Below are 62,509 nucleotides of genomic sequence, written 5' to 3' on the forward strand. Positions count from 1 at the left end.
TAAATTTTAGTGAGCTGAGATGGCAAGATGAAGGAAGGCTGCAGAACTTGAAACTGCATACTTTATTTATTAATACTTTATTTGTTCTTTGAACTACCATTTTCCCTGTAAATTACTACTTCAGAGTCAGCCCAAACTATCCTTTATACACTGGTGTCTTTCATCTAGCTGAGGAAAGCAAGTGTGGGTTTTTTCCTCTCCTGACACTCAAAAGAAGTAAATTCTGCTTTTTCTAGTTACAGTTGCATCTTTTCATATTGCTGCATTTTTCTCTAGGGACAACCTAGGAAAAAAAGCTTGACTGGAGATCAGTTGTAAAAACCTGGTATTGCACAGCTTACCCCTAAATACTTAAGTGTTGGATAGCACTCAGCAGTTCTGCTGTCCAGGAAACCATTAGGAAAAGGGTTTTGGTAGGGTGAATATGGCTCTTGACCAAAATGCTTTTGGGGAAAGGGATAGATTCTTATTCCTGTGGTATGATTTGGCCTTGTCCAGTCCTTGAGCTTTTACATCTCAGCCCTATTGACATACAGTCATAGTGGGGCTGAATGCAGCCCCGAGAACCGCTTTATCCATGAAGCGCCTCCTGTTCGCTCTTCCCTCGCAGCGAGCAGGTCCATTAGAGCTGGTTGATGCCTCATGTTTCACTTGTGCACCAGGTCCCCCAGTTCTTTCTCAGAACTGCTTTCTGGCACCACCCCTTCTCAACCAAATTGGTGCTATATTAGACATGAGCTTTGGTTCTCATTTTCCTTTCAAAAATGTGCTTTTTTTATGCTCTCAGTACCTAACGAGGATGCTGAATCCAGCGGGTTCCATAGTAACAGTCCAGCAGAGCCCCCTCAGTAAAGCTGTGAGCTGTGTGTCCTGCTGCTGCCCATGGCTCCCACCAGCCACATGGGCCTCCCCTCGGAGGAGAGGTCTGCTCCATGCTGGGGCTTGCTTGAGCTGGCGCAGCTGCTGCCTTTCAGGCACAGGGAGGGAGAGGGACTGTCAGCAGCAGAGAGAGACCTGAATTCACAGCCAGGTTCTGAAGTGATCCCTTCCCGAGGTAAAGGCTTCTGTAGCTGTTTCACTTCACTTTGAGCACTCCTGCCTTTCCTCTCGCACGGTTTAGCTTTGACTTTCTTCTCCTTATCTGTCACTAGAGAGTAATTGTCCCTTTCATAAGGACCTTGCTTTAACCTTGAACAGCAGTTCCTGTGGCACCTGATGTGCATTATGAACTAAATATACTGATGAAAGAGTGAGGTGCAGTCCTAATGTCTTCCTTGATGTTTTATTTTTTAATCCGTTTCAAGGAGCCCTTTCAGATGGGATATGAAAGCTTCCAATTATTATAAACCTCCTTGTGAAATATTTTTGAGATACAGACTTATATTTAGAATAGTAGGGAAAAAATACAGTCTTAGTGGGCAGAAGCAGCAATACCTGAGCTGCTACCAGTTTCTGTTACCTGTCCTTTTGTCTGAGTCTGAACATGGAATGGGTATTTGGACCAATCAAATGCATACAGAGCCTTTAATTCTGGGGGATACCTATGTACATACTTCACCGGGGTTTTTGCAGTATGTGGTATCTTGTAGGCAAAAGAGATGGTTTTATGAGAGTGCTCTGACATGGGGTGCTGCAACAGGATTCCATACTAGAGAGGGAAAATTCTTCTTTCAGGATGTGACTGAGAAAAGTCAAAGTAATAAAACCAAGTTGTTCCTCAGCACCTCCTTCTTGTGCTTGCACTCGGTGGCAGATGTGAGCTGGTAGTGGCAAATGGATGCAACTAGAAATCAAGAGTTGTTTTGTGCATGGAAGGCATGGTGAGTGCTTGTAGGCTTTCTGCTTCAGGTGGACTTGTAGGAAAAGAGATGGGTGCAGAAAATGAGCTTTATTCAGCTCCCAGGAGGAAAGCTACAAAACTGCCAGGCATGCAGAAAAAGGAGAAGCAAAAAGGAGTAGCTGTGTTATTAAGGGTAATGAGCAATGCACATTCTCTAGCAGGATTAGGATGGGAACAGGAACAGACTTGCCAAGCTAAGGTAAAAGTCCTATTTCTGAAAATTGAAGGAGAAAAAAAGAGAAAGACTCTTCTAATGAAGTTTGATAGGAAAAGTATTGACAAGTGTTACCAGGAATCAGGAAAAACAGGTTACATGGCCAAGCTGCGGAAGATGGCTGATGCTCACAAACCAGGAAGGATGAACTCAGCAGTGATTAACAGGAATTAAAACTGGAGCAAAAATGCTGGAGGGTATTGAACTTGTTAGCTCTTTAGTGCCTGTGATCCTTGCTGACAGTGTTTGTGCAACCATAACCTGGGCAGGTGTGAGCCCAGTGATCACTGCCCTGCTTGTAGGATCAAGCCGAGTGTAAGAAGTCCTGGAGTGGAGCAGGATGCGTCAGCTCTGTACTAACACCGTTGTGCACTGTTTTGGTGGGGTGTGGGCACAGCAAACTTCCTTCTGCCCACAATATAACATGTAGATGTCCATGTCTGTCTCCCACAGCCTGCAGGACACATGTAAAACTTCTGGAGAGGAAGTATCCAAAGAAAGATTTATGAGCTAGCTCAGAGATGTAATGAAAAGCACTTTTCGAAGTGCACCTTTGTGCAAAGGCAAGACCCAAGGAGGAGGAGATAAAATGCAATGAGAAAAGTCAGCAGACAAGAGAAATGCAGGGAGATGGAATGGAAAGCACTGCACTGAGACACAAGTGTGGTGACTCAGAGAATGTGATTTTACAGGTATGACTAGTGCGGAGCAGTAAGATGGTTTGTGAAGTGCAGAGCAGCACTGTGTGCTCGGGAAGGCAGCACGGCTCCTGCAGACAACAGTGGGCCGGGATGCAGTGGTGAACATGTGCAGCAGCTACAGAAGCTTCCTCAGCCTGATGTGAGAGCAGAGAAACTCACAGCAAGCCAAGCCAAATGACTATTGAATGACAGCGTAACTGGGGTATGGTAAAGACAAGGTAAAGAGCACACAGAGTGATTTGGAAATTAAGAGTGCTGGGATTACAGGTCACACAGAAAAAAAAGGACTACTTAATGCAAGTGGAAGAAGAAACCTACCCATATTAAGCCATAGACAAATTAGTTTAGTAACACATATCAAAAAATCCAAATAGTTCATAGAATAAGGAAAACTGCATCATGGATTCACTAGTTCTTTTAAGCTGAAAATTCCTGTGCTCGTCTCATGCAGAATGTGATGGCTGTACTTGGTTAACAAGAAATAAATGCAGAGGGAAGGAAGCAGCACAGAAACCTGAGATACAGCCACTGCCTTCGGAGGGCACAGAGGTGAAGGCAGCAGCGGCGTGTGCAAGTTCTCCAGGGAAACACAGGGCTTTCCCATGAAGCACCTTCTTGACCTGAGGCCAAAGGCTTCAACAAAGAAGAGACTTCTGCTCCTTATACTATTTTTTTTTTCCTCCCTTTTTTCTTCCCTGAAGAAAGAGGACTGATGAGTGAGGTAGGATTAAAGGTGCAGTGTTGCAATTTTGGGGCATTATGTCAGTTGTGAGAGATCAGGCTGCAAATTATAGGGAAAAAAAAGTAAATACAAAGGCATTACTGGAAACCCCGTTATTGGAAAACCCAGAATAATCCTTGATAAACCCACAGATACTTCCCAAGCCAAGAAAATTCCCCTGTGCACGTGGAGACTTGAGAGACAGCAGGTAGCTGCTTGGAGCATGATAAAGCATTCAAATCATTACCAGGCTGGGGTAGTGTGTCCTGCAGAGCTAAAACACTGATCCCCAGGGAGCTGCAGTGCAAGCTGAGCACCAGCCTGGCTCTGGGGGGAGTAAAAGAGGTAAAATCCGCAACAGATTGTGTCGTTTGGCTGCAGGTTTGCAGCGTGGGCTGGAGAGAATGGCTGGTGTGGAGGAGGACTCCTCTGCAGGGGGAGCCGATGCTGCTGCAGTGGGAGATCATCAACATGAAAGGAAAATTGGGCTCTTGTGGAGCTGGATGCTGTGTGTGAGCCAGAGCGGAGCTCGCACTCCTCAAAGACAGGCACAGTCAGGGGAAGATAAATAGGTGAAATTCAGGGTTAGAGTTGTACATTTATCCCTGCGGAGGGAAGATGACAACCAAAAACTGTTGCATTTGAGGAATGTCTGAGGAGAATAAAGATTGCTCAGCAAGGCAGCCGAAAGTGTTCAGGGAACTCAGTTTTGCTATAGCTTTCACACAGGCTGAAAGACACCGTCAGAAGACTCCCTGCTCTGGGAATCGAAGCGCTCAGAGGGACTATGTCCTTAAGCATGGCAGGATGAATATGCTGCTTTGACCCCTGATTCCAGCTGGAAGATTTTCTGATCTTATATATGCGTGTGTGTGTGTATATATATATATTTAGCCTCTCTATCACTGGATTATTACTATAGGCATCCCTGAATATATACTACCGTTGACTCATGCCTATACATGTATTGGCATGAGCAAATGATAGTTTTAGTCCCACATCTTTGATTTTTTTCCCAAAATAAATACAATACAGTGAGATGTCAGCACAGCATGACGTTGTTAAAGGTGCTCACCAGAAGGTGCCTGTCAAGGAGACAAGGAGGGACTGAGAAAGTAGCACACTGAGCTATGTGGGGAGTTGCTTGTCTAGCTTAACTTGTGCCATGGCCAACTGCAGAGCTCTGCTGTCCATGTGTGTCTATTGCTCATGAGGCAGTTCTGATAAAGAGCTTCAGAAACTGAAGAATTATACGAGGAAGGTGCAGAAATGAAAAGCTGAAGATAATCTGTGTTTAGTGAGCATTTGCAGGTACCTTTTGTTTCACAGAGGTGGGTGACCTTTGTGTTCCCTTGGAGACTGATGGCACATGATGAGCCGATATGCAGCAATAGATAGAAAGGCTCAGTCTTGGTTGAACTGACCTTTTAAGTGCAGGCACGTACTTCTCATTGTCAGCTCGGGCACTGGAATTACTGTCCAGCACTCCTTGGAGACACCTTGGAGATACTGCAGGTGATGCTATGTCTGATGCCAACATCCCACAGTCTTCCACTGTAGGCGCTGGGATGGTCACGGAGGGAGGGCAGACACAAATGTGTCTCTGGCCTTACCCAAGTTCTACCCTCCTGGCCCTGTGGCTGTACCTGCTTGCTGTCAGCAATGCAAACCTGGAAACACCAGAGCCTTTCCGTGGTCTGCTTCCAGCTGGAGCTGCAGCTCTGGGAAGGTTGTTTCCATGAAAGTCTTGATAGGGAGATAATCCACTACACGTAGTAAGTGTTGGGGAGGTGGAGGGAGTAAGCCCTGTGAAGGAGAGGATGGCAGCTGCCTTTCATTTCTCTGCTGCATTGACTAGATTGTGCCTAGGACCTGCACCAGCTTGAGAGCAGTTTGCTAGGACTGCCAGAGAGGTATCGCTTTTTATACCCTTAGTTCCCCACTAGTAGATCTTTCGTGCAGCATTAATACATGTTCCTTGCATTTGAATCTGTCCTGTTTCCTTTACTTAGCCTGGTTGGAGTTGCCAAGCAGCTCATGACACTTAACACTGAGCTCAGAGTGGCTGCACAAGGTCCTGAGTGAGGGGACCGCAGGCACCAGCCACAGGTGATTTTTGGCTTGGGGAATGCCAAACCAGTCATCACGCCCTGGTCACCAGGTGAGCTGCTGTCTGCTGAGCACAGGGAGGTGTGTGGCTGGGAGGATTCTCCAGGGAGCTGCAGCTGGTCAAGCCCAGAGCTACATCACTTTGGTGTTTGGGGAATTTTGCCCCTAGCAGCAGTCAGCATTTACACGTCCTGTTAAACCTGAATAACCACAATCCGGGGCTCTTGCTTCAAAAACGTCAGTGAAAACGGTGGTTCCCAAAGCTTTAGTGAAGTACATTTGTCTCTTCAGAATACTGCTTACGCACCCAGAACTTTTTTCCTTAAAGAGATAGATTTATGGGTTATAATTGCCAATGCTGATGTCTACTCTTAATTCCTTGTACTTTCACACGCTTTCCACTGCAGACACTGAAAAGCTCATGTGAAGGGTGTATTTACACATATTCTCTCCCAGGACTCTTGCAGGGAGGTTTTGGTATGCAAAGTTCCTGTCCCTCACACACCGTCAGCCAGTGACTGCTGGGTCACATCTGCATTAAAAGTCACATTTGCTTAACTAAAGTCAAACTTTGAAATCTATTTAATTACACTGATGTAAAACCGTTTGTGGGTGCTCTTCTGTGTGCTTTAATTGAAATCCGCATTGCATTGGGTTTTCTTTTGGGAAAGCTGAATCTGTTTAAGAGTATCCACATGGGTTTATGGCTGGTTTCAATAAGTAGAATTAAAACCAGGTTTTGCTTAAATCACTGCAAGTTTTAATGCAAACAGGGCCTCGGCAAAACTGAAAATCCCCTTGATTCTTCCACAGAGTTTCTCTCCCCTGTGACACCCAAAGGTTTTCGTGTGTTCAAATATGCTGCGAACCAGCCTGCAGGTTCTCCAGTATCCAATCTTTTCCTGAAACAAACAACCTACTTTGAGTTTAGCAGCCTCTCCCCTACCCCTGACTGGCTCTTGCGCTTCCAATCAGGCACAGAGGAAACATTCAAACAGGCAGCCCCTCTGCTTTGCCTCCCTGGCTCTGCTCAGAGCAGGAATCAGCCATGCAACTCAGCCCAGGTAAGGCCACACTCCACGCTCCCCATTGCAGCCATGTTACGTTTAACAGATTTTTCCCCTTGAAGCACCTCAATTTACTTTCTGCTTCCTCACTGCACAAAGAGGAGGAGAGAGTAAAACCCTCCCATGCCCCGGGAAGGCAGGGGCACGGTGAGAGCAACTTGCACACAGCCCTGGCAGAGCTGACACCAGCAGCTTTCCCTGGCTGAGCACTGAGGGCTGGGGTGGGAGAGGGTGGTGGGTGGGATAGGAAGGCTGCCAGGGGCTGCCGAACCAGCCCAGGTCCTTGTCCTGCCTCTACACAAGTCAGGGGTGGATGTTCAGGGTGCACAGCTCACCCTCTTGTGCAGCTGATGCTGGTTTAGCCAGGTAGTGTAAATGGCAGCATCAGGTCTGCCACTGGGGAACCAAAACTCTGGCAGAAAATCCAGGAGGGCATGCACCTCCCCAAAACCCCTCTCTCCCTTTTTGACATGCTGTTAAATTGCCTCGATGCCTGGGTGTAATTTTCTGGCTGTTCCCCGTGCCCGTGAATTTCTCCATGTGGCATGCTGGATCCTTAGCTGCAGGACTGTTTTTCCAGTTGTTCTGACAGCTCTTAAGAGCAATATACTATCAGCTGAGGTTTCTAATTACCTCTGAATAGCTAGTCTGCTGCCACTCAAGTATAATTCTCATTAGCATCTCAGCTAACAAGCTTCAGTGTTTGCCCTCCTAATTAGCTTCTAGTTAGGAGTCTTTTCCTATCCTAAGATGTGCTGTTGTTAATTGCGGTTCCAATTGCTCTTACAGCAAACTCCTGAGAGACTGCTAAAACTGCTGGTTTATATAGCCTGATAGAGATCGATATCTGGGATCCTTACAGCTTGTGGGTTCCTTGTTCTCCTGTAAGCGTGTGTCCATATGGCATCTTTATGCCAAGAGGAACGGGGGCAGAGCTGCAGCTTCTAAAATGAATGAGGAAATATTTTGCCTTTTAAACAGGTGATACTCAAAATGAGCCTGCTTACAGCAAAGTACGACTCTCACAGCTAATGCTGCATAAACTGCTTTCCAGTTTGTTGTTTTTCATGCAGCTGCCCATACAATGGCTGATTTTCTATGCCCATGGGTTTCTAAGGGTTCCTGAATGTCCCACAAAGTGCCCTATTGATGCTGAGTTATAAAACCAAGCGTATTTGTTGCCTGGACAGAACGTGTGTCAGGTTAGCTATTCCTTCTGGGCTGCTAGCTTGGGATGGTATTTCTGTGGAATGCTCTTAGCAGGGTTTAATGTATGCTTGTGAGTGGATTAACCCCTTAGTCCCTGCGGATTGGGAGTATTTACAGCACGTTTAGTATTAGTGGGCTCAAATAGCTGTGAGTGTGTAGAACAGGCTGATCAATTCAGTGGAGCAGGGTGTGTGGTCGTGTGAGCTTCCACCAGCACAGAATGAAGAGTGCAGGTGGAGACAGGTAAGGCGCACAGGTCCCAGCGACTTTCAAATCACACATTTACTTCTCAAAGAGGATAAAAATACTGCTCAGCTTGTGAAGCTTTACTATGGTGGGCTTTTCACTCCAGACATGCTCAAAGTCCTCCTTTCTGAACTGAAACTCACTTTTTGCTGCGGGTTCTGAAGTTCGGCTTCATTAATCAGGTTCCATGCATCCTACTGCTCTGTGCTGGGTGAAAAAAGGGCAGCACTGAAATGGAATGCTGAATTTTGTCATAGAATGCCTGGATCCCTGCACCTTGATAACTGCCTCACTTTTTCTAAATTGAGGGGTAAGGTCCTTGATGTTACCAATACAAACAAACTTGGAAGATAAAGAGGAGTCATTTTTGTTTGTCTTAAAACAGCTGCTATAATCCTGTGATGCTTTACCATGCTATGACTGAAGGCTCTGGTTCCAGAGGACCCATGCACCCAAGTAGAGTCCCTTTAACGCAAGGTACAGGTGTAAGGAGGTGCCCAACCAGATCCAATTGTAGTATCAGGCTTTTAGAAAGGGAGAAATCCTGGTAATGAGTACAATTTGGTTGATAACCCATTGAAAAATGGAATTTAAGTGTGGCCTGCTCACACTAATAGCAATAGATTTAAGTAGTCATAGAACTTGCAAATCTGATTGCTTTAGAAAAGTGTGTAAGCGCTTAGATGGACCTAAGGGCAAGTTGAAAGGGTGGGAGCATGTTTACATGTGTTGCATATATCTTTGGTTTTGTTCAGATCAGATTTAATCTTCTGGTCATAAACTATTCATTAGCTTTTTTTAGCTGTAAAAAGAATAATCAAATTTAGAACACAGCCTTTGAGAAGCTGATTTTCTTGATTTGACTGTCTATATCCAATTGATGTGTTGGAAAACAGGAGTAATAATGGTGAGCAAATCTCAGGGTTTGAATTCAGTTACATATCAAAGATTCAGATTTAACGAACTGTTTAACTTCTTTTATCTGCAAAACTGGATTCCACATCACAAATATGCTGTACTTCAGTTACGTGTGGCAGCATAAAGTGAAGCACACTCACGTGACAGAACTTTTTTAGAAGCTTCAAAGTTAAAACTTTAGTTTAGGTTTGGAGAAAGAAAAGGTATTTCAAGTGAGGTATCATCTGTGGAGTAAGTATTAAATGCAGATTAAGACAGGGACTTATAGGTAGCAGAAAGAAGAATTCAGAACAAAGGGTTCTATTGGTAAGACAAAGAAAGACATAATGCACTGAAGTGGAAGTTTGTAGATATATGCTCCTTGTCCAGCTACCAAGGGCCTTTCTCCTCAAAAAGATCAACCCCAAAATAACCTTTGAGATAAAGATTACGTGAATGCTAGCAACATGTTAGTGTGAGCCATCAGATGTGAATTTGCCTGTCATGCAATGCAATAATATATTTTCTTCTTCTTATAATGTGCAATTTGTGAGGACTTTAATGCTGTCAGTGTCTGTGGGGAAAACCTCCAAAGATAACCGGAGCCAGGGCTGTTACAACTGTACTGTCCTTGCAAATTGTCGAGCAGATAAAGCTAAATGTGGAGAGCTTCTCATGATCTCTGTCCTCTCTAATATGGAATCATGGAGTCCAGTTTGCTCTAAGTATTTCTGTCATCAAACCAGTTTATAGAGGGCTGGCTTATTGCCAGACTTGTCAGATGAAGTATTTTTCTTGTTCTGATTGTAAGCTAAATTGCTGTCATGATCTTTTTTGTTAAGGTAAGCAATAAATTATATTCTGGGATAGAAAAATGGTCATAAAGTACCATCTATGCTGACAGAGTAGAAAGAATAATGTGGAAATAACTCATACACCTACTGATGGAGTAGGTTCCTCTGTAGATCAGGTAGAGCTTTGACTCCATCTGGTTCAGTAAATGTTCGTGAGGGCTTTTTTGAGTCTGAAAATGGAGAGGATCTTACAACCCTAATTCTTTCTTCTAACAGGACTATGATCCAGGCCATTTCTTACAGCAGAACAGCCTTTCTGCATAGATCATTAGAGAGGGCATCCCTTAATTATTTATACTACACATACCAGGTGTGCTGATGATGAAATTTCCCTTGAGGCTGTAGAAGGAAATGAAATCCTAATAACTGCATGAGAGAGTGGAACCATGCTAGAATCTCCTGGATGAAAATCAGCCATCTGTGTCAGTGATCCTCCTTACAGGGGTTTCTGGGGAACATTACAGAAGCTGATCTTCTCACACTTGTCATTCAAACTGTCCTGGAGATGTGAAGAAACTGCCCTTCCAGGGAACTCCAGTGCTCTTGTGGGGAGACATAGAAAGAATAAGGTTGGAGGAATACATTTCTTATCTCAGAGAGATGTGGAGGTGGCAGTGTTGGTAGTAGTGTTGACTGCATTGATAATCAGTATTATTGCAAAGTGATGGCTGAAACATGGTCTGAGAAAATCAGAAGGCTCTGATTTGGAAATATGAGCTCTTGTCTTGGTAAATGGAGTGTTTTCATAGGAGGAGAGACATGTATTTGTTTGAGACACTTGTTATCAAGAGAGTATTCAGTGAAGTACAAGGGGAGGAAGGGTCTTCCTCTGCAGAATTAAATGGGGAAATACCAATGACCCTAAACATAGGATCAGAAATAAAGGAGAAAGACACTGATGTGAGAGACAACAGGGAAAGCAACGATGGATGTGAAAAAAACTTAATGTATTTGGAAAAAGAGAACACTGGTTTTAACCCAGAGCAGTGTGCAATGATCAGGACAAACAAGGTTTTCTCGTCCCTGTGCAAACACAAAAATCTCCAAGAGGTAGAATACATAAATATTAGAATGATTCTTACAATTTTTATGGTTCAAAGGAACAGGTAAAAGAGTGAGAACTCTTTGAAAAACTGGTATTGTTCAGTGGAAGGGCAGAGAGATGTTAGGAGTGAAACGACATCTTTCAGAAAGCGGAGGTCATGTTTGAATGGTGAAAATAGAAAAGAACATACATCAAAACTAAATAAGGCAAGTTAAACAAGGCAGGTAAAATCAATTTTGAGGAACAATGTGCTAAATTCACAGAAACAATGAGAAAAGCCCTTCAAAGACACGAGGAGTAGGAAGCCTGTCCATCAGCAGGCTTGATAGGCAAGGCAGTGTAATAAGAACACTCAAAGTACATAGGGCTGTTACAGCAAGGCTAAATAAATCTTTGCTTTGCTGTTCATTATAAAGGATCTCGGGGAGCTTTCTCTTCTGGAGTATTTTGGTATCTGAAAGCGTCTAAAGTCATGTTTTAACTTGAAGTATCAGCAGAACAGGTTTAGAACAATTGGATAAAATGCATAATAGTATTGATAAAAATAGTCGGTAGCCATGGTAGCCACCAAAGAGCCCCAAATGTGGAATTGTTGAATTTATGGTTTTATTTGGTATGAATTAAGTAATTGAAGTGAAAGTGGCAAAAATGATCGATATTTAATGGGCTATGTATGCTGGTAAATCTAGCCTTCCTCGGGCAAATGTATGGAAACTAAAATGAAGATTTGAATTTGTAAATATGATATACTGGATAAACGTCAAAATGGATTTTGTAGAGGGAAGCTGTCACAAATCTGTGTAATTTGAAGCTCAGCAGCCCCTGCGTAGAGGTGATTCACTTGGTAAGGTACAGCTGGATTTCCAAGATCCCTTACCAACAGCCATCAAAACCCCTAAATTCTCAAGAACCAAAAGGGAAAGCATTCCTGTAGTTTTGAACTTATGGTTCTAATCAGTTGAAGGTAATGGAGCAGAGGGTAGGAATTGAATAATGCATTTTCCAGTTGCAGGACAGTCACCAGGCTACAAGTATCTCTGTTGGTATCTCTACTGTTAAATTATCTGCTACTGGTTTATAAAGAAAGGAGAAATGACAAACTTCACCTGTAAGAAATTTGCAAGGTTGCTAACGTTAAACCTGGCTGTCAATATTCTTCTTCATTTTCTCACCCAATCTAGACCACTGCAAAACAATGCCTAAGGGGAGAAGAGCCATACCTATGCATCCTCAGAGATGTAACCATTCGGGAAAAATATCTAGGTGTCATTGTGATAGCTCTTGGAAAATATCAGCTCAATCCTTAGTTGTGATCAAGAAGATAAACAGGATGTTAAAGACTTTAATGGAAACTTACTTAAGTAAAAAAATTAGATCTATGTGTAAATCCACAATGTGCCCAAGTGTTGCACAGTGTGATAATTGTCTTGAATACAGTAGAAGTAAAAGTACTACTCAGAAAAGTGATCACAGATACAGAAGGGTTTCTGTGCCAAGAGAACTTAAGCATCGGCTTGGAAAGGATGCCTGGGGTCACTGTGGCCAGTCCTCTGCCACTGCTGGCCCCATGGCATACAGCTTTTCCATGTATTTCTCAAATGTTGCCAGAGAATTGTCTGGTCTCTGATTTGAATGCATTAAGCTTGTTCAGCTCTGCTTATACATCAGTAGATAGCTGTCCTGCTTTTGTTCATACCACCTATTGTGTCTTTCCCCCCTTGCTCAGCAGTGTCGTTCATGCTGAAACCTGAGCTAGATTCTAAAACTACTTCTTTAAAGTTTATTTTGTGTTGCATCTGAATTACCCATTGCATCCACCTGAAAAGCAGCCTCACGTCCCTTCCCTCTCTCTTTCACATTTGTGAAAATCCTTTTTCATATTTGTTTTGTCATCAGGGAAGGGAACTTTCTGAGTCTTTTGGCACCTGTGGGATATATGGGGAGAGGTAAGCATGTCAAGTGTCTGATATCTCTGCTGTTTCCCGTAGTCCTTGTTAGAGGAAGAAAGGTGCAGAGCAAATTCTTGATGTTCAGAGATTATGTGATAATCACTGGGGGAAAGGAGTTCATAGTTAACTTCTGGATTTGGATCAAATAAAAATAAAATAATAAAAAAATTGGATTTTGATGCATTTGTTTCAGAGGCCAGACTCTCCTTCCGATGGACTGCCCTGTTTTTATCTAGGGGTATAACTTATATCTGACTAGAAGCTGTCTTTTTTTAGCATTAATTGTGAGTTTCTTCTGCTTAGAGTTATTGAGCTCTGCAACCAAATGTCTTGACTGAGATCTGAAAGAGGGCAAAAGATAAAAAGCAATAATAACCTGCTTGCTGCTGGATAACAGGGTGGTGGTGGTAGCACAAGCTATGGGTTTGGATAGCAGGCCATGCTGGAAGAGTTGGTCTCCTCCTGTGGGGGAAATGGCATCCTTCTTAGTGGGATTCAGAGCAAGGTGGTGTTGCAGGTATTTCTGAAGTCTGGATTCTCTTTCTTTATGGTACAGAACATAAATTACGCATAGTACAATAACCAATACAGGTGTCAGGGGTGCTCTTATCTGCATCTCGGTGTCCTGTGGCAAAAAAATCTGAGCTCAGGTATGCCCTATGGGGTATGCATCCATCCTGCAAAGTACATGTGGGCAATCATTCTCAAACAGACAGATGGTACAGTTCATCCAAGCTGAGCACGTTTAGAGAGGGTACTAGTTATGAAAGCATTAACCTGGCCCTGATACATGGTCGGTAAGACTGCAGTGTGTATAATTAACTTTGGGGTATTTAATTAAATAATGTGGCAGCACAAGCAGGATTGGCCAGCATTGCTCTCCAACTGACAAAAGAAATATTAAGCTTTGTAGTGCTCCCACAAGATTGCAAATGCTGAAAAAGCAGCTGTGGCAATCAGTGGAGACACAACTGTAGGGTATTTCTTCTATAGCTAACAGGCGGTTGGCTGGAAGGCACCATAAGCTGTGTTTATGTCCTTATGCTCAGGCTTCTAAAAATGCAGGATCCTCTCCTCTTTTCTTCTTAGAATAAACACAACTCCAAGGAACTGTTCAACTGTACTCTTCCCTAACACAAGTCTCCCAAACACTTCTGATGCTCTAGATACAGGATATCTAACTCCACCAGCAGCGTCTTCAGAGCTGGAGGGGTCCAGTGAGGAGGAGGTTTTCCTTGGCTGAGATTTTTCAATTCTCACCTTGTTAAGGTGAGTGGGAAACTGCCTAAAAAATTAGCATGGAACAATGAAGGATTTTAGGTCTCGCTTTCTTGTTTTTAGGGAGGAGGTTTGGGGGCATTTCCTGTTCACTTCTGGTGCTGTCGGATAAACTAATGACTGTGTCGCTGAGATGAGTCTGAAATCTAAATCAAAATCTTGTGTCAGACTGTATTTCTGAATGGGCCTGAAAGAAATTCAGCAGCTCTTGCACACATCTACCTACAGAATTAGCTTGCCAAATGTCTAAAATGAATTGTAGATTTTTCCATTTACTCAGCCGTCTCCTCTATTGCTGCTTACAGAGGTACCTTCTCTAACTACCTCCTGTCTTGTCAAAAAGTGCCACTTTTGTACCTCACGTCTATTTTTATGGTTGGTATATTTCAGTGAAATGAAAATGTATTTATTTTCTCAAAAGACTTATTTGCAACTTCCAGATAGTACTTCCTGTCCTTCTACTTCTTTCAAATGCATATTTAAAGAATTGGAAGAAACAGCAAAATTGAAGAAAATCAGGCTCACAGTATTTAAAAACACATGTATAGACTTGCTCTTTAATTACATACTCTTTTCTAACAATTAAACATAAAGCTAGCTGTTGCTTTATTGTGTTGGTTTGTGATAAAACCACATTGGCTAACAGCTACTTTAAAAATTCCTTTAAGAAACCCCTTTAGTTAAATTTTTCCAGCTAAACTCTCTTAGTTTGAGGATGAAGAAGGTGCAGGAAGCTAACCAGGCACTCACTGGTTAGTGAAACTATAGAAACGTTCTATAGCCTATTGGACTACAGAGAGTTTTATCATCTGCTTAACAGTCAAGGCTATTTTTAAGCTCAGCTTAAACAAACTTAAAAATTCAAGGTAAAATCACTTTGGTAGTGATAAAAGAGATTTTAGTTTGACATTTTAACCCTAAAGTAAGGTTAGGACTTCAGACAGTGGGAACTGATGTATCTCTGGTGATCTCAAGAGTTTGTTTGCAGGACCTTGTTCCCTCCCCAATGCATGTCCTCATATCTGCTTAGGCTCCTGGGTACCCCTTTCCCACCTGTGTCCCTGTGCCAGCTCTCACGCTGCATCCCAGGAGCGGCTCCCACACTTTTCCAGCTCCAAACCTGGCCAGGTGAGTCAAACCTGCCCCTGTTGCTGAGGCCTCATCTCACAGCCTTGCGCTGCGCTCGCTGCTTAAGATACAAATGATTGGTGCGGTGGTTTTCGTATAACAACTTAATAGTTATAATACTCGTCTCAGAAGTGGTCGAACATGGGTTTGGGTCCTTCTTCTCCCAAGGGATATTCAAATCCACCTGTCCCTTCCCAGGCTGTAGGCAACCTCTCAGCCCTTCCTATTGAAGTTTTGCCACGGTGCGGAGAAGGATTCGCAGAGCCGGAGAGGAGAAGCAAGTGGGAGCCTGACTGTGGCGTATGGGCTGGGACCTCCCCTGAAGGGCGGTGGGGAGCTGGTATCTGGCGGCATTCCCAAGGCTGCTGACTACAAGCTTTGCATTAAAACATCACGGGATAAAAATCAAAACCAGCCCTGGAGGCAGAGTCCAAATCCAGCACCCATCTCCACAGGGAGAAGCTGCAACCACCTTACCCTGGCAGCGGGTGCTGTTTTCGTGCCACCCCAACCACTCCCTCTTCCTCCAGCCACGTCTTTAAATGGAAGCTGCTCCCGTGTACTGATGCCAGAGCTGTGTTGAGGAGCATTAGCCGTGCTCACGGCTTCCCAAGCACAACTGAGCTTTCACGGGTGTAAGTGCTGACAGGTTCAGCTTGGCCAAAATGGTTGGATCTCAGCATGGAGGAAGAAAAGTTTGAGGTACCCAAATACCTTCTTTTGGTGAAAAAATGGGTTCCTGTGGACTGTTAGGCACCCTAATCCATTATTTTCTTGGAGGATGGGAGAGGTCATGGCTCATTTAGCTCTGTCTTAAACTTGGAGATCGTTTCTGTTGTGATACTCTTTAAGTATTAGGCATCTCTGTGGCTTTGAGGACCTTGCCTTAAGTGAATTGAGACCGTGTTTCATTTTGAGGTGTGACTGAAGGATGTGCGAGGTTGACTTCAGCTCTGCAGTGTCCATTTCTCTTTTGAAAGTTACTTCAGCTCCACAGTCATTTAGAAGCTTTTAAAATGTTTCCTCTTGGAACAGGCTCTGGCTTCTCCTTGTGCAAAACAGAGATAACTCCAGGACACACTGATTCTCTGAAGGGACAGCATGCCGAGCATTGAGCAGTAACTCATTAATGGAAGAGTTTGGCAGATGAGAGAAAAGCTGAGGCAAAATTACATCCACGGGTGGCCTGTGTGAGGCTGGGATGTTTTTTAAAGAGACACCTTTGGCTGGCAGTGACAAAGATGTGTGAATGAGGATGTTTATCCCATTCTTTTGGCTTAAAGTGAGTAGGAATGAGGTTATTGAAGGCTTATGGGCTGATTCAAGTCATTTATGATGGGACTGTATAACACGGGGAATATGTTTGTGCTGTTTGCAAGGGTAGAGTTTGCAAACTGAACTAAACCCATCTCACCAGGCCTTTACCAGATAACCTGGGCTGAGCACAGCTGACCTTTCCCTTCAATTGCACAAAACGTTTCCTCGCTCCCCTGCCCACATAGTGCTGTGTTCTGCCAAACTCTCTCTCCGTAGACACCAAGTTCTGCTCCGGGTCGGTGATGTGCTGCGAGGACTCCTGCGCTGACTTCAAGGCTCATGGAGGATCTTCTGTTCCTAGGACAACAGGTACTGAAGGTTTTCTTCCACACCATCAACCCCCCAAAGCTGTAACAGTGCAGGTTTTTGTATTGAGCCTGTGCCTCCCTTCTGCTCCACCTCTGGAAAGCTAGGCAGGGAATGGGGCTCTTTTAGGGCTGCCATTTCCAAGTGTGGAGCTGCTGTGCTGTCTTCTCTTCAGCCAGAGGAGGTCGAGTCAAGCACTGCTTCAGTCCCTTGTAAGGAGTCACTTTACAGGTCTGTACCCTGTGGACAGAGGAGTCCACGTTATAATACCTGCTTTCTGCCATGACTGCTGACTGGGGTTTTTACAGGGTTTAACTGACCGGTGAGCTCAATTGTCCTTGAGCCCATTTGCTCTCTTCTCTGAGGGTGCTGTGTCACTGGGTGATAGCCAGTAGTCTGGCAGGGGTGTATTTTAAAATAGGTTGACTTTTAACGTTTCTTCACAGTTTAGGGTCCAACAACCATTTGTGTCTCGTGGCAGACATGCCTTCTTACAATCCCGTGTCGGACTGGCAGTCGGTCTCTTCGTCTCCACCGAGCTTTTACAAGTGGAATTTCCTGATGAGAATATTGCTTAAAGACAGACAAAATAAGTTCTCTTTTAGGTGATACTTCTGTAAAACTACAGCGCACAGAAGAACATCTTGTAGCATCCAGGCATGATTTTAATTTTTAGCAGTCTTGGATTTCTCCCGAGACGGTGCAGTCTGCAGGGACATGCAGTGCGTTTGTGAGGGTTTGGAGGGGAAATACAATGTTTTTGCACTTCCTGAGGGTTAATCTGGATGCAGAGAACTTTCCCTGGGTTCTACAGTGAGGAGATGGCCTGGTCTTCCTTCAGCTGTCCCTTCCTCTTCTCTTCGAGGACTTCGGTTAGAATAGTTGCTATTAGAAATCAACCAGGTAAAATAATGTATGTGTGTGTGTGTGTATATATATATCTCTATATACATAAAATGAAAAAGTATATATGTGTATGTATAAACAGGCAGCAGCAGAGATGTTTGCTCTCTGACAGTAATGATCACAAATGGAAATGAGAACCTTATTCACAAGATTAACATACTGGTTTACTGGGATTTCATACAGAATAGAGCATTTGGGAATGAGAGAGTTGATTTTTCACCATTTCTAAGTGCACTGCAATTGTAGCATGTTAATAATCTAAAACAAAGCTGGTCTTACTTTCCCATATTGTAGCGTGTCAAAAGCAGTGGGAAGCATCTAAACTGGCTTAAAAGCAAGAGTGGTTCCAGAAACTTGGACTGATAACTCACACCACCTGTAATATTTTAAATGCTTAGACGGGAACTGGCATGTGATCCCTGCCTGAGGGAGTTCTCATTTGTAAGATAGAAACGACATAGGGAAGCAGAGTAGAATAGAGCACAGTAATGTTTCCAAAACATTTACAGCAATAAGATGTATAAAATACTCTCCAAATATTCCCAGTAGATGTGGTGACTTGTGTTCAGGATTCTCTTCTGCCTTTACAGTGCAAGAACCAGAAAATGTGTATTCCTGTCAAAGCAAACCCTAGTAGTGACATATCTGATCCTGCTTTTGTGACTGTAAATTTTATTACTGAGTGTCTGGTTCTGACATTCCAGGGGGTGTTTTCTGTTGCTTCAAAACCTTTTTGGGCCTTTCTTTCATCTTTCACCTCTGGTTAAATGACTTCTTATAACCCTGCAAGGCACTGCAGAAAAAGCACGTTAATGTTTTTGTCTGGGGGTCTGCCATGACCCAGCATTATGGCTTTTACCCAGGGGCTGGTGGAAGTCTGGATGTCAGTTGTCGTTATCTGATAGCCATGTACAATACCCAGAGAGGCACCGTGCGGATCAGAGGTCAGGGATGGAGCTGCAGATCAGTCTATGAAAGAATTTGGTTGTTGTGGAAGCAGGTTAAAGCAGGGACCAACACGACTTACTGGGTCTTGGCTGGGTGTCATGCTGTTCTCCAGATTTCAGGAGGCAGAGAAGATCAGGGAGTTGATCGGGAATATTTCATGTAATGTCAAACAGCCCTTCCAGACTTGCTCCTTTGTTTTCAGAAAGGCAGGGTGGTACTTTGGAAAACATTTACTATTGTGGTATTTCTAGACTGGTTTTACAGAGAGAAGACACAGTGAAGGGTTTGTCTTGTCCCATTTATTGAGGATGTCCCAAGTCCCTGTTCCCCAGCTGTGTGTTGGGCTGTCCAACCACTCCAGCTCAGGTGTTCAGTGGTCCTGCCAGATCAGCACTTCACTGAAGTTCCCCGTAATGTATTCACAAAAAGTGATAAAACATTCCATGAGAGGCCTCAAGGAATGATTAGTTTAATCTTCAATTAGTTCCCGCTGAGACTTGATGAGAAATCATTTGAAAAGGTATGCATGAGCTTTAATACAGTCTGCCTGTCCGGTTATCATGAAGCACAGTGTGCAGAGAGGGAAGATGTTGCAAATGGGGAAAACCAGGGCACTAGCACTGAGTATTTTAGACTGCTGCCTGTGGTAAGTTTTTGGTTTGCTTGAGTGGCTTCAGCCACTGGGGTTTGCTAGGGGGCATTAAGGACAGCGTGGGGAAGTCAGTGCAAACAGTATGTTCAAGCATCACTGTTGGGTTAAAGATGCAGTGTATTAGCTAGCAGAGAATATTTTCATTTACCTAGTGAGGTGCTGACAAGAAGCAGTCATACTTGTTGCTTTGTGTTTGCACAGCGAATGAAGAACACTGGCCACTTCAATGAAAGAGAGTGAGATACTGTGTTGTGAACTGGCTTGGGGTTTTAAACTGTTTTGTGTTGTTTCACTGTCAGATAGTGGTTTCTTGTTGCTTTGTGTAGAAGGTCTCCGGTCCCACAGTCATTAAAGCTGTTTTATATAACCAATAAACCCCAACTTTCTGACGAATTGAAGATTTGATTAGAACATGTGGATCCAGAAGTGCTCTTTCTGGCTATGCAGAAACCTGTCAACGGAATATTTAGGAATGAAGGAAAATAAGAATTCCCTAGTGCCATTCACATCTGCTACGGACTCCATTTGCCTGGCTTGCCTGTACTTGCATTTCACACTGGGTGTCTCTGCATCTTTGTGGTTTTAGGTTCCATACATTTTAGATCTACATTTTCCCCCACTCCTGCCAAACATCTGGGTTAGTTTCCTTATGATGGGTATGCCCAGGCCCCTGTGGAGTTTGGCTGGAAATAGGTAGGCTCTACACTACTGAAAATTTGGTCTGGAGCTCCTTTGTTTTTGTTACTCTACAGAATAACCTTTGCTCACCTACTGGAGGTGTCTTTGCTGCCAAAAAAGTGTCATTTGAGTGCTCGCTCATCTGCTACAGGTAAACTGAGTCCTGTTAATCCATAATTTAAACTAATCTTGTTGATTGCACTCACATGATCTCAGCGGAGAAATGGATGGTGGCAGGTACTCTGCCACACCTTTTGGAAGTATTAGCTTTGCTTGCCTCTGAATGTGCATCCAAGGAAATCGAGATCAGACATTAGGAAAAGGTTCTTCATTGAGAGGGTGATCGGTCACTGGAACAGTTTCCCAGGGACGTGGTCATGGCACCAAACCTGCCAAGAGTTCAAGGAGTACCCGGACAATGCTCTTAGTCATATAGTTTAGTTGTAGGTAGTCCTGTGAGGAGCAGGGAGTTGGACTGAATGATCCTTATGGGTCCCTTCCAGTTTGAGATACTGTATGAGTATCCACGTTAAGGTGGTTATTTACAGGCAAGCACATCTCACTGCTTTTCCCTGCACAGACATACACTTAGGGCGCATCCTCTGGTTTACAACACTGAATGCTGCGTTGAATGAAAAGCACGGATTTTAAAATCACTGGTGGTGCTGGACAGGGGGTGTTGGACATGGAAAAGTTTGCATCCAGAAGTGTTCAGTGGGTGTGCATTAGTTCAGGAGAGCTTATGAAAGGAGGCAGAGGGACTTCCTCAGGCTGGCCAGGATGCTGCTGCATGCAATGGCTGGGAGGTGTTTCTTTGATTTGTGGGCTTGATGGGTTTGCTGGCAGCATTTCACTGAGGCTGAGAGGAAGCTAAGACACACTCCTTGGCTTAGTGATAGCTGAAGCAATAGAAGTTGATGCCTTTGCATCAGAGGAGCACACTAATGCTGGAATATAAACTGAACCCTGGTGGCTGGAGGGCGGTTGGAGCAGATCTGTGTGTGATAAACAGCAGGGAGCCATGGAGAGGGAAAAACAGCTGGAAAAAGCTGGGAGTCAATGAGAAACCTAAAAGCAATTGCAGTACAGGCTTGTGGAGAAGGCAGCAAGAGGAGATGTGGGGTTCCAGGGCAGAAGGCTGGCTGGAGGTAGCATGCTTGGATGTGAGAAGGGGAGATGACCTCTCCTGGCTGTCCCTGGGATGTCCAGGGAATAAGACTGCATCCTATAAATCAAGAGGAGTCACAGGACCCCAAATACTGGCAAATCACTTTGTGTTAAAAGAGGCAACATTATACGCATGTTGCAATAAACCTTTCTACATTGGGATGGGTCATCCTCCTCCCTAGCGCACGACGTGAGAGCTAACGCTTAAGTTCCCAATACTGTATTTGTCTTGGAGCTGCAACTTGGTGTCCTGGTAGCTGAAGAATTTGCATGGATCATTGGCAGAAAGGCAGAAGTCATCCTCTCAGGGGAAGCATCTGCGAACACAGACCACGCAGGACTTCACAGGCCCCACCAGTAGCTCTCTGAAGGGGTACTAAACTCCCCTGAAAGACTCTGAGCATGGAATTGGGAATATAGTCAATACCAACTGCAACCTACTGTGTGGTACTTCCAGTTCGGTCCCTTGAAAGCCGTACGTGTTTCCCATACAAGGACACAGATGCTGTGGGGTGGCAGCCTGTCCCAGAAATGGCAGCTACCTCTTGTACAGTCTCAACTTCCATTAGCAACCACTTAAGCAGATAAGCTCTCTGGCTATCACAATGGTGCTAGTGAATTTGGTTTCACTTATCTTCTTGGCAGCTCTCAGGTCAGGCAGTCTTTTACGACATCGCCTGAACTTTATAGGTTGCAACACTTCTCTCAAATTTCCATTCCTGAGGCTGCCTTGCAGTAATACCCAAAACACCATTTACATCTTAGCATTTAAATCTTTCATCAGCTGATACAAAAGTCTCCTGTGCCCTAAATATTTTATCTGAAATATTTTTTCACCTTGTAAATTTTCCTCTGCGGGGATGGAGAGCTGGGGGAACCCCTGCGAGGGGAAAGGCTGGCAAGTGGGGGTAGAAGGGGAGTTGGAGAAGCTCCTTTCTCACCTTGGCTGACATCTTTGATTTTGTAATGCTTTTTACTTACAAAACCTGTGACTGACTAAACTGCAGAACAGCAGGGCTTAATCCCACCGCTGTCCCCCACTAAGATGCTATGGTGTGAGGAGTTGCCCATCCGCACTGGAGTAACTGCTGAGCTCACCTGGAGCGTGGCTGCGGCTGGAGGGCAGGGGACAGCAAGGGACTGGAGCCTCCCTGCATCCATCACAGACCTTGGCAGGGAGTCAGGGAGAGACAGCGCGGGGATGCAACAGCTGCTCGGTGGATGCAGCCGGCTGCCAAGCTAGTAGCAAGCTCGGAGCGGCAAGGCCGGGCTTCTGGCAGGGAATTGCCAGCAACTTGTGCTGCAGTTTCTCTAAGGTTGCTGGAAAAGGGCCCAAACCACTCTCCTTGCTGGAAGAACGAACAGCAAGCTAGAACCCATTTATTCAATGCTTGCTACCACAACGGTGCAAAAACTTGCTTAGCTGGAGTCTGCCAGTGCCAAGCTCCCTACACTTGGCTTGCTCTCATCCTAATCCGGGGGATGGCTTCTCACTAATGGATCAATGAATCAATAACCTCCTTCAAGCATTTACTTAAACATGCACTGCTGTTAGCGAGTGATGACATCAGCAGCATTAATTCTTGCTGGGGTAGAAACGATGCCCTGTGCAGCCACAGCAGCACCATTGTCAAACCAGCTGCATCATCTGGTTTTCCGTGACACGGCATATTTCTCCTGTCGTGAGTCATGGGAATGTCGCTCAGCTCAAGGCACGGAAGACTTCTGTGCAACAGGGAGTATTTCTCTTCTTTTGTGATGCATCTCAAATCCAAACTGGATTAAATCATGGTCTTCGTCTAAAGCAAACTGTTTAGAACAGGTTCTCAGAGGAATTTACTTCTTAAAGAGAAATATTTGCATAGCATTTCAGGAACAGTTTTTAATGAACTAGACACTTCCCAGCACATAGCTTGCTAAAATGTGCTAAAACACAAACACGGGCAGGAGGGCATATGGACTAACTCCTGCAAACAGGCAGGGCAAAAATCATTTCTTTCAAGTGGGATTTGGGAAACCATTTGTTAGGAACCAGTGATTTTATTTGCAATCTGATTTGTTGCTTGCTAGTAGAAAAGGAATTTGTCTGATACTACACACTGCAGGGTTGTGCCATATGCAAAGGACCCGCAAATGATTTCTTCAGAGTAATCAAATCTCAGAAATGCTCTGTTTGCTATAAATTGAGCTGGGAGTATGACACATGCAGAACTGATGTCTGCTCTCTATACTATACAATGGGATTGTTAAGAATATTGCCTTTCTCTCTCTCTCTATGCCTGAAAATGTAGGAACATGTGTGACTGAAAGTCCATGTAGTCTGGCATCCTGCCTCCATATATTGTAAGTGCCAGACAGTTTGGCCATAGTTATTTGTAACTTCTGGACATAAGAGATTCTTTCTCTCCCCTTTCCCCCATTACGCTAAACTGGGGTCTGCAGCATGAGTGTGTGTGTTTCTGTTAAACTTAAAAAAATACAAAGTAAATACAAAATTCTTAATATTGTGATTTTTTAATCTAATTACTATCAACATACCAGTTTATACCCGGTTTCTCCAAGTAGTGAATTTCTTGTGTTCCCCGCAGTCCATGAGCTCCTTCTTCTCAAGCCCCACACAATTCCAGTTGTCCTCTTTGTCTGTGCTAATGCCTCCTGGTCTGACCACAAAAACTGCTGAAGCCCCATTTCCCAGCTCGTCTGCATTCACCTCGCTGTCTCTCGCCATCCTTCTCCCTCCAACTGAAAGTCTGTGCAAAGCTGGCTTCCATGGTTACTACTAAAATAGGCAAAGGAGATATTTTTGGTCAGAATCTGCCAGTTCAGCAAGATCAAAATGCTTTTGGGAAATGTTCTGATTACAGTGAAATTCAAGCAGGATGTGGTCTAGCAAAACGAAATCAAAACCCTCCCCAGCTGCCTTCAGCTCACCTGCACCTTCTCATTCCACCCTCCTGCACTGCCCTGTGCCCTGCTCACCATCAGAGAAACCTGCCACACAGATGGCCCTGTCGTGGGACGTTTGTGTGGAAATGTGTATTTTTCTTGTTCTTTTTGTTCCGAGTGTTGACATATCATGACCTTCCCTGCTATGTGTCAGTCAGGATGCCTTCCCCTCAGCCACCTTCCTCCAGAGCACCCGCTTCTGTTGTCAGACTTCTTTGCAGGTGTTTTTGATGCACGTAAAAGCTATTCAACCATGCAATGGTCTTTGCTCAGTAGTGTATTGCTGTCACTTGTCCCTCCTGGTCTATCCTGATTTTTTCCCCTTGTGGCATGTCCCAGTTTGGTTTTAGGACCCTCTGATGAAAGGGCCTGTCCTTTTTTTGTGTACCTTAAAACACCTCCTGTACTTCCTCAGCCTGAATATTTTCTTTCTGTCTTTGTCATAGGACCTCCTGCAGTTTGGAAAGCTTTCTGCTTCCTTTACAAATGCTGTTATATTGTTAAATGTCCCTCACAGGTATTCGGTCGTCATGAGCTGTAGTTTGTGTGTAGCTTTACAGCGCTGGCCTGATGTCTCTGTGTTCACAACCCTTATGGTTTTCTGTAACTTCTGAGCCTTTGCAAACCCACATGACTCCATCACCCAAGAAGACTGTCAGACTGAAGGGTGCATGGACCTTATCAGAGTTCCCAAGCCCAGCTCCGCCGTCTGCAAGGCACTTCCTTACCTTACAGTGGGGTTTCCAGCACTCTTCTGAGCACAACAGCTTCACTGCCATGGACCTGTTGGTTTAATGGAGGAGAAAAGAAGGCAGCTTCTCCTCCATGATCACCTGTCCCTTCCTGTCTCCTCTGGCCAAGCTTTTCAGAAGTAGAGGAAGAGTATTTCTTACCTCATTACCTTTATCCTTCTTTGCAAATTGCAGTGTGCAGTGATCAGGGACACTAAACCCGCCATTTTCACTAAGACTTTAGAAAGTGGGCATTTTAGCTCAGTACACAGCAAAATGTGGGGCAGGTGACCACCCCCCAACTCATGCAAACAGCCTTTTTGAACTTAAAACACAGTATCCACTGCACTGCAAACCCCAGTGTGTTACGCTCCTGGTGGGCCAGATTGGAGGATTGCAAAGAGCCATGACAAGCTCATACTTTGGACAATCTTGCTTTCAACAGCTTGCCTCAAACAAAAAAGGCTTCAAGCAGCTTTATTTTTTGAGTTATATGTAACCAAGACATTACTGGATGGTCTACTGAAATACCCATGTGTTTTAGGGAGCTGGACATGTGTCTTTGAGAGGTGATGCATACTTCTGATGGCCCTCCAACGGGGACCTCCTCCTCCCAGTGTCACTGCTCTGAGTTGCTGCCTACAAGGGTGTTTGGTGCCTTTAGGGCTAAAACTGCGACGAGGCCAAGTGGACTCGAGACTTACCCGAACAAAACTCAATGTACTTCCATTTCCAAAATCCAAATAGGCCTGACCTGTGTGTCAGCACCTCTACAGGCAGCTGACCATTTGGGTTGCAGACGTAGAAATACATTTAGGAGAAGCTGCAGAAATTTTTTTGCATCCCAATGGAATAAATTCTGCTTTGCCAAGAAGGTGCTGCCTCAATTCTCCTACCACCATCCCATCAGCAGGATTGGACATGCTCTTCTGTAGTAACAGTTTAATGGCTTACAGTTTGTGGGTTCAGCTCCTGTAATTGACTGACTAGAGCTGTTATCTCCCTGCAAACACAAGGGAAAACACTTTTCCCTAAAACTTGGCTAAAGGAAGTTTTATTTGGTGCACGTTAACCCACATTTGCAAAGCTGAAGGCTGTACACGCAGTCAGTTAGCAGAGATCACTCGAAGTATAGTCAACAGATATGTTAGAATTAATGGAGTTGTCTGAACTCTGCTATAGAAACGTCTATAGGTGAACTTCGTTAGATGCACATCTGTGAATGAGAAACCCTTCTACTCTGTTTGGGGCTTGTTATCTTTAGAGGTCACCATGAAAGGTGGAAGAGCTGTGAGAGCTATTATTCAAGCTGGTAGATATTGATTGCAGAAAACGGTAGGATGTTTAGACATGGTACGAAGAACAGATTTGTGAGAGGATCATTAAATTCATGTTCCTCTGAGCTCTTACGAGCAGGTGTGCATCAAAAGGAAGGGCATGAGTGAGATCCTCCATCCCACTGAGGTCAGCGTTCATAAAATATCTTCCGGACTTGTCATTTCAGTGCCCATCAGAGGAGGGACTGGGGTGAGCAGGAGGGTGGAGGAGAGCAGCTTTCTTCTACAGAGGGAAGCCAGCAACAAAGGTATCCTCAGAAACTCCATTATGTATTCTGGTGGTTTCCAAGAGAGGCAACATCCTTATTTTATTGATGAGAACAGTTACAGCTTCAGTTGCTTGTGGGATGCTCGGTGCCAGGCCGGTCCTCGGTCTGGAGGAGGCTGATGCTGAAGCACTCTGGCGTCAGCAGAGACGTCAGAGTAGAGCGTGTGAGGGATGTCAGTGCCAAGTGCATCCGTGCCTTGGGTCTGGCAGTGTTGCAGCTTGTCATGCCAGCAGTTATTCTGGGTTTGGTGACCAGCCAGTCTGAGGTACGATGAGTCTTGGCTGGCCTCTAGCTTGAGCAGGGCAAGATGCAGCTGAGTGCTGACAGAGCTGCTCCTCGCAGTGTCCCCATCCTGGGGTGGGACAGCTCTTGCTCCCGCAGGGCTGCTCTTTCCACTGGTCCCATCTTAGTTGTTTCTCCTGCGTCAAGGGCCAGGACAGAGGGTTAGTGACTCCCAGGGACTGTGAAGATCTGCAGAACATCAGCAGAGAGAGGCACAGCCTGGAGAGGTGGTTCTGTAACTCCCAGGCTCTGGTGAGGACTTCAGGGATCATTTGGGGGTAAAAAAGCTTTCCTTGCATTCAGCTCCGTGTAGGAGAACAGTCATTTTATCAACCACTTGGCTCAAGTGCTTCAGCGAGGCAGAGAAGGCATTAGGAGCCTCCATAATTAATATCAATGATTTTCTCAGAGGAGGGGATCAAACCCAAGTCCTGGAAATTTAGATTCGCCCTTGGTGCTGAGGGGAGGGGAATAAGGGAAGTATTATTAGAAAGCATTTCTTTTATTTAACAGATGTTAAATAGCACTATACCAATATATCAATCTGCCAATTACACTAATAGGAAACAGCGTACAGAGAAGTTGAGATGTGGATTGTACAGGGAAACAGCCACTCCCCCTCTGCAGGATCCTGCTCTGGGGCTGAGGGCTGGGCAAGGCCCCAGCAGACCGTGTGGAGCACAGGGAGCAGCCATGTATATGCCAGGCACATGTGGATGAAAAGGAGAAGGAATGGCTGTGGACCAACACATGAAGAAGTTGTTGCAGCTGGACAGGTTCTCCCCCACCCTGTCCTGGTTGTTGTGCTTGAAACCAGATTGAAAAGATCTCTAAAGCAGAGACCATACATGTCTTCAGGTTTTTACAACGGATGCCTCTCATGCTATAGGTTTCTGTGGTGTTAATCAGCACGTTCAGAACCCAGGTGGATTAAAGTCTGATAGGGGGAAATAAATCTCTAGTTATGATTAATGGTTAAAAAGCAAGCTTGGCTTTGCAGTGCCGTGCGTTGGTCCCAAGTCAGACTCAGTGCTGCAACAGGAGACCGATGGCGTTTTCCTCTTGGACACTCCATTGCTTCCTTAGAGCCATCCTGGTGATCCCCAGCTGCTGACTGTGAGTTTGGTGCTGTTGTATGAACCTAGCTGCCTGGAGCCCGAGGTTAAGTGATGGGAATTGCAAAACAAAACAATAAATTAATAAAATGAATGTGTCACCAGCTGATCCTCTTCTGACCACCATCTGTCCCCTGATCATGTGGTATCTCCCAGCTGGCCACCCAAGAGACAAACCGTGCGAGATCATCATCACAACATATGCTGCTATTTACACATTTTTAAAGGTAATAGTTGCTAGGCTGTCATATTAGTGGTTAAAAGCAGTTATTTGGAAGCTAGGGGATTATTTTTTTCCCTGTTTTAAGGAAGGCGGTGACTCAGCAGGTACATTTCTGACAGAGACACATTCCAGAGACATAATCACTGGAAGTTCCTACATACAGTGTATGTGATTCCCCCTCCTTGTTCTATGGTATGCTGTTGTGCCTTTTGTAATACACAATAGAATAAATAAATTAGAAAGAAGACAATGACAGTACAGGTTTTATTAGTGTACCTTTTAGGAACATTACGTGTTCTCTTTGCCTTCTCCAGGATGCAAACCAAGCTGTGCATTTTTAAACTATTGTTAAGATTGAGGATGTGGTTATGAGAAGACTTACAATTTATAGGATACTTAAGCATTAAGGATTGAGGCACAGAACATTTCCTGGGGATTAACGACTGACTGGGTGAGCCTCAGGCCATTAACCCCTGCCTGTCATTAATCTTCAGGAAATGCCCTGCAGTGAGGTCCTTATTGCTGGTATATGCTGAAGCAGAAAATGATAATAAGAAAGGTCCGTGGTTTATTTATTTTTATTTTACATAACACGGTTGCATTGGGGCTGTAGGAAATTAACATCTTTCTCTTCAGCTGGTGGTACGGCTTGAATCAATGCAGTTCATGCATCTCACTCTTTTGTGAAAGGTTATTGCCAGATTGCAGGGGTGTGAGCAGGGGCAGAATGGGGCCCACTGCTTGTGTTGCGCAATGTTTAATGCACTGAGTAAGTGGTGCTTCTCTGGTATAACTGCTGGCAGAATTTAGCCCTATATAGAAACCAGCTCAAAATGCTTGTTTTACAGCAGAGCAATTTATTCACAGTTCTAAGCATCTCGCAGCCTTTTTTTAACTCATTGAATAATCCTTTTAGGTTCCCCATAAAGCAGGTGAAATGCTTCTGCTGCAGTCCTAAGGCAGAACACAGGCTGCATAAATAGCATCTAAATTACTAGGAATACCAAATACACATACAGTAATACATACCTACAAAGGCAAATTCATACTGACAGGACTGCAGTGTGTGCTTATCAGCAGCAAAACATCTCGGGGAAAAAAAAAAGTGGCTTTATATTGAAACTGTATATACGTTTCTCTCTATATTTAAACACTTAAATGCTATTTTCTGCATGTTGTTAAACCCAGATGCAGGCTCCTTTTTAATGAGCCTGCCTGCTTAAACATTTATTAGCTTAGAGATGTATAGTTTTCCGAAAGCTGGCTGATTCTTTTTGCAGCATATCTTTGCAAAAAAAAAAAAGGCTTTTTTTTTTGTGTACATGGTCTCAGTCCTTGCAGCCTCCTAGAGAGTCTGTCAAGGCGCAACTTAAAAGCTCGTTCAGGCGACCATGACCCCCTGCTAGCAGATTGTCTGCCTAAAAGGTAAGGGAAAGCTAAAAAAGAAGTAGAAACTTAAAAGTAGCTTCTCAAAGGCTGCATAGATCTTTTTTTTTTTTTTTTTTTTTTTTTTTGTTAAACCTAAAGTGTTTAAAAGCTTTAATATTGATGGCCTGTCAACTTTGTCCTGATTCTTTGGCTTTCAGTTAAAAGGTTTTTGTTGTTGTAGCTTATGCAGTTGCTCTGTTGCTATGGAAACGTGACATCAAAATGACGTTTCTCTGTTTAAAAGCTTTTAACTAAATTCCTGCCTGTCAGATGTAGGCCCCATTTTGTGCACTCAAGCTTCAAGCTGTTGCAAAAAGGTTTCATATGTTCTGTTGTCATTCAAATTCTTTATCCACATATGCATGTCTTGCACTACAAAAAACCTAAACTAAAAACTCAATCTATATTAAGTGTCCTCTTTTAAAACCCTTTTAGGTCAGTCAGCAATGGCTGCAGCAGAAATTCCCAGTTACATTGTCTCTTCTCAGACTGAGAAACACAGGAGGGCCAGAAACTGGACTGATGCAGAAATGAGAGGTTTAATGCTGGTTTGGGAAGAATTTTTTGATGAGCTGAAACAAACTAAAAGGAATGCCAAAGTTTATGAGAAAATGGCTAACAAACTCTTTGAAATGACTGGAGAAATTCGCCACGGAGAGGAAATAAAGATAAAAATTACAAATATGACATTCCAGTACAGGTAAGCTTCAGTTAATTCTTTTTATTTTAAGAGATTTTAGCAGGGACAACGCAGTGATTTTTGCCTTTCAGAAAGAAGTCTCCTAGAGGAAATCTGTCGATAAAAGATTAAAGATTGTTCATATCGCTTTTAAAATTCTCTCTTGCCACTGCTGTTACGTCATTGTTAATTTTTTCCCCCATTTCATGTCAAACTCCGGGACAACTTTGTTTCTTTATAATCAGCTACCGTTGTAATGATGCAGAGGGATGGAAATGCATTTAGTGGGGAAAGAGCTTTATGTTTTTTTTCTCTTTGCTGAGGGGACTGGTTGTGTTAGCCTGGCAGCAGTTCCTTGCAGTGGAACTCCTGCAGTTTGAAGTGGCCAGTGAGAATCGGGAATGCAAGGCAAAGTTTAAAAAATCACTGCAAAGAAAATCATGTTTTTGGGGGGGCTGAAGCGCCTGGATTTTGGTTTTGTGAGTTGAAGGGTTACGCTTCACGGGGCCAAGAATAATTGAACGTCTTATTACTGAGTGACACATATTGCTATAATTATAAGCAGCAGCAGCAGCAGTGAAAGAACTATTATATCTGCAGAGAGAGAATCAATGTGCACCGTCAATACCGCTCCAAAGGAGTCGGGGGGGAGGGCGGAGGTGTCTACAAGGGGATGATAAAGAACAGGCAGTGTTAGTCAGGAGGGGAAGTTGGCTTTAGAAAACGTGAGGCAGTTGTGCATTTGTTGTTTGCAGGGGGGAAAAATAATTAGAACTTAACGGAAATATTTGCATATCTTCCCTCCTCCCTCCCCCCCCCCCCCCCTTTTTTTTTTTTTGGAATTCTTATCTCTGTGAGGCATAAACTGCCTCACACTGGAAATCCTGAGTGATGATTTTAGCTATGTGCTTGTAATGCAAGAAAATCAAATATGTGACTCTTTCATTTAATCTCTCCTCAAAGCTCGTATTAATAATAAAAAAGGTTATTACAGCAGGCAACCATGTTAAAACTGCTCGCTTTTCTGTAAGGCACCCTTGCTGTATTTAATGCAGAGACTACTCATCAAATAGAAAACTAGGGAAAATCCTGTAAACCCCTTAACTTTGAATGTCCTCCTTCTGCATTTGTATGATCCACAAGCATAATCTTTAACGTCATTTCCCATAATATTAAGCTTGACGTTTTGCAGCAAATGCCAGTGTCTCCGAAACGTTTCACTAACCCTGCTGTAATCCTTTACAATTTTCTTCACCCAGACTGTAGAGGAGAAAGCTGGAAGTAAGATGAATTTTTGCCCAGCATCACCCAGCAATTCAGTCTCGGGTGCAGATTTAGAAGTCGGGAGTTGCTGGCTACCAGGCCTTTGCTTAGTCTGCTAAACCTGCTGTCCTCCCTGCTGGGAAGTGTATCTCACAGCACCAAGATTTCACAGGTGTCTAGCAACACTGCATGATATTTAAGTGCTATAATTGCCAAGTGGAATAGGTTATTTCTGTCTGGCTTTGTTCTAAATTTTCAGCATTGTCATCAGTCAGACCGTCTCAGCTTTTCTAATTAATGTACTTTAAAGTTACATCGGAGGAAGGGAGGAAACAAAATCACTCGCATGCACTCTGTGTGCGTGTGGGAAACAGCACTTTTTGTTTTAAATCCTTCTTATGTTTCTGTGAACTTCTGAGGTTGCTTCTGTGGCATGTTGTCATGCTGCTTTTCTATTTTGCAGTGTATTGCAGCTCCCTGCATATTGATTCAGATGCTAATTTAGGAGAGTTAGGAAACTGCCGTGCACTGTCACGGTGCTGTTTCGTTTCGTACTCTTGAATATGAAATGCATCTTTCTTATTGTTTGTTCTTATCCAAAGCATGCCTGTACGCTTTGCTTCCAAGGCGAGGTGGGAGAAAGAACAGCAAAGGACAAAAGCTATGGCTTATAATTGCTCGTTTTCTGGGCACTTTTTATTGGTGTGTGAGGATAGGAAACGTTGTGATGAAACTGTAAATGATGTGAGTTACCACCGAGTGCTGACTTTGCTGTGAGGCAGCTGAGTTTTAATCCATGTTTTGGTGCCTGCAGGATACTTGTGGGAGATGCTTTACCTCACTGTATTTCTGGGCATCATTGCTGCACTGTGGCATAAACTGAAAAAGGAAGATCCTGACAGTGGGAAATGGTCTATTTGAGATACTTTGTAGTGATTACTTAGGACTAGTAAGCATGACATGTGAGAATGTAGTGCAAGTAGCAGCAATGAGGATTTTCTGCACCCGAGGGGTTATTTCTTCCCACCACTTCAGGGTCCTTTACTTTCTTGGGCAAGTCTTTACAGTGTTGCAAAGCTGCTGTGGTCTCTAATCTTACTTTAATAGCCCTCAATGAAATAAATTAGAATATTTAGTAAGATCATACTATTATTTAGCTATGTGCCACAATGTCATAAAGGAAAATAAAATTGCTGTCCTACAAATTGCTATATATATGTATATGCATGTATACATATATGTATATTTTTTCTATACAAGGAAAAGCAATAATTGAATATTTCTACTAGCCCATTCAGTGTTAAAAGTGTTATCACTAGCATGTCTTATCTTGGGACACCTCTTGAAACAGATGCTAATTATCTGAAGCATTAAAGGATCTAAAGTAGAAAGCAGTGAACACGTTTATAACGGTGCTTTCCAGTTTGAAGATCCCAGATCATTTTAAGATACAGCTCTATGAATTACTGTTTTGCTTATTTTGCTCAGGAAAAGCCATTACTCATTGTCCAGAAAGAGTCAAAGTCAGACAAACGTTCATAGGTGTAAGGGAGGAGCATTTCTTAGCTGGTAATTAATCAGTGCAGTTGCTGGAGCTAATGCATCTACATGCATGCTTATGGTGGGTCAGAGCTTAGTATGGGCTCACAGCCCAAGTGTTCACCCTGAGTCTGGGTAAGTTTGGATCCTATGTGGAATGTTGTGCTGCCAGATAAAGTCAGTTCAGGTGTAGTTTGGTGCATGTGAGTATCTGTCACAAAACAATTTTAGGGTGATCCCATTCCTCTACATCTGAGGTAAGAACATTACTCAGATGTTAAAATGCTATTATAGAAATCTATTTTATGGCATTATTTTCTCCTTGAATTCCTGTGTTTATTTCTGACTGCCCTGTATTTCAATGAGGTGACAAAGGAATGAGAAGATGTTTAGAAAACACAATTAGGCTGAGATGTGGAAAGCTTTCTTTGTTAAGAGAAATGGGAAGTTTGTGACTTGCTTGGAAAGTAGGTAAAGAAATATAAAGGAGTTCTGGAGGTGCATATAAATACACAGTACTATTTTGCAGAATATAGAGCAGGTATTTCTTTTGCTGTAATACAAGAAGTTATTTATTGGAATTGCAAGGCAAGAAGTTAGTCATATAAATGAAAATAATTAGTCATATGAATTTGTATAACACCACATAATAAGCACGTGGAACTCATTACCACTGAAAATCATTGACACCAAGAAAGTGGTAGGTTATTATTATTTTTACTTAGTAAAAGATCAGGTTTATTAAACAAAAATACAGACACTGTGCTCAGATTAGACAGTTATAAAAAGACCATGAGTTTCAGGATATTACTAGCTGTTGATGGAAAAGTAATCGGTGTCTTTATGGGCAAATGTGCCCCCAAAACCTGTCCATCAAAATGATTAAATTATTTAGCACTGACCTTTGTCAGAAGTGAGGCAGCGGGATGATGGGCTGACCTGGGAGCAATTTCTGCATTCCTCTGCGTTACTGTAGTCCAGGTGCACTTGGAGTAAACTATTGAGGGAAAAATATACCACGACCTGAAATAATTCTTACTGGAGTCTCAGTGTGTTAAAGAACCGCTTCATCCACTGTGGAAATGTGGCTGGGTGGAAAGTTCTGCACAGCATCATAGGTGGAAGGAAAACTTTTTTTTGTAGGTGTGTTTGAATAAAATTCTGCTTTTAGGAATTGCTGTGGTATCCAAAATACCTGCTGTGGGAAGGTCAGCCACCAGGATTTTAATGTCCAATTTTAAAGACATCTGTGCGGTGAGCTGCGTGAACCTCCCTATTTATCCGTCTTGGAAGGAGGAAGGGCCGAGTCACTTCCTGCTGGAATTCCAAGTTAAGCTTTCTGATGTGCTGGTCATCAAAAGTTTTGCTGAGATTAGCAAGCCAGCTCTTGCAGTTTAGCATTAGTTAAGAGTATGTGCTGAATTCTTGCTATTATGTAGGCTACTTGGGGCATTCAGCACATATGGAACTGTAATTAGTCCTTCTAAAAGAAGCTGTCCTGTCACCGCTAACATGCTGAACTCAGTGTATAACAGTGCACTGTATCTGTTGTATTTCCACTGACATAATGCACATGGGCTTATAAAAAGGAAAAGAGTTTGTAAAGCTTGCACAGGGGGCCACAGTTTTGATTGATTGCCTCTGATGTTTAAAAATAAGAACTCTGTGAATGTAAATTTATTACTTTCAAAACCATCACCCTCCCCAAAGCCTAGAAACCAGAATGCAGCTGTTGCTTTTTGATTTGAATCGCAGTCAATTAATGTTAATGATTGGTAAATTTGAATCAGTCTCATGATTTGAATAAAAGATTAGTCTAATCTTTTATTTTCATGTGTACATGATAGCAATTAAACATTGCTGCTTGTGTAATCCGTTGCTCTACTCTGACATTAAACAACTGAATATTTGACCTCTGTTACAGCAAGTGATAAAATGTAAGTGTAGCCAAATTACTGCAGAAAGTTGAATTTGAATATTTTATCTTCCTCTTTAATTTCAATAATTTATAGCAGATGCTCAACTTAGGTCTGTACTTTCATACATCTTTTTTTCCCTCACCATTGATTGGTTCACGAACAGTTGCTATTTATTATTTATTTTGAAAGCTTTTCTCAGAAACCCCAGGAGATGGATCTTGTATCCATTCCTTAAGGCAAGTAGTAATATCAAACACTGTAATAATAATAAAAGAGCAATACTGTTTTGAGCAAAGCCTAAAAAAACCCAGCAAGTTAGAGATTGCTTGCTTTTTACTGACTAAATAATGATGATTTAAAAGAATTCTTTAGAACATAATATTGTAATAATCTTATTTTAGAAGGTGGATTAATAGATACAGAATAAAGTCTGAAGAAAGGTCAATGGCAGCACAAATTACTTAACTGTTGTCTCAGTCCATTCAATGGAGCGTTTTGGCAGCAGGATCTCAAAGCCCATAAATTCATTCACTTCTCTGCAATAAGAAAAGCAACCACCTTTCAGATTACCTGGATTGAAATGTTTTTCATACTTCAGGTATTTGTCCACTGGAAACTCGACTTTGATCCTCGAGTTTTAGGAGGGAATTCTCAGTTGCTTCTGCACTCTACTGGTTTTTAATAGAGCCTCTTGAAACAGCAACAGGTCTAAACTCACTGTGGAATTATTTTGTGAGCTCTGCTGACTTTCTCAGTTACCCCTGTTTCTTACCTAATTTTTCTGCCTGGCTTGCTCACTCAGGCAGTGATTTCCCCAATTTCAAAGTGTTGAATGTTTGGCTCATCTTCCTTTCTCATTTCTGGACTATTGCATTCCAGCCTTACCATTGTCCTGGTCCTTTTTAAGGTTTTCATTTTTCATTAAAACAAACCAAACCACAGAGAAAAAAAAAACCAAACAAAACCCCCACCTTTACCTTGTGGATGCACAAGACCTGCTGTGATCAGTCATGGTAGTGACTGACTTAGAGCAGTAAAATCATCTTTGCTTTAGACTTCAGTTCTGCCAGGGTTATGCTTACCTCGATGCAGACAAAACCTCTCAACTGTCTCACAAGGTTTTCTGGACTTCTACAAGTTGTGGAAAACAATATTTAAAAAATCAGTGAATCCAAACCTTGATATTAATATTACAAAGTTAGCCATTTGCTTTGTTTTTACCAGAAGGCTAAACCATCACCCCTATTGTGGTGAATGTTCTTCCTCTTTTCCTCCACCTGCAGCATTCCTAATTCTTTTCCAAAGGACTGGCATTCCCTCCCCCTTATCTTCACATCTCTCCATCTATTTCATCCTTTTTTCTTTATGTGTGAGCCAGACACCATACAGGTAGATGGTTGCTTCTGGTGCTGCTTTTAAGCTAACAAAATTGTCTTGCCTACCTCCTGGTAGTGATCTCTTTTTTTTTAGCCCAGAGCTACGGTAAGCAGTCAGAAGTGGAAGAATTAGTATCCATTCAATGCATTCAGAGCCAGAAAAATACCTGGTTTTATATAGCTGCAATTCTACAGCTGTGTGGGCAGATAATAAATAACAACTCTTCCTTCAAAATCATGATAGTTTTGTAAAGAAATGGGATCTGGGTACGCAGCTGAGCTCAAACAGAAAAAACAAAGTACTGACTTGCTGAGGCAAAATACCTGCTCCGGAAAAGTTTTCATAGAAACACAGAATGGTTTGAGTTGGCAGGAACTTTTAAAGGTCACGTAGTCCAGCCCTCATGCCATGGGCTGGGACATCTTCAACCAGGTCAGGTTGCTCAGAGCCCTGTCCAACTTGACTTTGAAAGTTTCCAGGGACTGGGGCATCTACCACCAAATCATGGCATGGCTGAGATGTACCCACACATGCCTTTTTGCTGTCTTGCCCATGGAGAAGACCAGCCATGGTAAACGTATTGCAACGAGCAGCTGAGGATAGTAATGTTTTAAACCCCATTGCTTGGACATATTTGGGGTTTCAACATGGGCAAACAAATGTGGACTTGGCTAGTAGCTGATAGTGGTTTAATTGATATATTTTTCATGCAAATAGCCTCAATAATTGAACTAAAAATAATCAATATCACATCATGGTTGCTGTCAGCCCTGCATTTAGCTACTTTGTTTCTATTCTGGCCAGATATATGTGTATTTGTGCTAGATACTCTCTGACTATGAAGTCACAGCAGTAGGTTGCAAAACATGTATGAAATTAAAATTTTGAATGCATAGAGGGCATAAAAATCCGGATGGCTGAGGAGGCTTTGCTATGCAGGACTGTGATGTGCATTTCTAAGTAGCTGGAAAAGCTCACCAGACCTTGCAAGAACAAGGGAAAAAAGAATCCTTAAATGGCTTTAAAATCTAAGCAAATCTTTTTGCTTTTTTTCCTCACTGGTGGATTTCCCCTTTCCCTAGGCTAAGCGCTGTCTAAAAGGAAGAACTTGAAGTTCTCACTTTTAAGTTTGGCACCATTTTTATCATGTTTACATGTTATTTAATTCTATCCTTTGCAGGACCGGTGTGGGCAGGATGGATTCTGAGGATGAAAAACCTGACAGGCTTCAAGAAAAGGGGGTGGGCCAGGTGTCCAGGAATAGTTTTTATCCTTTTTTCTGCACATGGAAAGCTGTGAGAATTAGATTTGGTTCAGCTTTTTGTTAATGTAAATGAAATCTGGTTTATGAAAATGGAGAATTTGTCACTGGTCTTGCCTTTCCTGTCATGTTACCTTGCTGCATTTTGATTTAGAGCAGCAAGATCCCAGCTGGGAAAGGCAAATAAAAAGAAAATTTGGGACTCTAGCTGGGCACTGGAGTTTACTTGAGATGTGTAATTCATATGTATACCTCAGTATTATATTTCTCAGTAAAAATAAATAAAGAATTGAATACCAAGTGGGTTAGTGGTGAACTTTGGGTTAGGACTGATTAACAGATCTCGTAATAAGACGCATGTGAAAGACAGGTTCATGGCTGATACTCCTTTCACTGTCACTGTAAGGGTTTTGTGCATGCTGTTTATAATGCATTATTAGATGTTTTTGTTAGGGTTATTTCTGTAAATTAATGAGATTTTATACTTCTTCCTACACTGATCATTATCCTGTAACAGATGAACAGACATTCACCATCTCATGGTTGTTATTAGGATGTTTACCTAAGCAATCTGGAGCTTTTAGGCAATATTAGGAAAAGGATATGGATTATATTTATAGTCACTTGTATTCATCATGGAAAATAAATATTTATTCTTGAAAGCATGGAAGGACAGGGTTGCCCATCGTTTGGATAAGGCTGTGATGTGCTGCCTACTCTAGTTGTCAGGGACTGCTGTCAGATTGATTAGCCTGGCACTCTGTAAGAGGAAGAAAAATTACTCTACTACCAACAGTATGGTTTCCATTAGAAGCTGTAATGATCTTTATTTGTATTGAATTTCATTGGGGGTTTACATGCAACTTTTAATCACAGGGCAAAGCTCGGAAAAGAAACTGAAAGGCATCATTGGAGATTAAAAAAAAAAGCGTCTGATTTTGTTCTCATGAAAAGTATTCAGATCGACTCCTAAATGTGAGCAGAACAAATGTTTTGAGACAGAAGATCTGTATGAAAAGTCCTTTTATAAGAATACAAGCTTTAATGTTGTATGCCTTTTCTTACAGGAAATTAAAATGCATGACTGACAGTGAAACTGTTGCACCTGACTGGCCTTACTACAAAACCATCGATAGGATCTTATCCAAAGTGACAGACCACAGTGATGTGAAAATGCATGAAAACCAGCAACCAGGTCCTTCCACGTCACAGACGGAGGCCTCGCAGTCTCCATCAGCCAAGTCTACACCTCTGTATTTGCCATATAACCAGTTTACATATGAAGGAAGGGAAGAGTGCTTTGAAGATGAACACTCGGAGAGCTCATCAAGCTTACTTTCTTACAAGCTGAGGTAGCTCCTCTTTTCCCCCCTTTCTTGTGTTTCACAGAATGAACCAGGTCTGCTGTGTAAAGGGGACACCCTAGCGCATTTTTCTTTAACAGGTGCTGTATCTTTTCTGTAAATCACAAATGAGATCTGTTCCCCAGTCTCAGCCACTTCACTGAATTGAGGCATTTTCTTTATTCCTTTATGAAAGACCGGAAGAGAGTAGGACGACCGGGCAAAAAGTTGTATAATATTGCCAAAACTCAGCATGCATGTCACAGCTCATGTGAGGTAGAGCGTTTGTAATAGGAGTATAGCCATGTTCAAGAGAGCCCTGCACTGTGAGCAGAGATATAACATAAAGCTTAGATGATTTTTGGCATGCTCTAGTTCTGCTTTTGGTATGAGTATGAAATTTCTCTGGCTTCACCTATTACTAAAATAGTGAAAAGTTGCCAAGTAAATATTTCTGTGGACACTGAAGTGCTACTCATGCAGTTTGAAAGTGCATTGGAACACTTTATGTACAATTGAGAATGTCACTCTTTCAAAGTAAATGCTAGTTTGAGAATGCAAACATGTGCTCCCTTTTTGTTGATAAGATTGGAGTTCTCTGGAAGGCAGCGTTTTAACAAAAGGCAGGGTTGTACGCTTGATACAATTTTTAGACTTTGCTGGTCTCATTTTTCACCCAGAGTGGTGTGAAATAAGAGCTCATTACAGTTTTCTGGCAGGAAAAACAGTTGGTCCTGGAGATCCTTATCGTGAGCCTGTGAGGCTTTTACTATAACAGTGAAATTATCTGTCAGTCATGCAACTGAGAAGGTGTTGAGCTGGAAGAAGAACCAACCTAACAAGTTTGGATTATTGATTCCAGGCTTACGCTTGGATGCATAAAACTAGGGTAAATTCATTCAATCACTCAACCACATAGCCCTTGAATAGCTGATTATTATTTAAAACTTATTTTTTTGGCAACTGAATATATATTAGGGTTTATAATTCTTGAACTGTAGCAACCTTTTTGTTCACAAGCAACAACTGGTTTTCGTCCTACTTCAAAGGCAAGCAGTAGATACCACTTGAGAGAGCAGTATAACATTTCAGGTGAGCATTGTGATCAGATTAAAAATTAGAAGGCACTTGTGATATTAACGGGGTGAGTATCTGAGAGGAGGAAAAGTGGTATTCCAGTAGGGGGGTTTGAAAAGCTTGTACAGCTTTGACCTGTTTAATTTAGCCACCTGAATGAGAGAAGAGTAGGGAACTCTTTCTTGGCCAGAAGGAAATACAGCACTTGCTAATGGTATCAGCTGGGTTAAAATCAGTTAGAGCTACTATGGTAAGATGTGGAAGATAGTTCTTTTAGAGTTTCTAATGGAAAATTATGAACTGAGAAGCAATTTTCAGCTTAAGCAATTAGTGTGTCATCCTGTATTTGAAAAACACTTTGAAATAGTCAACAGGAGAGAAAAGAACTGCCATACAAACTCTGGGTCTATCTTGGCATTTTTGTAAACGCCCTTGACCCGAAACGGTACGCAGTTGATCTGACAGATTCAGAAGAGGAACTAAAGACAATACTGGGATTTGAAATTAGAAGAATGTTTCAGGTTCTTAATTTCTCTCTCAATTTTTGTACTTTACAGCTATGCAAAGCACTTATATTGAAACATATTTTGAAAAATACACACATACAGCTGTATGTGAAATCCAGAGGCATTTTACAGCTGTATGTTCTAAAATTGTATATTCCTTATTTTTCTATGCCACAGACTGCACAGTTCAGTCAAGTGTGCAAAGTAAGTTTATGCTATGGGATTTTATCTTCAGTAATAAAAATCATAATGTTATGGCAACAGTAAGTCAAGAAAACCTCAATCAATACTTCTTTTTAAGTCAACTTTTAAATGTCTAAAAACTTTAGCGTTATTCATTTAAAATCTCAAACACAGCAGTTGACTGTCAGCTTCCTATTTGTCACAGTATCATTGAACATAGCAGGAGGCTACTTGGCTATATAACTTATGACTTAAAATTATTGAATTTAATTTATGATAAAGAAATATGTCAAGATTTATACTTCAGTCAATACGTACATACCCTCAAGATGAAAATAGTTGAGACTACGTTTCTTTGCATTTTATTTTGAATTCTTTGAGTTTGGGACAGAATTGTGCTAGTTAGTGGTAATACAAGTATTGTGGGATAAAATTAATTTTTATTTTTGCTGCAATTTGCAGATGAAGAAAACATTTGGAATCCCCGTTTCCCTTTAATGGGGTGCCTGCTATTTGTTTAGTATTGTTCTACTGCAGCTCTCGGGCTTCAACAAAGCTTGTATTGTACTGCAGTGTCCATACAGCAGCTGACAATAATAGAATCATTCTATTATTGTCAGACAATAGAATGCAATGTGTTGGAGTCTTGTACTGCAGCTTAAACTTTTAAAATCAAAATTCCTGACACCACTGTAAATGACTTTTTATCTAAATGAAAACTGTTTTTTCACCCTGTGGACTAATTTATAGTCTCTATTTTCATTGTTAAAGTAATGACAGAATGTAATTACACAGACTGTGAGTGTGGTTCAGACTTCATCTCTTCTGCCATTTCTATTGTACTGAAGCTGGGGGTGAAAGAGTTACTTTTAAAGAATGATAGACGATAATAAAATCCCCATGTCATCTAGTCTGACTTCTCGTTAAATACCATCCATGTATTTAAATTCAGTTATTCCGTTGTGGAGCCCAGAAATGTTATGGAGGGAGTTCTGTGGCACACTTCCCTTCAGCAGAGGACTGTTACATGTCTCTATTGTCCTCCATTTCTTTGTTTCTGTGATTCATTTCACTCTTGCAAATTTTTTACTAGATATACAGCCTAGAACTGATCTATTCAGAAGATGGAGAATTCACTCTACAGGAATCAGTTCAGTGATTAATCCTTTGCTTGAACCAGTGTCTTGTTTCTAATGTGAATATAGTGAATTAAACTTTCAGATGTTACTTCTCTTTCTTTTCACTATATTAGAGACCCTTTCAGTATTTTTCACTTTTTGCCCCAAGGTAGTTGTGTGCCATGATCATACCATCTTTGCTATTCTTTAATTTTTAAAGGTCGATTGAATAATTGAAAAGTAGATCAATGTAGATTGAATAATTTGGTACAGAAGTTTTACCCACAGAGAAACAGTAAGAATTGGTAACATAAATTAACCAAGATAGGAATTGCCTAATGGAAGCACATTAAAACTTGGTGAGGATTCTAATTCAGGAAATAAGAGTTTTGGCAAAGCCTTTAATCTTTCTAAAATGACGCCATGGCTGTTTAAAATCTGAATGGGCAGCATCTACAAAGAAGTTTGAGCTTTAGGCTATGTGCATTATGTCATGCATCCTAACTCATTATGCGGAGTTATCATAGCAAGATGCTTTGCCCAGGCTCCAAGCCATTTTTGTGGTTCTTTTATAAACTTGACTTCAAGGATGAGCCTCATTAATTCCTGGATGCATTTGGCTGTATTTGAATGAGCCTAGTTTACCAGGCTCAGATCCAGGTTGCCTGATCTTGAGTCCTCAACCTCTGAAGATCTTTGTGCTTACTGTTTGCTTATTTCCAAATAATTGTTAACTATTTTCCATAAAGATATGGATTATGGAGGTCTAGTCAGATTTGTACGTTAGCTAGAAAAGCAGAAACAAGCCAGAAACAGCTGTTAGCTGTTGAAAGCCATAGATTCCAGAAACTGATGGAACTGGAGACCCATTTTGCCATGAAGTAGTCAGAAAGGAAGAATTGCTTTTATGGTTTTGTGGAGGTGATATATTTTGGTAGACAGATTACTCTTTGTATTCAACTCCTGCTTCATTGATTATTCACACACACTCCTGAAATGAGCCGTATCGGGTGAGCGTAGGCAATCTATCAAGGAACTTCTAATTGAACAGTGAATTAAATTGATCTTAGGTAGACAGCAAATTCACTTGAGACTTGCCTAATATCTTGCTTAGTTACATCTGGAGGTTTTGCTTTGTTCCCCTTGGTCTCCAGTACACACTGTCATTTGCACTCAGCATCCTAGATGAGAGGTAATGTTTTCTTTTCCTTGGTTCATTTCCTTCTTTTGAACCTTGTATTGTCTGTTTTAGAGCATTGTGTCGAACGCTGCAAAGTTCTGCTTGGAAGACGGTCCCAATGACAGAGCTCTTCCACACTTTGTTTGTGCAGTCAGGGGAATACCTGTGCCAATTCTCTTGGAGGCTCCTTGCCATAGACTCTGGAGGCCCAAGAGTAACAGTGTTTTGTATCTGAGGTCCTGGATTTCGTAGACCCCCCTTTCCCTCTTTCCTCCAGATCTCAAAGGCAGAGTGGAGATGCTGCTTTGGCAGAGGCTGTGGCTGCTGGCAAAATCTGTTGCACTCCTATTGTCCCAGAGGTGTTGGCTGCACAGAAATGCAATATGGAGAATCAGCAACAGGAAACAATAGGTGTTTGCTACAGCAAATACTGATCTTTTCTTATGCTCATGCCTATAGATTGCCAAACTAGGCATACTTGTAGCTGAAACTCTTTGAGGATACTGGTGCTGGTGGGTTACTCAGTGCTGAGCTCATATTCCTATTTCTGCTTTCCTCTCGACTTTCCATTGTAAAAATTTGTTGACACTGGAGTGTTGTCTCTGGCGTGCTACCCAGGAGACCTAGAACTTCTCAAGAAAGATGGCTCAGTATCTGAGGAAACACTTCAGTATTGAAGTAACTCCTTCAGGCATCATTGGACATTTTACATTGTTTCATGGTGCTGAGGGTTCTTTATTCATAAATTAGATTCTTTAGATCCTTCTTTTGTAGACCCCTTCTCAAGAGCTCTCCTTCAAGAGCTATTCTGCAAAGAGAGGATTGTAAATTCCGAGTCTATGGACTTGTGAGCAATCATAAAACTCTCTCATTACTAGTCACTGTGGCTGGAGAGAAAAGGAGATGGAGAACACCACCAAAGCTAGGGATATCTGAAATTTCTTTTCAGTAGAGACTAATTACTGAGTTGTGTTTGTTAATTGTAAAGAAACACAGAGAGTACTTAAGGAGACCTTGAAGAATCCTTGTGCCGTGGCTTTTGGGGGGATTTATCTGTGCTGAAACCTGATTTGAGCAAGCACTTGTCATTGAGCGCTTTTTACCTACTAGCACACTGCAGATATTGCTGATACTGTTCCCCAGTTAGCTGCCATCACCACCAGACATTTTGCCTTTCTTTCCTCTCTGTAGCTGTGCCAGACAGTTATTGCATTGGATGTATAGTTATATATCTTACAGGTTTTTGATGAACCAAATTTGTTCAACTGAAAAGCAGCTGAAATCCTGCACAGACCCTAGGAAAACACTTCAAAGATTTTATTTTCCCTTCTCTTAAAAAAAAAAAAGGCTCATTTTAGATCTTTCCATCCAAATCACTCAATCTCCTTTTTTAATTTCTTTCTTTTTCATCTTGTTTGAAATGAAAACCCACATGGCAGCCACAATTGCCAAGAAAGTGCCACAATACTCAGTGCAGCTCAGTACCACTGACATGCCCCAGATTTTCTCTCTCATTCCTTATTAAGGACGGTTCTCACCAGGGCTTACTTTGACAAGACACAAGCCCTCTTGTGGCTCTAGGAGCCAGTTCTTACATATTTCAAGCAGGAGGTCTTACCATAGCTACTTTCTAGTACTTCATAGAGATCGATAGAGATCGATTGTGTTTTCAATATTTAAATCCTATGGGAAGGCAGGTTTAAATTCAAAAGGTGACTTTGGCTAAAATAATACCATCATTTCAGAAAGATTCTTGTTCAGCCTATCAGAAAGCATGCATTCTTTGTGAGAGTGCAGTGATGTGAACCTTGGAATAGCAGATTCAGTGTTGTCCATAGACTGCTGCAGACCTTTTTGACTTGCTTGACCTCTTTGAGAACCACATTTCAAATTATTCCGGCCCTTAGAGTTAATGGGGTCAAACAGAATTTGCTGTCAGCCAAGACCCACTCTTGCAGGATTGTCTGGCTGTGATAATCTCAGTGATCAGCTGCAAGTTTGACTCACAGTTTGAGCAGAGCAGCGTGTCTTTGTTTTATGCACATTTATTTGATGCTCAGAATCAAACATGATATATAGAATCTACAAAAGTGAGTTTATTTTGTATACCTTCCAAAGTTTTGTTTAGTGTAAAGATGATGACTTCTTGTTTCCCTTAGCATCATTATAGCAGTGTGATGCTATATTCACTCTTTGAATTGTACAAGTAAACTTAAATTCTTGGATAACCTGAAAGCCGGTGGTCTTTGCTCACTATGTTAGTGTAAATTTACAAAGAAGATTGATGTTTTTTCTTGGCTGTGCATAAGGGGACAGCACATTCAAATGACTAAACAGTACTCACAGTTTTCCTCAAGAGCAATTCTATTTTTTTTCCTCTAAGATTTCAATAGCATTTAATTTAATCCACTTGTTTCTTTTCATAGACCTCCCCCCTTTTTGGGTAATTGCACTCCTGAATGTCAAGGGGCTTGTGTCTTTTTGTTATATTTGCATTAAGTCTTTCAGGTGCTTAGGATTGTTTATTTCTCTTCCTGAGAGATCTGAATGTCACAGTCATTGTTGCACAAAGCCTGTCAAGTAGGATAAGAATGTGAATGAAATTATGATACAAATCTGCCACAGCTCAGTGACCTCCCTCCCCTTCTTCACATTAATAAAAACACATTCTTCAAGAGTTCAAGTTATCCTTATTCAAGGATGTCTTGAAATCTGCAAGGTGTTGACATGGCATACTACTCACAACTGTGCCATCTCATTACTGCATTTTGCCTAGAAAGGATACTGCATTTGGCAGAACATGACTGAAATTGCTCTTTGCGTGAAGGGACTTAAAAGGCCAATCATCAGATAACTATGATGCTGGGGAACCAGTCTGGAGTTAGATAAAGTGTGAATGAACACGTGGACTATTGCTTTAGGTTAGGAAAGAAGTTATCTGGCTGTAACTGGAGGTTACACTTCCGCTTTCACTTGTTCCTAGGGCAAAGAAACCAACACCCACCTCACTACAACCTCTTTTCAGGTAGTTGTAGATACTGATAAGGTCGTGTCCCTCCCCCACCCCCCGCCTCCTTTTCTCCAGGCTAAATAACCTCAGTTCCCTCAGCTGCTTCTCATAAGACTTGTGTTCCAGACTCTTCATGAGCTTCTTTGTTCTTCTCTGGACCTGCTCCAGCACCTCAATGTCTTTCTTGTAGTGAGAGGCCCAGAACTGAACACAGTATTCAAGGTGTGGCCTCCTCAGTGCCAAGTACAGGGAGATGGTCACTGCCTTGGCCCTGCTGGCTATGCTGTTTCTGATACAGGCCAGGATGCTGTCAGCCACCTTGGCTGCCTAGGCACCAGCTGCTCAAGTTTGGCAGCCTTTAGTCAGCATCCCCAGGGCCTTTTCCACTGAGCAGCTTTCCAGCCACTCTTCCCTAAGCCTGTAGCACTACATGAGGTTGTTGTGGCCCAGATGCAGGACCTGGACCTGAACCTTGTTGGACCTCGCACAAAAACAGCCTCAGCCCATTGATCCCGCTTGTCCAGATCCCTCTGCAGAGCCTTCCTACCCTCCAGCGGATCAACATTCCTGCCCAACTTGGTATCATCTACAGACTTACTGAAGGGGCACTCAATCCCCTCATCTAGATAATTTGTAGAGATATTAAATAGAACTGGCCTCAATGCTGACCCTTGGGGAACACCACTTGTGACCAGTTGGCCACCACCTGGATTTAGTTCCATCCACCACCACTCTTTGGGTTTAGCCAGGTTTTTACCCAGCAAGAGTACACCTGTCCAAGCCATGAGCAGCCAGTGGGAAATGGTGGCAAAGGCTTAGTTGAAGTCAGGTAGACAACATCCACAGACCCTCATCCACTAAGAAAAGAGGGAATCCTTTAAGCCTTATCTTGCTATATTTTTATGTTGTTTAAAATGTTTTGTGATGAAATATATAAATAAGTGTTCAGTGCAAGGGCTAGTTCTAAGACTAGTATTCTGTACTGGGACCAGCCTTACTTATTGTCCTGGGTTCAGCTACAGCAGTCATTTTTTCTCCTTCTTAGTAGCTGGTGTCGTGCTGTGGTTTTGACTTTCAGTCTGGGAACAACGCTGATAACACCGATGTTTTTAGTTGTTGCTAAGTAATGTTTACTCTGACCAAGGACTTTCTCAGTCTCATGCTCTGCCAGAGAGGAGGGGAAGCCAGGAGGAAGCAGAGGCAGGACACCTGACCCAAACTGGCCAAAGGGGTATTCCATACCACAGCACGTCATGCCCAGTATATAAACTGGGGAGAGTTACCCGGAAGGCCCAGATCGCTGCTCGGGTCGGGCTGGGTATCGGTCGGCGGGTGGTGAGCGGTTGTGTCCTCTCCCCTTGTTATTCCTCTTATCATTATTATTGGTAGCAGTAGTGGTTTGTATTATACCTTAGTTACTGGAGAGCTGTTATCTCAACCTGTGGGAGTTACATTCCTCCGATTCTCCTCCCCATCCCTCCGGGAGCGAGCGAGGAGAGTGAGCGAGCGGCTGCGTGGTTCCAAGTTGCCGGCTGGGCTTGAACCACGACACTTATGCAATGTGTTAAAAAACAAGCTGTAACTTATACCACACATAACAGTGCAGCACTTTCTCTGTATGGGATGGTTGTTGCAGCTCTAAATTTGTAGTTTTAATGGCCAAATAAGCAAAATTTGGCCTCTCTCAATATACAAATTCAACGTGTAAGGAATATCAAGATTTAAAAAAACACCTTCTCCCCCCCAAATGATGCCTTGTTTTAAAGTCTTATAAAAACGGATGAAATTTAAAAACTGTGTTTTTTTCCTTGGTGGGTTGTTTTTTCGGTTGGTTTTTTTTTTTTTATTTTTTTTTCCCCAGCCTGTAAGACTATGCAAGTAAGCCAGCCATTCGCACTAAATGCTTATATTCTGGCACAAACTTGAGAGAGGATTTACTGGAGAACACAGAGGGGTTTAAAAATAGGACTAGGTTTTAGCTTGGCCAAGAATGTAGTGTAGAATTTTTTGGTTCTAACATAGTTGGGTTTTTTTATATATAAATGAATTTAATTAACAAATATTCACATTTCAGAGCTGAAGAAAGACCAGTTAAGAAAAGAAAAATGCAAAGCTGCAGTTTCCAAAAGAAGAAGCTAAAATTAATGGAGGCCATGTTGGAAGAACAGAAGAAGTTGAGTAGAGCTATGGAAGAAACCTGTAGAGAAGTGCGCAGGATTCTGGATCAGCAAAACATCATTCAAGTTCAAAGCTTACAGTTACAGGAGAGAATGATGAATCTACTGGAAAAAATGATCTCCAAATCTAATGTGTAGTCTCCTTTGTGAATGCCTCTGAGATTACTATTGATATAACAGATATCCCTTTACTGCACACCATATGTGTGTCTGTTGCCCTCTTCCCAGGTTTTCCATGGAAATTAAAACCCTAGTGTAATCTTAGTTAAGCAAAGAGAACAGATAATACAGAGTGAGAGCTATCCAGTATGATAAAATTAGTGCAATATATGCGTAAGTTGAATTATTTTTATACAGAAAGGTTAAAGGATGAATAGCTCTGGGAACTTCAGTACTATTTATGCCTAGGTCAGGTATTGTTTTACAAACAGTGGTGTTGTACATTGCTTCACATCAAGGACTATAGTTTGACATGTAGGAGAATGAAATACTACATTTCTAAACATGGTAATTGCATCTTGACTTTGCTGATGATTAAACCCTGTTTTGAAACACATTGTGATTGTACAAGTGACCTGTGGCTCTTGTGAAGAGCTAGATGGGGCCATGAGATACATGATTTTAAACTCCCTGCCTGATATGAATAGTACTCTAAAGTATTAGGTTAAAAATAGTCTATTCAAATACCCTTTTGATATAAAAAGAAACCCCCCAAACCACCTTACTATATACTGAATACTAAAATGTATAGAAGATACTTGAAATTGCTTTTGATATTAAATGTTTAATTTTTTTCATTAACTGGAATCTGTTGACTTAAAGAACAACCAGCAATGAAAATTCTCATTTAATCTCTATCACAAAAGAAAAATATTGTACTGTGTGTAAATACATAAATATATATAATCTATCAAATGAAATAAAGAAAAAGAAGAAACTTATTTATTATCGCTGGGCAGATATGCTTTGGGACAGTGAAAAGTACTAGGAGAGGTAACCATAGTCGAAGGCTTTTAATTCTTATTTGCAGTGTAAATATCTCCTATACCGATACCCAAAATATAGAGATGGAAGTAATGAAGATCATTCAACACCCCTATAGTGGTATTTGCTCATGGCACAGCTTCGGTGTACAGTTCAATGTTCTAAGGTGTGGTCTGCAAAGCAGATCAACATTGATATACCACAAGAGGGAGCCGGAGGAATAAAGGATTGTATTTAAATTGCTGAAGTCCCAGCAAGTGTTCGGTTCTTCAATGAAATATGACATTGAAATAACCTTTAATATAAATACAGAAATTCGTTGGCTGAATTTCCTGTATACCATTTGTTTTTGCGTTTTCCTTGAAAATCTTATTTCTGCTGCTTTCACTGTATTTCAAGACTGAAGATTAGATTCAGGTATAGGAAGTATAGAATTAATGTTAGTACTACGAGCTCAGGCCATTTTCCATTCTCACTATTAAATAATAACCCCTCTTGAAACTTTGTTTTTGAAGGTGTATGCATTTTCCTATATAATTTAATGTGTTGTTCCCTTAGCTAATGTTAGTTTAAACCCCAGATCCAGCCAATTAATCTGTAATTAGGGTTAGTGAACATGATAAAGGTTATACTCACCAAACAAATTAATAATATGTGGAAATATTTCTTAGAAGGTCCTGCAGGTATGAAGATTAGGAATGATTAAGTATGTAACTGTGGCCCAGTTCCTACAGAGCTTAATTCATGACAACAGGATAATGCAAATGTAGGAGACAACTGAACTTGCAGGAAAATGGTGGCTGCTGAAGTAAAAACGAAGTAACTTTCCTTTACTCCACCTTTACTAAGGTGATTGGGTGACTGGAAAAAGGGCAATTGTTGGTCTGATTCTACAAAGGTAGGGTGATAGCTGATGTGAAGTTCCAAATGCTTTTTTTGTATGTAAATTGAATTCATCGTATCTGAAAGAGAATCATGAAACCTTATTTCATCTCTGCCTGCAGAACTACTCTTAAAAAGCAGGACTATTCCTAATGTCATGTGGGTGATTAGAACACTTACCAGAGCACTGTCATATAGGAGAGAGGGAATATATGTTGTGTGCTTTGTCATGGTTTTACACATTCCAGATGTCGATCTGTTGGGTAGGCTGATGTATCCATGTCGTAGTGTTCCTGACACTTAAACTTGTTTACAGTAAGATATAAAGAAACTCTTCCCTAACTCCATGGGAATTAATAATATTTACTGATACTATCTACTTGAATCTTATAACAATCTTACAACAATTAAATCCAATTAATGAGCAATAACAATGGCAGCATATTTGAATCTTGCACCTTAGAGTCAGTAGCCCCTCTCCTTGCATGCTATGAGAATTATAACTCCAGTGCTGTAGGAATGCAGGAATGGAGGAAATCCACTGATTCCTTCCCTGCTAGCACAAGCAACCATGTCATATAATCCTTTTTGTAAATGTGTGGACCTGTATCTTAAAATGAATTACATGTTTTGTTCCCAGAATTATATGAAGAGCTGCATTACAGCTGGGTAAGCTGCAATTTAGAAGATTGCTTCTAGGATTATTCCTGGTCAATTTATACTAATTTCTTCTTGTATCAACACTGTGATTTTGCCGCTTTCTGTAGCATTCACTCTTGAGAACCAGAGGTCGAGTCCCATGCAGCCCTTCTTCAGAAGAGTAACTATTTTGTAAGGTAGGGATTATTCTGATGACTGTTTTACTGATTTTGCAATTTGAGTTCATCCTTTTTAAAGAGGAATGACCAAGATGATATACAGCATTCTAGATGAGACTCTGAACTTTGTCTTACATAACTGCATTAAAAGAAGTGGTGTTTTTTGGAGGTTGTGAGATTCTGTTTCTCTATAAAACAGTTGTAGTTAAATTTAGAAGTTCAGTTTTAAAGCCTCATCTCTTTAACAAAAGGCTTTATTCCCATCCTTCTGGATTATCTGTTTTCTAGCCCTGTTTTTGTCCAGACAGTAAGCACAGCACTGCTGTAGGCAAACAGAACAAATTTCATATATGACAGAATTTTTCTGATACTCTTTTTGGCAACAATTTGAAAATTCCCTACCTACCCATAGTTTCTTTCTGCTGCTCTTTGGTTTGGTTTAGTAAAGACTGAATATTTACTTGAAACGGTAGGTTGAGTGATTTTCCTGTTTGTTTGGAGTTTTGGGGGTTTTTTTGGATGTGTTGTTTTTTAAGGTAGGCATACATTTCTCATCTATCTGGGACAATTTGCTGCAGGTAAAGATGAATAAATGTCTGAAATATTCTGACTAATTATAAATTGAAAGACCTGCCTAGAACTAAAACACTTGGTACAATTCCTGGCTTGGGAAAACTGAGATACTTGCTGTGTCTGTATAAGTAGGGAGTTTAGAGTGTAATAAGTATTCAAGCAGAGCACATCGGGGGTTACTCAAGTTTATCACTGTAACTATGACATTAAAGGAACTCCCTCGTGGCTTCTCAAAGTGTGATCAACAAATAAACTGTTGCATAGGAAAATAAATTCCTTATTTTCAGGAGAGTAACGGGGTCAGCACAGTATGATATCACTTTCACTAAATGAAGCGCTTGTATTACATATACACACACAGATGGTGCAAGTGGAAAAAAAATAAATAGGGGAGGAAACACACTGCCTGGAGGCAGGTGACTTTGTGAGAGATGTAAAAATAGAATGAAAAGGAACCTGAGGAGGCAGATGAGAAAACGAGACATTGAGAAACATGCAAGCAATTGAGCGGCGGATTGTGATGGAAAGGAAAGATGGGAAAAAATACATTGGGCAAAGGGGCAAAGTGAACGCCTCCAAAACAAAGCTGGTAATGACAGGGATGAGAAGGTACACAACATTTTAAAAGACAGGAAAGTGAAAATGGCAGGAAAAACATAATGTTGAAGGGGAAAAGTTCCATTATGAAGAGCTAACACTAGTGAAATCCTGTATATTTTGAACAGATAACTCCTATAGATAACTTAGACAAGTTATAAATAGTATACAGCAAGTAGTGACTTTTTTTTCTTTCCCCCACCGAAGAAAATAAGCCTCTGGACAAATATTTGGAAGCAAAAATATTTTTCACCAACTCACAAAGAGCTGTTAAGTAATTTGTATAAAGATCCCATTATAATTAAACAGCATTTTCTCATGTTGGTATTAACAATTCTCTGCTTAAAATAGTTTGTGACTTTTTCTTTTATTCCTTGTATTCAAATTGGAGGAGCATTTTAAGATTTCAGTTTATTTCAGGCCCTGCCAAGTTTAACAGTTATCCAGAAAACCAGGCCATATATTTATGGACATGGAATGCCTTTTATAATTTTCTCCATAAACAGCTATCTCTCTTGGAAAGTACAAAACCAGCAGAAAAACACATATCCAGAATTCCTAAATTATTTTTCCAGACTTAATCTGCCCAATTCAGCAGAGGCAAGAAGAGTTTGCAAGTCTGTAGCCTTCCCCTAAGTTGACAGCCTGGTTCTGTGCATAGTTTCTTGTACCGAAGTCAATGGGACTACTCAAATGAATAAATTTACTGAAGCTGGTATGTATATGTTTGCAGGATCAGTTCATATGCTGATAATGTAATGTGAAAGGCAAATTTGAAAAAGAAATTTAGGAACATTTGGTGGTGTTATGCAGCAAGTAAATACTAACCATCTGGTCTCTAGATTGCTAATCTATTTCCCCTGATTTTATGGGTAGCATACTTCCTGTGTGTGCAAGCTTGAGACTACATCATTAAACTTTTGTGTTGATACTTTTTATAGTGTTTTAACAGAAATATTTAACTTACTTTGCCATTTGGGGAGGGGAATTTTGTTCCTATGCATAGTTTTTCTTGATGGAAATTTTTCATTCTCCTATATGTTATTTTAAGGTGTTTTATTGAAATGCATTTCTAATAAGGATGAATAATTTCAAGTATGTTCTTTGAAAAACAGACCAGTCATCTGCAGTAAAAGATCTGCAGTTATCTAGAGTTGACTAATTACTACAGATAAGATCTCAGTTTGATCCTGGTTGAAAGTTATGTCATAGAATCACAGAACACCAGGTTAGAAGGGACCTCAAGGATCCTCTGGTCCAACTTTTCTTGGCAAAAGCACAGTCTAGGCAAGGTGGCCCAGCACCCTGTCCAGCTGAATTTTAGAAGTGTCCAAGATTGGAGAACCCACCACTTCCCTAGGGAGATTATTCCAAGGGCTGATTGTTCTCATTGTGAAAAATTTTCCTCTCATGTCCAACTGGAATCTCCCCAGGAGTAACTTGTGCCCATCATCCCTCATCTTTTCCATGTGATTCCTTGTAAAAAGGAATCTTCTTTGTAACCACCATTTACATACTGTAACCCTGTGATAAGGTCTTCCCTGAGCCTTCTTTTCTCAAGGCCAAACCAACCCAGTTCTCTCAGCCTTTCCTCATGTGGCAGGCTTCGCAGTCCTTTGATCATCTCTCTGTGGCTCTTTCCTGGGGCCTGGACCCTCTCCAGCCTATCCACACCAATTCTGTATAGTGGCCACCAAAAATGAACACAGTACTCCAGGTGTGGCCTGACAAATGCTAAGTAGACTGGGACAGTGACATCTTTATCTCTGTTGCTGCAACCCAGCATCATGTTGGCTTTCTTTGCTGTGGCTGCCCACTGTTCACTCATTGAGCTTGTTTGTCCACCAGGACCCCCAGGTCCCTTTCCACAGAGCTGCTCCCGAGTCAGGTAGATCCCAGCCTGTGCTGCACTCCTAGATTATGTTTTCCCAGGTGCAAGACCTTATTCTTGTCCTTGTTGAACTCCATAAGGTTCTTGTTAGACCACTCTTCCATTCTTTCCAGGTCATCCTGCAGGGTGGCTCTCCCTTCCTAAATGTCCACTTCCTCACTCAGTTTGGTATCATCAGCAAACTTTACCATGGTACACCTGATCCCATCATCCAGATCACTTACAAAGATATTGAACAGCATTGGGCCCAGTATCAACACCTGGTGGACCCCACTTGTGACAGTTTGCCAGCTGGAAAAGAAGCCATTTACCACCACCTTCTAGGTGCAGCTGGTCAGCCAGTTCTCCACCCGGTGCACAGACCACTTGTCAAGACCATAACACATCAGTTTCTCTAGGAGGCAGCTGTAGGAAACTGTATCCAAGTAGAAAATGTCCACTGCTCACCCTACATCAACCAAGCAGGTTACTTTGTCAATCCATCAAGTTTGTCAAGCACAATTTGCCCCTGGTGAATCCATGCTGGCTTTTCCTAATCACATGCTTTATTTGATTGGTGATAGCCCCCAGGAGGATTACTTCCATAACCTTCCCAGAGACTTCAGATATGACTGATAGGCCTTAATTTCCTGGATCCTCATTTAAGTCTTTCTTGTAGATGGGGGTGACATAAGCCTTCTTCCAGTCTTCTGAGACATCTCCACAATGTCTCAAAGATCATAGAGAGCACCTTGCAACAATGTCAGCCAGCTCTCTTAACACCTTCAGGTGGAAAACTTCAGAGCCCATGGATTTACAGGAGCCAAGCTCCTGTAATAGTTCATATAACAACTATTCCTTCACTGACAGCGGGTCTCTATTTGTATCAACCTGGATTTTTGTTCCCAAGGCCTGGCGCTCAACAGCGCTGGTAAAAACAGAGGTGAAGAAACTGTTGAGAACCTCTGCCTTTTCAGCATTGTGGGGACTAATTCACCTCTGTGTTTAATAGCGGGCCAATGCTTTATTTCTATTTCTGCTTATTGTCTACATATGAAGAATTCTTTCTTGTAGTTTTTGACATCTCTGGCCAATTTCAATTTGAGCTGAGCTTTTGCTTTTCTAACTGAATCACTGCACACCCTGGCAATGTCCTTGTAGTTCTCAAAATGTATTTGTCACCTTCCCCTCTCTGGTACATTTCTCTTGGTTTTGAGCAGACTCAGAAGCTCACACTTAAGCCAAGGGGTCTCTTGCCCTGCCTACTTTCCATACCTTTAAAGAGGATGAACTGCTTTTATGCTTCCAGGAGAGTGTTCTTGAAAAACCACAAGTATTTGCTAGCTCCTTTACCCTCCATGGAAGCTTCTCATAGAACCCCCCAGACCCCAAACTGAAGTTAGCTCTTCTAAAATCTAAAACCTTTGTCTTAGTACTAGCCTTCAGCATGCTCAGCAGGACACTCCACAATCTTGCAATCACAATCTGCAACCAAGGCTATCACTAACAGAGATATTACAAAGCAGGTTTTCTTGGTTTGTGAGAAGCAGGTCCAGAAGTGCCTCATTCCTGGTTGGCACATCTAATATTTGTATGAGGAAGCAGTCCTCTACACATTCCAGGAGCTTGATGGGTGATATGTAAGCTGCTGTGTTGTTCTTCTTTCAATTTGAGCTGAGCTTTTGCTTTTCTAACTGAATCACTGCACACCCTGGCAATGTCCTTGTAGTTCTCAAAATGTATTTGTCACCTTCCCCTCTCTGGTACATTTCTCTTGGTTTTGAGCAGACTCAGAAGCTCACACTTAAGCCAAGGGGTCTCTTGCCCTGCCTACTTTCCATACCTTTAAAGAGGATGAACTGCTTTTGTGCTTCCAGGAGAGTGTTCTTGAAAAACCACAAGTATTTGCTAGCTCCTTTACCCTCCATGGAAGCTTCTCATAGAACCCCCCAGACCCCAAACTGAAGTTAGCTCTTCTAAAATCTAAAACCTTTGTCTTAGTACTAGCCTTCAGCATGCTCAGCAGGACACTCCACAATCTTGCAATCACAATCTGCAACCAAGGCTATCACTAACAGAGATATTACAAAGCAGGTTTTCTTGGTTTGTGAGAAGCAGGTCCAGAAGTGCCTCATTCCTGGTTGGCACATCTAATATTTGTATGAGGAAGCAGTCCTCTACACATTCCAGGAGCTTGATGGGTGATATGTAAGCTGCTGTGTTGTTCTTCCAACAAATGCCTGGGTAGTTGAAGTCACCCATCAGAACCATGACTGTAAAATATTTGCAATGTAGTGAAGGGTTTTGCTGGTATTCCAAATCTCTTCTCAGTACAATGAAGAAATATTTCTTTAAAGAAAGCAGCTCATCTAAAAGTGTCTTTCAAAGTAGCTGCCTTCAGTCATCTGAAAATGAATCCTTTTATAATTCTGCTTTCTTAAACTGTGTGTCTTCTGTCAGGTTCTAAGGATTTGGCAAATAACTCCTAAAATGTTTAAGATGTTAAACCATACATATCTGAATTTGGATTTGTAAATGTGTTGGTAACATTTTCAATGCAAGTCTAACTTCCTGACTGTAAGTTGTTACCTTACGGGTAAGTTCTGGATGCTGTGCATTGCAAGAAAAAAATGAATTGGTGTATACTACTAAAGGTATAAAATGTCCTACATACTTAAATGTTGAGAAGTACTTATCACAGCTTGAGGAAGTCTTGTTTCGCTGAGGGAAGCTATAGGACTATCAATTTTCTATGAACTGCAAAGTAAACATATTTAGAAAATTAATTAAAAATACTTTAAAAACTCTCCACAATCCTCATCCTTCCCCCTACGGGTTTAACTGTAATTTATCTTTAATTCAGTATAATTAGATCAAATGCAGTCTCCTTTATAGATGCATAAATCCTTGCCCACATGAACTTGGGTGGTGTTAACTATAACACTGTTATTTTCTTTGAACCTATACGAATAAGATCTCATATTCTTCCTTTTCAGTTAGCTTAACTTGTAACTTCACTAGATGAAGATGAAATGCACCACTGTTAAACCTTTCACAAAAACAAACCTGTCCACTAGGGTTTAAATCTACATCTTGTTTGTATTCAAGAAGATGTAATCATGATGATTTTTGACCAGAATGAGCAGGTATCTTCTAATCTTAAAAGCCATTCATAATCCAGTTGTGAGTTGGAGGAAGATGAAGTCAGCCTGAGTTAAATCAGATTTGAGAGCCAGGGTAGACTCCTAGAATTCTGCTTTATTAGGCATGGAAACTGTTAGCACCAAAAATGCCTCTTCCAAGGTGGACCTAAGCATTACTGCAGCCGAGTCATGCCTTTTCATCTGGACTTCAGGAGAAGAGGTTACCACAAGCAGTGTGGCACCTCTCTAGCAGGGATCCTAAAGACAGACTGAACTTGATCCAAAAGGACCTTCTGTTTTCTTCAAAGTTTGGAGATAAAAAGCTTGGAAGAAAATGGGACAATGCTTGGATTTGACTTGTCACATCCCAAGTGGATAGAGGTAAAATGCGTTCTCTGATTCCAGGGTTAACTACTGGGAGTAGAGGATCCCTCCACCTCCCTTTAATGCTGCAGAGTTCTTCCTGGAGCCAGGGTCTTTTACCAGGGGAGGCTATGTTAAAATGAATATGCAAAGTCACTTTCTCTGTTGCTCATGTCACCTCTTCAGTGCCTCAGGCTCTCATTTCCACTCAATTTATTTTCATGGAATCATGTGTGAACTTGGAGAGCTCTTACCTACCCTGTTTCTCCTAAGGTTTAGGGATATGAGTGGCACTTACATACTGACATTTGTGCCTCATCACTTAGGAAATGTGCTTAGCAATAAACTTAGCCAACAGAGTCCAGATATGTCACCCTTGTATAGTGTGTGAATGTCAGAGCCACACTGGAAGTGGCTTTAAAGAAGATAAAAGGGGAGACGGGAGCAGAGCACTGGGAATGATTCTAATTCCGCTTGCTGTTTAGATGCAAGGATAGAACTTGCTTGCTCTTTGACAAGCTATTGCTGAATATGATGATAATGACTTTTTTGGCATTTCCTTAGAGCTACAAGGAACACCTGCCTGAGATATCTCTTTTCCTTACAGCACCAAAAATATACAGCGCTTCCTTAGAACATGTACATGCAGCTGCTAAACAATACACATTTTTAAGCCCAGTGGGACTGAAGACACTCTGCTTAAATGAGTGCAATGTGACAGAAGACACAGCTTAATGGAGCAGCAAGGCCATGGCAGGTTAATTAGGCAATTTTGAACTATAAGGTTAAAGCTCCAAGGCTTAAAGAGAAAGAAAACCAAACCACAAAACCAACAAACCCTTCACTAATGTCTCAGATATTCCTTCAGAGCAAATAAAAGCCCCAAAAATACACTAGACTTTTTTTCTTCATTTTTTAGTGTATGCACTTTAACAGTACTAGAAGGTGCCTGCGATGCAATATGAAATGAAAAGTTAAACATTATTCTGGCTTAGCAAGGTATTGCTCAGAAACTGAGGAATTTAGGACTTATGCTATTTGTCCACAAGAAATGGTGGGGTAGAGGTTTCTGTGTTTCTACTGACACCATTAAGGCCAAACCTAATTCTTCAGTTTCTAGTTCCTGGCAGAAGTAACTAGGTACACTTGAGCACTTGGAGTAGAAGTTTTGGTTACAGACATTAGGGTTGCTCATCAGCATCGGAAGTTTAACGTAACATCAACTTTAACCATATATAATCATATATCATTGCCAGGTTTTGTATAAACCAGAATTCTTAATTTGATTTATGTTAGTGAATTTGGGAAATACAGCATATTATATTGCAAGGAGATAACTTTTCTAAAGATATGAAATAATTTTATTTATATTGCAGTGCTATGCAAAGGCACAGTCAGGACCACAGCATAGCTGTGCCTGTGTTCACACAGAGAAAGATGTTCCAGACTGTAAACCTTCCCTTTTGCAAATGGTACCGTTCACAAAAATGAAGAGTATATTTAAGAGTAAGTGCACACAAGAATCTTCCAACACAACCCCCCCAATGTAATTATATTTTAACGTTTAATTAAACAACATAATAGGTAAGGACACAATTACAAAGCCAAGTAGATGCACAAGGTATATAGATTGATCCTTCTAAGTCTAAGCAGGATTTAAGAGGATATGTCATCTATTGGCCACTCCAGATTTAATAAGAACAGTACCCCTGTTCTACTGCTTCACAGCTCCTTGTAAAGTTTTCTTTACATCAGTATGCTAGGGTGGGAGACACCATCCTCCAAACCAAAATACATTTATATGAATAATGTATTTTCTTCTTCCCTAGCGGGGAGAAGACTATGTTTAAAATAAAGGAAAAGGTATTGCTAAAGATCAGATTAACTAGTAACCCAAGGTAGATATTGATGGCTAGCTGCTCATCTGCAGTCCTCAGTGTGGAAAACATGATCTTCACGGATCCCTTGGATTGGATTCTGACAGTTAACTGAAGGAGGATGAGGTTTTTGAACTTAAGAAATAAGTTCTTTAATGAGGATTCTGCTCCCAACCATGTATTAGCTGGCCAACACAAGCTAATGATAATGTGTATGATATACCATCTTCCCTGATGTTCAGAACAAAATTAAGCTAGCAAAACTGGAATAAAGCTTGTATACTGAAGAAGCATTTAATGCTGACAATTCTATACAATTCTATTATTTTGAACACGTTGGTAACATTAAATAAGAAAACTGACGTTTACATGGGGATATTTCTGTTTGTCTAAAATAAAACCTTTTAGGAGCAACCAAATTCCTTTAACCAAGGTAATTAAACAATGGTGATTAAAATCAAGGACTTCGCATCATGGAGTACATGTTTTGGTTAGGGTTGCTCATCAGCACTGGAGGTTTAACATGACACCAACTTTAACCATATGTAATCATAGGTAAGGGAAGAAAAATGGAGATCAAGGAGCAATAATATTTCCAAACTCTTCATACAACAAATACTTGGACCAAGTTTATTTTCTGACTTCTCATCTGGTGTTTGTGACTGCAATAATCACGCTTCATTACAGGATGCTTTGTAAACCCCTCCAGATCAAATCCGACAAGCTGTTTTCTGACAGCCACCCTTGGTGTGATTGAGATGTCTGTACACCCAACGTTAAGCTCTTTAGGCTTATAAGCCAAAGCTGTTACAGCCCAAAAGCCATAAATCATTATCACTTTGTTTCACACCCTTTCTTCCTTTATTGTCTCCAACAGAGATGAAAACAGTAAGAAAAGTTACAGCTGAGACCTTGTGTGGATTTTTGAGGGACCATTAATCACCTCGTTCAAGAGTGTAACATAATGTCTTAATCACCATTTCCAAAAACACTTAAGCACTAAATTCATTCATGATGAGATGGGTATTTCTGACTGCAAATGGGCGTGTGAGCATACCTCTTTCCACATTAGTCTTCAGTGCTCACTTCTTCCTTGCTAAGCAATACTCATGTAGGAAATTCTGCTCTACTACATAAAAGCTGCCTGTGAAGACAGACTAATTACATACTCCTCTGCTATTACAAAAGTCCAATCAACTCTGTTGGCTATCACAAATAGAACAGCTTCAGTATCTGTGGAAGAGGTAATCTGATACTGCCATGGAGTAATTATTTTATAGTTAGGAGATGCTGATGCCACTTTGTAGCATGGAAACAAAATAAGGCATAATTTCTTTCTGTTAACTCCATAAGGACTCAAGGGGAGACCAGCAGATACCTCTGTGGAATAATTACAATTGCATTTAACTACTTGTCGCTTTCAAAGAGATTTTCTTCTGTTACAGGTGTTCACAAGGTCAGGATGTTTGAAATACCTGGTTGACCAATCTTACCTCCTGTAGGCAAGGAGGTAGTGCAAGCCAATGCCAGATACGGTGGGGTAGCATGGTCAACAGAAACAGTGGCGGAAGACAGACAGCCTTGGCAGCCTCGTGTAGAAATGACTGGACTGTTATAGGATGACAACCCAAAACACCACCTTCTGTCTGTGGAATGAAATTCTTGTCCCTGCAACACCCTCCCAGTCAAAGGGATAAAGAAGTGTTGCTCCTTTGGGCAAATTCAGATCTCTAGAGCATTTGTTTAAATGACTGTACCACGCCTGAAAGAATCAATCACATGAGGCTTAAAATCATTACTTTTATGGGGCCCAGTATGACTGCAGAAGTTAGGAGGTATATCACCTTGTAATTTTACACTGATTTGCCAAGATGTCCTTCTATGAGGAAGAGAAAAAGAGTTCAGTTATTTATCCCTTCAGGAGCTTTCCCTATAAAACCTGGTGAGATAGAACTGGGATCTAAAATGATTTGAAGTGTTTTGTGTTGGTAGAAGTCTCCTTGTGATAGACTGACAAGGAAGAAACACAGCTGAATAAGGTGGCAGAGGTCAGAGTAAAGGAGCAGGATCCTCTATTTTTCCAAAGAGCTTTTTCTCTTGGCCTGTGTTTTTGTTTTGCCTGAAGACTCCAGTATATTGTAAGCACTTCAGAAAGGGGGAGGAGATACTAAGAAACAATTGCCTTGACTGGATTAGACAAATTACTGAACTTAAACCATAAAGCCACAGTTTTGCAGTTTAAAAGTTACCTTAAAGGTATAACAGCAACAGTGAGTTGTACAATAGGTATCTTGCTCTGGAGACTGGAAAACACCCCAAATCCCCAAACCAAAATAAACCCAAAGCCAAACCAGACAGAAAAGGGAAGCATTCTCCTTCACCTGGTGACTGGTAGGTTCAGTTCTATTTCATGAAATGAAGAAATCCCCCACTTAAAAATGATTTCTGCAAGTCCTTGTTAACAATTTAATATCACAACCTTCAGCAAAGATCATAAAATCTTTTCAGGTTCTGTAGGAAAGCCAAATAGGTTTGGTTAATTCTTCACTTTTTCTGGATGCTATATTCCTCAGGAATCTCTTAACTGATGTTCACTTTATGTGACTATCTTCCCTTCTTTCTATTTCTCCTATTTAAAATAAGGCTTTCTAGTATTGCCCTTTTGAAATAGAGCTGTTCCCAGTGTATTTTGAGAACTTGTTGCTTGTGCCTGGCTCTATATAGGTGGTAAAACTTCTTCTTTACACATACTCTTGCCCTTTGGATACTTAATTACTATGAAACGCCTCACCTACCCCCTCACCCTCACGGGATGGTTGAACCTAGTGCCACCCTGCTCCCTCCCACTTCTACCTTCACCTTGTAAGCTCTGTCTCACTTTCTTCCTGGCCTTCAAAGGCACGGCATACCTGTTTGGTGCACCTCTGAACGCCTCCCGGCCTGTCCTCCCTCACCAACCTGCCCCTTCTCCTCAGCGCCGCTTCACAGCTGCGGGTTATTCTAACCGGTCTCTCCCCTGCAACCTAACGTCGCTGTGCTGTTCAGGTGAGGGCTGGCTCCGCTTTGTTCTGCCGGCTCCAAGAGGACCGAGCAAGTTACCGCTGACGAGTATTGACCATTTACTCCTCTCCTCGCACCGCCTCAGCCCCGTTCGAAAGGGCGCCGGCACCATGCGCCTGCGCACTGCCCCCCACCCCCGGCGGCAGG

The 62,509-nt window shown here is 41.7% G+C and overlaps 1 protein-coding gene across 1 annotated transcript; it reads left to right on the forward strand.

The window, feature by feature from the left end:
• The first annotated feature begins 29,526 nt into the window (after positions 1–29,526).
• On the forward strand, positions 29,527–49,133 carry MSANTD1 (Myb/SANT-like DNA-binding domain containing 1). Its single transcript, XM_010015068.1, is given in 4 exon segments — positions 29,527–29,560; positions 29,999–30,263; positions 38,669–38,953; positions 48,093–49,133. Coding segments are annotated over 4 exon segments (825 nt in total). The 3' UTR covers positions 48,334–49,133.
• The last annotated feature ends 13,376 nt before the right edge of the window (positions 49,134–62,509 follow it).

This window comes from Nestor notabilis, unplaced genomic scaffold, assembly GCF_000696875.1.
Source record: "Nestor notabilis isolate BGI_N333 unplaced genomic scaffold, ASM69687v1 scaffold1635, whole genome shotgun sequence".
Taxonomy (NCBI): Eukaryota; Metazoa; Chordata; class Aves; order Psittaciformes; family Psittacidae; genus Nestor; species Nestor notabilis.